Here is a 72089-nt window from a genome sequence, read left to right on the forward strand (position 1 = left end):
TACCTCAGAGAGCTCATACAGCAAGGCAACATGGGTAGAACTCAGGAATAGGAAGGGTGTAGTCACAATGTTGGGGGTTTACTATGGGCCACCTAACTGCCAGCAGGAGATGGAGGAACAAATATGTAGGCAGATTTTGGCAAGGTGTAAAAGTAACAGGGTTGTTCTGCTGGGAGATTTTAACTTCTCCTATATTGACTGGGACTCACTTAGTGCTAGGGGCATGGATGGGGCAGAGTTTGTAAGGAGCATCTAGGAAGGCTTCTTGAAACAGTAGATAGTCCAACTAGGGAAGGGGCCATACTGGACCTGGTATTGGGGAATGAGCCTGGCCAGGTGGTCGATGTTTCAGTAGGGGAGCAGTTCGGGAACAGTGACCACAATCCAGTACGCTTTAAGGTACTGATGGATAAAGAAAAGTGTAGTCCTCAAGTGAAGGTGCTAAACTGGGAGAAGGCTAATTATAACAATATTAAGCAGGAACTGAGAAATGTAGATTGGGCGCAGATGTTTGAGGGCAAATCAACATCTGGCACGTGGGAGTCTTTTAAGTCTAAGTTGATAGGAATTCAGGACCAGCACATTCCTGTAAGGGAGAAGGATAAGTATGGCAAGTTTTGGGAGCCTTGGATAACAGGAGATACTGTGAGCCTATCAGAGAAAAAGGAAGCATTTATCAAAGCTAGGAGGCTGGGAACACACAAAGCAAGTGTGGAATACAAGGAAAGTAGAAAGAAACTTAAGCAAGAAGTAAGGAGGCCTAAAAGGTGTCACAAAAAAGCATTGGCCGGCAGGATTAAGGAAAATCCCAAGGCTTTTTGTACATATGTAAAGAACAAGAGGGTAGGCAGGGAGAGGTTGGCCCACTCAAGGGCAAGGGAGGGAATCTATGCATGGAGCCAGAGGAAATGGGCGAGGTATTAAATGAATACTTTGTGTCAGTATTCACCAAAGAGAAGGACTTGGTGAGTCTGGGAAAGGATGTGTAGATAGTTTGAGTCACGTTGAGATCAAAAAAGAGGAGGTATTGGGGTTCTTGAGAAATATTAAGGTAGAGAAGTCCCCAGGGCCTGATGGGATATACCCAGAATATTGAGAGAAGAAGGGAGGAAATTGCTGGGGCCTTGAGAGAAATCTTTGTATCCTCACTGGCTACAGGGGATTGGAGAATAGCCAATGTTGTTCCTTTGTTTAAGAAGGATAGCTAAAATAATCCAGGTAATTACAGGCCAGCGATTTTTACATCAGTGGTAGGGAAATTATTGGAGAGGATTCTTCAAGACAGGATTTATTCCCACTTGGAAATAAGTGGACATATTAGTGAGAGGCAACATGGGTTTGTAAAGGGGAAGTCACGTCTCATTAACTTGATTGAGTTTTTTGAGGAAGTGACGAAGATGATTGATGAGAGTAGGGCAGTGAATGTTGTCTACATGGATTTCAATAAGGCCTTTGACAAGGTTCCTTATGGCAGACTGGTGCAGAAGGTGAAGTTGTGTGGAATCAGAGGTGAGCTGGCAAAGTGAATACAAAACTAGCTCGGTCAAAGAAGATAGAGGGTAGCAGCAGAAGGGTGTGTTTCCAAATGGAGGGCTGTGACAAGTGGCGTTCCTCAGGGATCAGTGCTGGGACCTTTGTAATATATATAAATGATTTGGAAGAAAATGTAACTGGTTTGATTAGCAACTTCACATAAAAGGTTGGTGGATTTGCAGATAGCGATGAGGACCATCAGAGGATACAGCAGGATATAGATTGGTTGGAGACTTGGGAGGAGAGATGGCAGACAAATGTGAGGTAATGCATTTTGGAAGGTCTAGTAGAGATTGGAATTATACAGTAAATGGCAGAATAGAGTATTGATAGACAAAGGGATCTGGGTGTGCAGGTACACAGGTCACTGAAAGTGGCAATGCAGGTGGGGAAGGTAGACAAGAAGGCGTACGGCATGCTTGCCTTTATTGGCCGGAGCACTGAGTTTAAAAATTGGCAAGTCACGTTGCAGCTTTATAGAACCTTAGTGAGGCTGCACTTGGAATATTGTGTTCAATTCTGGTCGCTGCAATACCAGACGGATGTGGAGGCTTTGGAGAGGGTACAGAAAAGATTTACCAGGATGTTGCCTGGTATGGAGGGCATTAGCTATGAGGAGAAACTTGGTTTGTTCTCACTGGAATGATGGAGATTGAGGGGCAACTTGATAGAAATCTACAAGATTATGAGAGGCATGGACAGAATGGATAGTCAGAAGCTTTTCCCAGGGTGAAGAGTCAATTACTCAGGGGCACAGGTTTAAGGTGTGAGGGGCAAGGTTTAACAGAGATGTATGAGGCAAGTGTTTTACACAGAGGGTGGTGGGTGCCAGGAACTCGCTGCTAGGGGAGGTAGTGGAAGCGGATACAATAGTGACTTTTAAAGGGCATCTTGACAAATATGTGAATAGGATGGGAATAGAGAGATTATGGTCCCCAGAAGGGTAGGGGGCTTTAGTTATGTTGGGCAGCATGGTCGGTGCAGGCTCAGTTCCTGTGCTGTAATGTTCTTTGTAATAGTTAGTTAAAGTTAAAAGTTAAGGAAATGAAGAAGAGTTTAAGAAGTCTGAAGTTAAAGGAACAAAAAGGAACAGCCTTTTGAGAGCAGGGGGATACTGCTGATGGGAGTTAAATCTGCAAAGAGAAGAGCTGATGAGGTTGGTTACAGGCAAGGCACATGTCCAAAGAAATCGTGATGTATGATTGGGGACTGAGTATCTGAGTTTGTTTGAAAGCTTTTAACACACAGTGAACCTGAAAGGAGAAGTGGAAAACCTGGTGTTGGATTCCTTGTTTAAAAGTGGAGTGGAGGCTTTGTTGAAAGGAGAGTTTGAATGCCTGGAGTGGGGACTTAGTGCAAACAGTGGATGGAAAGCATTGGTTGAAAGAAGATTTTAAAGCCCATCATTTTGGGAGTGGAGTTTGGGAAACCCTCATATGACAATCATCTGAGGGGACTGTGAGAAGAAATCCATGAAGGATCAGTTGGATGACATCAGCCATTTGGGGTGTTAGTTTTTGAAAACTGTATACATTTCTGAAGCTAAAACTCTAGATGTTCAATAAGTTTTTTTTCTTGTTGTTAAAACTAGTTAGCGGCCCTACGTCTCTGCCACTCCACATTTTCTGAGAATATGTTAAAATTACAATCTTTTTAGCCAATCTTTCCGTCCGATAGTAACACCAGCTGGGATGGGAACATAAGGAAGGAACTGAAACGTAGGCGGAGGCCATTTGGTCCTTCGAGCCTGCTCTCCCATTCACCACGATCATGGCCAACTCAATAGCCTAATCCTGCTTTCACCCCATAACCTTTGATTCCATTCGCCCAAGTGCTATATCCAGCCGCCTCTAGAATACATTCAATGTTTTAGCATCAACTGCTTCGTGTGGTAATGAATTCCACAGGCTCACCACTCTCTGGATGAAGAAATGTCTCCTCACCTCCATCCAAAATGGTCTACCCTGAATCCTCAGACTGTGACCCCTGGTTCTGGACTCCCCCACCGTTGGGAACATCCTCCCTACATCTACCCTGTCTAGTCCTGTTAGCATTTTATAAGTCTCTATGAGATTCCCCCCCCCCATTCATCTGAACTCCAGCAAAAATAATCCTAACCTAGTCAATCTCTTCTCATACATCAGTCCCACCATCCCCAGAGTCAGCCTGGTAAACCTTCACTACACTCCCTCGAGAGCAAGAACATGTTGGGACACTCCATCATGACGAGAATATGATGATACAAGGCCTGGAGATCTCTACCTTGTGGGAGCATCTTCACAAGCCGGACAGCAATGGTCCAGCCACCTCCTCAATGGCAGCTACGAATGGGGGATAGTTGGAGTCTGGCCCTCTCCGCATGTTGCCCAAGGTTGGGAAGGAGTTGTGTTCTCCTTCTTGGACTATGTCTTAGTAAAAAGGTTCATCCTAAAAAGCTCCATGACACGGGACTCTGTGCTCTACGGGCTGTTCCCAGCGACGCGCACTGAGCCAAACATCAGCTGTGGCTGAAGGCACCATGCTCTTTGGTCTGCCTGCAATCTGTTGATCCTCCCATGCAAGGAGTTGTCTCTGACAGAGTGTTGCAGACTGGTACATTCCAAAGCCCAGGGTTAGGTGCTGAGGCACTAAAGATCATAAGAACCAGGACCAGGAGTAGGCCATCTGGCCCCTCAAGCCTTCTCCATCATTCAATAAGATCATGGCTGATCTTTCTGTGGACTCAGCTCCACTTACCCACCTGCTCACCATAACCCTTAATTCTTTCACTCTTCAAACATCTATCTTTGCCTTAAAAACATTCGATGAGGTAGCCTCAACTGCTTCACTGGGCAGGGAGTTCCACAGATTTACAACCCTTTGGGTGAAGAAGTTCCTCCTCAACTCAGTCCTAAATCTGCATCCTGTTATTTTGAGGCTACGCCCCATAGTTCTAGTTTCACCTGTCAGTGGAAATAACTTCCCAGCTTCTATCTTATCTATTCCCTTCATAACCCTATATATTTCTCTAAGATGTACCCTTTGATCCACAATCTACAGTATCCTACTAATCCCAAGAACCTCCTAAGTTCCTTTTTAGTCCATAGTATATTTAGATCTAGGATTCCTTGTATTCTTTCTGGATCTATTCTTCTCCTTCCCTCACTGATTAGGTGTCCAAGGTATTTAACTTCCTTCTCTACGTACTGCAGCTTTTTCTTTGACACCCTGAATCCCTGTTGTCCCAGATAATTCAATAAGCTATTTGTGGCTTCTATTACCTTTTCCTTTCCTCCTCCTGTTACTAGTAGGTCATCTACATATTGTAGTAACGTGATTTCATCAGGCTTTTTAAATCTTTCTAATGAGGGGAGATCTCATTGAGACGTATAAGATGATGAATGGGATGGATAGGATAGAGGTGGAAAGACTCTTCCCACTCAAAAAAGACAGTAGGACTAGGGGGCACAGCCTCAAGATAAAGGGGGGGGCAGTTCAGAACGGAGTTGAGGAGGAACTTCTTCACTCAAAGGGTGGTGAATCTCTGGAATTCTCTGCCCGTTGAAGTGGTGGAGGCTGCCTCGCTAAATATTTTTAAGACGCGGGTTGATGGGTTTTTGATAAGAGAGGGGATTAAGGGTTATGGGGAGAGGGCGGGAATGTGGAACTGAGCCACGACAGATCAGCCATGATCTTATTGAATGGCGGGGCAGGCTCGAAGGGCCAGATGGCCTACTCCTGCTCCTATTTCTTATGTTCTTATGTTCTTACTCAGTCTCTCCTCATAAGCCAACCCTCTCAACTCTGGAATCAACCTAGTGAATCTCCTCTGCACCCCCTCCAGTGCCGGTATATCCTTTCTCAAGTAAGGAGACCAAACCTGTACACAGTACTCCAGGTGTGGCCTCACCAGGACCTTATACAGCTGCAACATAACCTCACTGTTTTTAAACTCCATCCCTCTAGCAATGAAGGACAATTTGCCTTAATTACCTGCTGTACCTGCAAACCAACCCCTCGAGATTCCTGCACAAGGACACCCAGGTCCCTCTGTGCAGCAGCATGCTGCAATTTTTTACCATTTAAATAATAGTCCATTTTGCTATTATTCCTACCAAATGAATGACCTCACTTTACCAATACGGTACTACCAGACCCGTGCCTACTCACTTAGATAATCTATATCCCTTTGCAGACTTTCAGCGTCCTCTGCACACTTTGCTCTTCCACCCACCTTAATTTCCTCTGGGTGCACCTACCCAGCACATCTTTCAGACTGTGGGAGGAAATGGAGCACCCAGACAAAACCCATGCAGATACGGGGAGAATGTGCAGTCTCCACACAGACAGTGACACAAGTCAGGAACTGAACCCAGCTCCTTGGTGCCGTGAGGCAGCAATGCTAACCACTGTGCCGCCATGCTGCCCAAGTGTAATGTGCGTCTAAATTAACATCCACTTCATTTGATGCAAGGCATTTAGTTTTTGAAAGTAAATAAACTGGGTTCATGTCACATGTTGCCCCCAATAAAGATGGCTTCCACATATGATCCAGTCACATATTGCCCCCAATAAAAAGAGTGATCATACATGTCCCCTGCTGCTCACTGACCCCAATAAAAATGGTGACCACACATGACCCCATCATACATTGCCATCTTTATTGGGGGCAACCACACACGACCCCATTACACACTGCCCTCAATAAAGATGGTGGCCACGCATGCAACTGCATATGTACAACATTGGCAGCAATCGCAGCCAAGATGTCCACTAACTTGGACTGGTTGAGCTGAATGGACTGTTAAATTTGTTCCTAATACTCTTTTCATTAATTTAAGTTATCTGGTCCTCATTGTGGTCTTCACTTATTCTGTATTTGATCATGAGAGTCTGTTTACTGTTGATGCTCACTGTGTTGGATTAGTTAAGCCTGGGGTGTTGACTCAGAGCAAAGTAAACCAAGCTGCAGAAGGAGCTGGAAGTGCGGATACAGATGTAAGCAATGGCCAAATTATTATAAAGCGTGCTAAGTACAATTCTAACACACATGGAAACATGGGACATCACCGCCAAAGACCCAAGATAAAATATACAACACCTGCTGCTCTATTGCGTTTTCCAGTACAAACATCACTGAAGTGTTACTCTACACGGTCCCCGAATTTTCTTACGATCAATCTGTAAATCAGCCAGGAATGTAAGGGGAGGGGTGGGAGGTTAACTTACATGTTTTGCCTTGAAATACTGGGCATCAAAAATGGCTTTGCTGTTTTCCCACTGCTCCTGTTTGAATGAGAATAAGGATGTTAATCTTTTCAATGCCCAAAGGGAGCCTGTGAGGAAAGGATGGAAAATCTGAATGAAAACTGATGGGGTTACAAAATCAGAAAACCAGAATGCAAACTTGAATCGTGCTGAAGAGTGATAGGTTGTCAAAATTTATCCCCTTGCACTCATCAGGACAAACACACAAGGCTGTTCCTCAGCCCTTTACTATAGTCGTTATGCACCTATGACTGTGCAGCCAAATTCCCCTCCAACTCGATTTTCAACTTTGCTGATGACACCACCGTAGTGGGTTGGATCTCAAACAATAACATGACGGTGTACAGGAATGAGATAGAGAATCTGGTGAACTGGTGCGGTGACAATAATCTCTCCCTCAACGTCAACAAAACGAAAGAGATTGTCCCCGTTGATGTAGACAGGGGCACGTTCTCCTTTATGCTTCCCGAAGTCGATGACAAAGTGAAAAAGGTCGAGAGCTTCAAGTTTTTAGGTGTTCAGATCACCAACAACCTGTCCTGGTTCCCCCCATGCCAACACTATAATTAAGAAAGCCGCCCAACACCTCTACTTTCTCAGAAGACTGAGGAAACTTGGCATGTGCGCTCTGACTCTCACCAACTTTTACAGATGCTCCATAGAGAGCATTCTCTCTGGTTGTATCACAGCTTGGTATGGCTCCTGCTCTGCCCAAGACTGCAAGGAACTACAAAAGGTCGTGAATGTAGCCCAATCCATCACTCAAACCAGTCTCCCATCCATTGACTCTGTCTACACTTCCCGCTGCCTCGGAAAAGCAGTCAGCATAATTAAGGACCCCACACACCCCGGACGTTCTCTCTTCCACCTTCTTCCATCGGGAAAAGGGTACAAAAGTCTGAGCATACGTATCAGCCAACTCAAGAACAGCTTCTTCCCTGCTGCTATCAGACTTTTGAATGGACCTACCTCGCACTAAGTTGATCTTACTCTACACTCTAGCTATGACTGTAACACTACATTCTACACTCTCTCCTTTCCTTCTCTATGAACGGTATGCTTTGTCTGTATAGCGCACAAGAAACAATACTTTTCACTGTATCCCAATACACGTGACGATAATCAAATCAAGAATGCCAAATTTCAAACAATCACAGCAATTTGTACCTCAAGAGGAAAGGGTGCTGATTGGTGGGCAAGTTGACTCTGATTGGCTAAGGTGTTGCCGTGGAGAAAGCAACAGGGGACTTTAGGTTCCCCAAGCTCCAAGATAATTCAGAAAAGGTGAACACGTTCCTTTTCTCACAGAGAGAATGGGTCCTTGTGTTTGTCACTTGTAACACGTGTAACTTAGCCACATTAGGAGTAGGTTTCTGCCGAGCTGAGATGGGCGAGTGGGGTAAAGAGGAAGGGAGCCCAGAGTCCCTTGTCCAATACAATTTCAGAGTTTATTATTTTCCCTACTGCCCTATCGAGTGCATGGTCCCAGTGATACGTGGAGAAGTGTCCTGGGTTGTGTTCACTGCCACCACACCTGCTCAGGGACACACACAGGGCACGTGCAGTTGCGGTGCCTGTATCAAACAACAGGGCTTTGAACACCTATCAATTGCTGCCTCGCCCTGACCCTTCGCTGCCCTGCTCGCCACCTCGGTCTCATCCCACTGCTCTGTCCCTCTGGTCGGCCTTCTCGCTGGCTGGCTCAGCTGAGCGAAATGGTGGATGGGACAGCAAAGCGCCCAACAGAATGGGGGTGGGGTGGAAGTGGGGGTGGGTGTGAAGTGGTGGCGAAAGAAGGAGCAAGTTGGGCACCAAGTGGTTGGCAGGAAGACTCCAACACCAACTTCCGGTTCCAGGGAAACAGGTGCACAGTGATGACATCATGACACCAACGTCCTATTCCAGGATAACTGGCACACAATGATGACATCAGCAGCACTGACAGGTGGGACTATGGAATAGGACCCCTATACCATCACTTCTTGTCTGATCCCACTTCACGGCTCCCACTCTCTAACTTTCCTTCAATTTTCCTCATTACTCAACTTGAATTCCCCAAATGGACAAATTTTCACAGGAATTCCTGTTAAAGCCTGTTTCCTGTGACTTACATTAACATCGGTGCATTGAGCCTCCAACCATACAACCCGCACTGCCAAAATGCCCCAGTACAGTTCCAGGGCCAAGGGACTTCAGTGGTGTAGACAGTTTGGGATGGTTCTCCTCAGAGTGGAGAGGGTTGCGAGGAGACTTGATACAGATCTTCAAAATCATGAGGGGTCTGGAGACAGTAGGCAGGGAGAAACTGTTCCGCTGAGCGAAAAATCGACAATCAGAGGGGCTACAGATTTAAAAATCATTGGTTAAAAAAAAGCAATGGCAACATGAGGAAAGATTATTCAAACAGTGAGTGATTAGGGTCTGGAATGTACTGTCTGAGAGTGTGGTGGAGACAGATTCACACAGCGAGTGGTTAGGATCTGGAATGCACTGTCTGAGAGTGTGGTGGAGAGGTTAACATGAGGCATTCAAAACAGAATTGGATCATTATCAAATACGCAAGAAACTGTTGGGCTCTGGGGACAGATGGAGGTGTGGGATTAGTCAAATTAGTATTACGGGGGGCTACCACAGATACAATGAGATGAATGGCCTCATCCTGTGCACTAAGTAATTTAGGTGCTGACGGTCTCACCTCTTCGGTCTGCTGCTTGTTGGCGTATTTTGTTATTGTTGCCCAGACTTGCATGAAGGTTTTCGATCCCTCCCGGAAACGCATGCAGGCCAGACACATCAGAACCACCTTCTTTGCCAGTCGCTTGAATACTGAAAGGGCCTGCCAAGAGCAGGATGGAAACTTAACAAGTCAGAACATCCACTGTGCCAGTCCCACAGCGGCAGTGCCAAACCTTTACCCTGGCTGGGCATCCCAATGGTGCAGGGCTCCATGCTCACCCACTCTAGGCTGTCCCCACACACACACACACACGCACACCATCACAAAAGAGGTGGAAAGAAATTGTATTTATATAGCGCCCTTCATCAGGACATCCAAGAATTTTCCAGCCAATTAAGTAGCTCTGACCCGCAGTCCCTGCTGTGATATTGGCATAGCGACCCCACCAAACTGTGCACAGCGAATCCCACAAGCAGCAATGAGATCAGGAGAATCTGTTCTGGGGAATGTTGAGCGAGAGACACCTCCCCCAGTCTGCACCTGACCGTGGGGCCTCATTTGAGGGCACCTCAGAGTGCGGCACTCCCTCAGCCCCGCAGTGGGAATGTCCACCAGGACTCTGTGCTCGGGTGTGTGGGGGGGGGGGGGGGTGCAGAGGGAGGGGAACGGGCAAGCGGGGTTGGGGGGGCGGTGGAAAAGCTCTGTGGGGGAGGTTAAATTTAATGCAACAGTTGGCAGTGTGCACTGTAAACTCTACCCCTTGGGGGAGGGGGGTGGTATCATCGGGACGAAGCCACGGGGGATTTGGGAAATGGGGACACCGGTTCAGAATTGAAAGCCCCGTGATCCTGTTGGGGGGAGGGAGTGGGGGAGGGGGGGTGGGGTGCAGCATGATGGGGGAGGGAGTGGGGAGGGCAGTGCTATAGAGAAAGGATGGGTGAGAGAGGGCGACAGGGAGTGTGACAGAATGGGACAGGTGTGACAGGAAGTGGATCAAGTGGACATCAGGCTGTGCTCCCTCCCCAAAAACCGATGTAAATTGTGGGAGTCTCTGCAGGGTATGGGATTGCCCCCTGCCCAGTTGTGAGACTGAGAATCTGAACAAATAGCAATTTCATTCTCAAACCTAAAGAGATCGAGGCAGGAACTCACTTTGCGCAGCTTCTGTTCTTGTTGTTGTTCAGCCTCCTGCAGAGAGGGGAATAGGGAAATAGAAACAGGCTTTAAAATAGAGGTTAGAGTCATAGAGATTAACAGCACGGAAACAGGCCCTTCGGCCCAACTTGTCCATGCCGCCCAGTTTGTACCATTAAGCTACTCCTGCATTTGGCCCATATCCCTCTACACCCATCTTACCCATCTAACCGTCTAAACACTTTTTAAAAGACAAAATTGTACCTGCCTCTACTACCTCTGGCAGCTTGTTCCAGACACTCTCCACCTTCCATGTGATAAAGATATTCAGGACTAATGCAGATGGATAGAGGGTGGAGAACTGGGTTATTCATCAGAGCTGTGTACCTGGTAGTCCACCAGATATCTTTAAACAAGCCAGTCCTAGTTTCTTTCAACACTTTGATTTGATTTATTGTCACAAGTGTTAACATACAATGAAAAGTATTGTTTCTTGCACGCTATACAAACAAAGCACATCATTCACAAAGAAGGAAAGGAGAGGGTGCAGAATGTAGTGTTACAATCGTAGCTAGGGTGTAGAAAAAGATCAACTTAGTGTGAGGCAGGTCCATTCAAAAGTCTGACAGCAGCAGGGAAGAAGCTGTTCTTGAGTCGGTTGGTATATGACCTCAGAGTTTTGTAGCTTTTTCCCCAATGGAAGAAGGTGGAAGAGAGAATGTCCGGTGTGCGTGGGGTCCTTAATTATGCTGGCTGCTTAATGAAAAATACATTAAATGTACTCTATCCCAGGCTCCAGGACAAGGTGGAGTATGTTGGATTTGAAGGCGAGAAGCCTTGACTCACTCAGGGATGGCACTTGCACAGTTTGGAAGTTTCTTCCAGAAATGTGCACATTTTGGTGTTTGTAATTGGCAATGTTACGATGCAGAGGTGAGTCCCCTTTAACTCATTTTGTAATCTGGTAACAGTGTTTGGGCAAGGTGTTAACTGTTCTACATTAATGGTTAGAAGTTCATTAACAGAAATACCCTCATTTTGAGAAAATAATTAACACAGTTTTTAACCAACCAGGAACTTTAAACAAGTAATATATCGATTAAAGGGAGGTTCAGCTGGAATGCTGTTCAAATAAATACGAGGAGCATACATTACCAAAAGTTTAAAGTTTATTTATTAGTCACAAGTAAGGCTTACATTAACACTGCAATGAAGCTACCGTGTAATTCCCCTAGTTGCCACACTCTGGTGCATGTTCAGGTCAATACATCTAACCAGCACATCTTTCAGAATGTGAGGGGAAACAGGAGCACCCAGAGGAAACCCACACAGACACAGGGAGAACGTGCAGATTCCACAAAGACAGTGACCCCAAAAAGCTTGATTAATGAATCTGCCCTGTTTTGAACCAGGGACCCGTGGTGTGTTAGGCGAACATGATAATAATACTAATTTAGTCACTCACAAATAAAAACAGGTTTTGTGGCTTTGAAAAATCTTTGGCGTTCTTTTGTCAACAATGCTGTTGGTAAACTCTTTCTGATATTCGGTACCCTTTTACTGGATAGATGGAGCATTCGCTTAAGAGATACTTTAAGCTGGCAGGGAGCTGCTCTTGTCCTCTTTATGTATTGAGAGGTGGCAGCTTTTCTGTTCCACTCTACTGAACTGAACTAAAAACTCCAGGCAGGCGGTTGAGCTCCTATTTTTATATCCCTGATGAATTTTCAATTTTCCTGCCCCAGGATTGGTCTGATGGTGTCAACATTAGCAAATTTAAATTTGATAGGGTCCTGATTGCTGAGTGTCTTCTTTAAACTAATGGGCTATCAAAATGCAAAAACTTGCGAAGCCTGTTATCAAGGCAAGCCCGATGCTTGGTCCTGGTTACAAATGTTGCAATCTGTGTACTCTGTATACCTGCATTCCAGCACTGACACAAACCAGCTTTTAAAGGGATCTCACTTCACAAACCATACTTCACAACAGCATTTTATTTCAACTCTTCATTCAGTTGATAGCTCTGATGTCACTGTCAGGGATGGACAATGTCTGAGCAAGCCTCTTGTTAGCCACATGTCGAACACTAGATAAACCTTTTAGAAGTTATTACAATTCTTAATAGTAGCACACATTCCTCAGTTTTGTGAAAAAGGTGGAAGCCAAGATTTCCTCAGAGGTATTCAGGACCAAGTCTATTGCTTTTCCTTCTATCTTTACATTACTGCATCCAACTGCATAAACGCAGTGGCAACAAGAGTAGGTTAGAGACTGGGAATCCTGTGGCGAGTAAGTCACTCCCTGACTCCCCAAAGCCTGTCCACCAACTACAAAGGCACAAGTCAGGAGTGTGCTGGAACACTCCCCACTTGCCTGGATGGGGGCAGCTCCAACAACACTCAAGAAGCTCGACACCATCCAGGACAAAGCAGCCCCATTTGGTTGGCACCCCATCCACAAACACTCACTCCCTCCTCCACCGACGCTCAGTAGCAGCCGTGTGTACCATCTACAAGATGCACTGCAGCAATTCACCAAGGCTCCTTGGGCAGCATCTTCCAAACCCACAACCTTTATCATCTAGGAGGACAAGGGCAGTAGATACATGGAAACACAAGTTCCCTCCAAGCCACTCATCATCCCAACTTGGAAATATCGGCCGTTCCTTCGCAGTCACTGGGTCAAAATCCTGGAACTCCATCCCTAACAGCACTGTGGGTGTACCTACACCTCAGGGACTGCAGCAGTTTAAGAAGGCAGCTCACCACCACCTTCAAGGGGCAATTAGGGATGGGTAATAAGTGGCCTAGCCAGTCACTCCCACACCCTATGAATGAATAGCTGTAGATATTTTTGACTGCCCATTTTGATTTGTAGATTAATTATTCATTATTGTACTCCCAATTTTTCCAATTGCAATTTATTAAACATTTCATGAATATGAAACTTATTATTTTTATGTTTATTTATTCGTGTCACAAGTAGGCTTACATTAACGCTGCAACGAGGTTACTGTGAAAATCTCCTAGTCGCCACACACTGGCGCCTGTTCAAGTACACCGAGGGAGAGTTTAGCATAGCCAATGCACCCTAACCAGCATATCATTCAGACTATGGGAAGAAACCGGAGCACCCGGAGGAAACCCACATTAGGCACGGGGAGAACACACAGACTCCACACAGTGACCCAAGCTGGGAATCGAACCCGGGTCCCTGGCGCAGTGAGGCAGCAGCGCTAACCACTGTGCCACCGTGCCGCTCATTAAGATGTAGGAGCAGAAATAGACAGTTTGGCCCATCGAGTCTGCTCTGCCGTTCAAAGAGATTATGACTGACCTACACTTGCCTGTTACAGGTTTTCAATCGGTCACCTCCCCAGTTACGATTACGGTTTAGTTTACATCCTGTGTACTTTCTCGATACCGGTTACCATCAGTGGTGATCCTGAGGAAGACGCAGAAGAAATGTTCTGACCTTAACCAGAAGTAAAGTGAAAGGGGCAACCAGGGGGGGGTAAAGTGAACACATTTGACCTGGCCCAGCGGCAATGCCAACCTAATGGCATGAAAAATGCCACCTTACCCCAAACCCAGAAGGCAAGGCCGGTGGCAGCATGGATGGTAATAAACAGAGACCATTACCAGACAAGTATCGGGATAACGGCAACATGAAGGGTATGATGGAATAGGTACCTGCTTGTTCAAATCATTCCGGGAACTGGGAAAAGGGTGCAGATGAGAGGAAGCGACTGTTTAGGAAATCAGTGATCTGGTTGTCAGCTGAAATAACAAAGAGGAAATAGAGAGGGTGAAGGCCATTCGGCCCATAGATCATGCTTCACATTCAATAAGGTCATGGTCAGTTTGTGGTCCCAACGCCACCTGTCTGCCTCCCCTCCCCCCAACATAACCTTTGACCCTCCCTGCCCCCTTGACAAATCTGTCTAACGTGGCCTCGAATGACATACAGCGCAACCCCCTTCCGACCCCCAACCGCACCCCCCCCGCCTCCTTCTCTGGAGGAGAGAATTCTGAAGACTAACCGCCCTCAGAAGAAATTTCTCCTTATCTCCGTGTTAAATGGGAGACCCTCTTATTCTGAAACTGTGCCAAAATCTACCTGCTGGGTGCAGGGGGTATAGGGGGAGGACAGGGTTTGTGGGGGGGGATGTGGGTGGAGTTAGTCTTCACCACTAGAAATTTCCCATACTTGTCAGGGGTTTCTCTCCACTGAAGGAATGGTAGTTTGCCCATCAAAAGAAAAAAAGTCACATTGAAAGGCCACAAACCAATCTATTCCTGATGAAATGGAAGCCATATTGACGTAACTCTCCAAAAAGGCACATTGGAAACATTGGCAGAGACAACAGGAATGTGGGAATAGTCTTGGATAAGTTGGAATATTTCCAAGTGATAACACAGGCGTCGTGGGCTGAATGACCTCCCTCTGTTCTGCAAAGAGTTGTGAATGTAGCCCAGTCCATCACGTAAACCAGCCTCCCATCCATTGACTCTGTCTATACTTCCCACTGCCTCGGCAAAGCAGCCAGCATAATTAAGGATCCCACGCACCCCGGACATTCTCTCTTCCACCTTCTTCCATCAGGAAAAAGAATACAGAAGTCCGAGGTCACATACCAAACGACTCAAGAACAGTTTCTTCCCTGCTGCTGTCAGACTTTTGAATGGACCTACCCTATATTAAGTGGATCTTTACACCCTAGCTATGACTGTAACACTACATTCTGCACCCTCTCCTTTTCTTCTCTATGAATGGTATGCTTTGTCTGTATAGTACGCAAGAAACAATACTTTCCACTGCATATTAATACATGTGACAATAATAAATTTAAACAAATCAAACAGACTTTGCGGGGTGGGGGCAGGGGTGGTGTGGACTCCTTTTAGAGTATTTTTTCCCCCCCCCCCACAGAGAACAACACAGCACGGAAACAGGCCCTTCAGCCCATCCAGTTCAGGCCAGCTTGCGCAACTTTGGTGGATCACAGAGGGATGGGCTCCAGCAGCAAGAATGAAGTTTGGCCATGAATGGATCTCATTCCAGCCACGTTCTATTGTTGGATTAATAACTTGCCTTTACTTCTACGACCAATTTGACCGGATGTTGGGAGTCTGCGTCTGCGCTGCTTTTCCTAGAGGATTCTGTGCTGTCTCCTGATGTGCTCATCTCCCCCACCTCTCTCTCTCTCTCTCTCTGGCTAAAACCTCCACATTGTGGCCACTCTGTCCTCCCTTTCGCTTTCCCTTCCTCACTGTGACTTTCAAAATGCTAACTGCCGTTTGGAATTGGAACAGTCGCAGGGTTCTGTCTCTCTGGCCACCCCCCTCACTGGGCCCAAAACAGCCCCTGGAGAGCCCTCTACTCAGAGAGGAGCTGCCTCCCTCGGGGAGGGGAATCCTCTCCCTATCCTCACTCTGGGATAACCCAACACTATGGGCAAATAGGCCCTGATTTTTAACTCTTTTAAACACCCGTTTCTTGATCTGTCAGTTTCACCCAAGGTGTTCCAATCATGTCAGCAAGCCTACTCCAATAAATAAAACTACACAGACAAAAACCTCAGTCAGCAATATCCAGATCATAGCGATAAATCTCACTGTGCCAGAACTACTGCCAAATCAGGCTATTTCTTTACTCATTCACGGGATGTGGGTGTCGCTAGCTGGGCTAGCTTTTATTACCCATCCCTAATTGCCCCTTGAGCAGGTGGTGGTGAGCTGTCGTCTTAAACCGCTGCAGTCCCTGAGGTGTAGGTACATCCACAGTGCTGGTAGGGAGGGAGTTCCAGGATTTTGACCCAGCGACAGTGAAGGAACAGCTGATATATTTCCAAGTCAGGGTGGTGAGTGGCTGGGAGGAGAACTTGTAGGAGGTGGTGTTCCCATTTATCTGTTATCTTTATCTTTCTAGATGATTTGATTATTTTCAAATGTATTGGGATTTAATGAGAAGTGTTGGAATTTAATGTCGGCAAGTGTGAGGTGGTCCACTTTGGTAGGAATAATGGTAGGAAGGACTATTACTTACGTGGAGGAAAACTGCAGCAGGCGACGGTGCAGAGGGACCTCGGGGTCCTTGTGCATGAGTCGCAAAAACCCAGCTTGCAGGTGCAGCATGTGGTCAGGAAGGCGAATGGGATGCTGGCCTTCATAGCGAGGGGGATTGAATATAAAAGTAGGGAGGTCTTGCTGCAGCTGTATAGGGCATTGGTGAGGCCGCAGCTGGAGTAGTGTGTGCAGTTTTGGGCGCCGCAGCTGCGCAGATATTTTAGCCTTGGAGGGAGTGCAGAGGAGGTTTACTAGGCTGATACCGGAGTTGAGGGGGTTGAGCTACGAGGAGAGGCTGAATAAACTAGGCTTGTACTCGTTAAGAGTTTAGAAGAATGAGGGGAGATCTCATTGAGACATATATGATGATGAATGGGATGGATAGGATAGAGGTGGAGAGACTCCTCCCGCTCAAAAAAGACAGTAGGACTAGAGGGCACAGCCTCAAGATAAAGGGGGGGGCGGTTTAGAACGGAGTTGAGGTGGAACTTCTTCACTCAAAGGGTGGTGAATCTCTGGAATTCTCTGCCCGTTGAAGTGGTGGAGGTTGCCTCGCTAAATATTTTTAAGACGCGGGTTGATGGGTTCTTGATAAGAGAGGGGATTAAGGGTTATGGGGAGAGGGCGGGAAAGTGGAACTGAGCCACGACAGATCAGCCATGATCTTATTGAATGGCAGGGCAGGCTCGAAGGGCTAGATGGCCTACTCCTGCTCCTATTTCTTATGTTCTTATGTTGTATCTTGTGCACGATAAAGCATACTATTCAGAGAAGGAAAGGAGGGTGTAGAACGTAGTGTTACAGTCATAGCTAGGGTGTAGAGAAAGACCAACTTAGGTCATTGTTGGGAAGGCTCAGTGGTTAGCACAGCTGCCTCACAGCGCCAGGGACCCAGTTTTGATTCCCAGCTTGGGTCATTGTGTAGAGTCTGCACATTCTCCCTGTGTCTGCATGGGTTTTCTCTGGCTGCTCTGGTTTCCTCCCACAGTTCGAAAGACGTGCTAAATTCTCCCTTTACTGACGACCATGAAGCCATTGTCGATTTTTGGAAAAACCCACCTGGTTCATTGATGTCCTTTAGGGAAGGAAATCTGCCGTCCTTACCTGGTCTGGTCTATGTGACTCCAGAGCCACAGCAATGTGGTTGACTCCCAACTGCCCTTCAAGCAGGTATAGGCTACTGACTTGAATGATCAATCATGATGGTGATGAATGGAGTAGGCTTGAAGGGCCAAACGGCCTCCCCTTATCTTCTATGTTTCTAACTAGGAATGGGCAGCGATACTCATGTTCCACAAGTGAATGAAAAACCATTAGATCATGCTAGATCAGTTGCCATCTTTAAGCCTGAGATTGATACAAAGTGTTAAGGGATAATGGGCCAAAGGCAAGTATGTGGCATGAGGCCACAGATCAGCCAGGATCTCAGTGCTGCTAGAGACTCGAGGGGCTAAATGGCTTGCCTCTGTTCCTATTACCCAGGCAAATAAAACTGAAGAGAAAACCTCAAGACCAATGAAAAAACTCAAACGTCTCTCTCAAGCCCCTGCATGGTGCAGATCACACAAACAATGTGTGAAGCCTCTACAGCTTACAGGAATATTTCTGACACCCACAAATATAGTTGCAGTCGATCTGCATTTTCCATCCATCTGTCCTCACTCCAACCATAACCTGATATTGTTTCTAATAGATAAGATCTGAGCTTATTATTCTCACTGCTGTACACATTAACTTTAAAAGGTTCTTTTGTAAACCGTACCCACAGACTGGACAGTACAAAGATTTGGGGAAAAGAAACTGCTCACCGCAACACTTGAAAACACTCTTGTACCATGGCTGCGATTCTCCCAGCTGGCCCCCTCAGGCCAGGACTCCCGCAGCTTGTCCCACGGTCGGATTCTCCAGTCCCGGGTGACGACGATGTAGCCGAGTGCTATATCCTCTGCTCTCCACTGGCACTGGTGTGAGAAAGATGGAAGAATTCTGCCCTGTATCTCAATCCAGTGAGGGAGATGGTCGATCATGTTCTCATTCAATGGTAGTGATGGAACACACTTTCACTCTGGTGCCGATATTTCCCATGAAGGCAAAAGAGACAATGGCATCGGACACACCAATATGCAAGATTCATTTCAGCGGGACTTTACTGGAACACTAGTGTTCTCATTGAACAGCCCGGGAATGTAGTCGCTGTATGCCTTTTGCCTATTCCTCAGTACGGAGGCACATTCTCAAACTCCCAGCCACAAAAACAATCTACAAGATAATTAGGAGCACGGACAGAGTGGATAGTCAGAAGCTTTTTCCCCCAGGGTGGAAGAATCAATTACTAGGGGGCACAGATTTAAGGTGCGAGGGTGGGTGCCTGGATCCTGCTGTCGAAGGAGGTAGTGGAAGCGGATACGATAGTGACTTTTAATACATGAATAGGATGGGGATACAGGGATAAGGTCCCCAGAAGGGTAGGGAGTTTTAGTTCAGACAGACAGCATGGTTGGTGCAGGCTTGGTCGGCCAAAGGGCCTGTTCCCATGCTGTAATTTTTTGTTCTTTGAGATGGGTTGAACGTGTGTGGGACAATTTCTTAACATCGCACTGCAGCGACAGCAGCCCCATCGATGCCTGTCACCCAAGTAGGAACAATATTCTCTCTGTTGCCTTGAACGATGCTTTTGTTAACCATGTCTGCAGGTCACTCCCTCCCTCCCTCAAACACAGTCATCTCCCCTCAGCATGACACAGTTTAACTCAACTTAAAAATCCCAGTGCCCATTTTTTTATTTTTGATACAGTTCAGCAGTTTAAAAAAAGATTTTCGCAGTCCCCCCCCACCCCCCACACACACACACAAACAAAGCAAAGTGACACTAATAATATTCGCTAGTCATCTCACAGAGTGCAACATGAGAGATAGAAATCAATGTGTGAATACACACCTCTTCCAAGGCACAAAACACAAACCCGTTAAAGAGAAAGGCACTAATTTGGGTCCTAATTTGCGCCCCCTTTGCCTCACAGTCGTATGGCCGTTGGAAATGCAGCATCTTCTTGTGCTCTTTGGTCTATACCTGGCCGTAAAAAAGAAGATTCCCTCAGACCCGCGATCGCTGCAGAAGCTTTAAGAGCTGGAATCGAGACACAAATGTGGCACAAGGGGCAGGAAAAAAAGGAGCAAGACACTGAATGGCACAGGTTTGGCTCTGGAATCGGACACGTGTCGTGTCAGAAACGCCCCATTAGAACGAGTCTTTTTATATACTTTGAATTAATTCTGGTTAAGGGGGAAAAAAAAAGAAATAAAGGAATGCGGAAACCTAGTCTCCAGTGGGCTGGTCCATCTCCAACAAGTGCTGGTGTCAATCTTTCCAGTGTGAATACCAGAGACTATGGGATACAGCCTTAGAAATTATTCTGCAGGCAGGATTAAACAGTAACTGGCCCAGAGAAGTTTTAAAAAAATAGTTCCCCGTCCCCCAAGGATTAAAAACGAACCGTAGCCCTGGACTGTTTGATTTCACTGTCTCTGGGGTTTGGGAGGGAGAGGTTAGTAAATACAATATACAATAATCAAAGATTGAGCTATTGGAATACAAATCATTCAGACTCCTTTGGCATTGAGCTGGGTTCCGCGTTAGTTGTTTTCGAATTTGGAGTAGGCATTTGTATCTTTGAATAGACCTGAAACAAAAGCAAAAGTTAAAGTCAGATTTCTTACTTACACCTTCCATAAAAGTCAATCAAAATCCGATTTCCCTTCTAACCAGCTTCCCGATGGGGTTTCCCATGGATTACAGCACTCGTTAGGAATGCCGATGGGATAGGCCCATTCACTCACTCAAAAGCCCAGGGGTTTATTAGCAGCTCTGTTACTCTCAAATGCCCAACTGGAGAATGAACCTCACCAAGACAGGCATTCCCCTTTTAACGGGACTAACAATCCAGCAGGTCTTTCGGCTGGCAGGCTTGGAGGCCTTAAGAGGCTTTGTTCTCTGTCCAGTTGGGCTGCAGGTTCTGTATCACCTCCTACTCCCTCAGCCACTTGAGCCTGTGTTTACATCCTTAGGTATCCAGGCTCCAGTGTGTTTCTCCAACCCACTGGGGTCCAGTTGCTAGGAGTGCAAGATATTCAAATTAACCTTGCATTCACACCATCTTACAGGATAGAAATTGGGGGTGGGGTGCGGGGAAAAACAGGCAAGAGAGGGGGAGGATCTTGGCTGATCTCATTTCGGCCTCAGCTTCATTTTCCTCCTGTTCTCCATAAGCCTTCAGCCCATTGCTAATTAAAAATCTGTCCATCTTCTCCGTAAATTTACTCAAGTCCGGCATCCACCCCACTCTGATAGTGAATTCCTCAGACTCATCACCTTTTGAGAGAAGTACTTTCTCTTTATCCCTTTATAAATTTGCTACCCCTTATCTTAGACCTGTGACCTCTTGCTGCAGAATGCCCCACAAGAGGAAGCATCCTCTCTACCCTGTCAATCCCCTTCATCATCTTGTGCACCTCAATTAGGTCACCTCTCATTATTCTAAACTCCAGGAAGTATAGGTCTAAACTGCCCCATCTCTCTTCGCATCTCTGGAATTAATCTAGTGAACCACCTCTGAACTGCCTCCAATGCCTCAAGTAAAGGGACCAAAACTGTACAGAAAACTTCAGGTGTGGTCTCACTAATGCTTTGTACAGTAGCAGCAACACTTCCCTGCTTTTATATACTCTATTTCTTTAGCAATAAATGCCAAGATTCCATTTGTTTGTGTCAAGTATCAACACTGCCAGGGGGTCAGTGGAGCCACATCACCCATCTCTGCTGTTAAGAACAGGGTTTTCCTGCTCGTCCCACTGTAACTTCCGGTGCTGCCAAAGTCAATGGGATTCTGCCACATCTAGGTCTTGCTGTTCTGGAGACAGCGAACCAACCAAATGTCTTCTGACTTTGGCGGGGGTGGAAGATCCAGCCAGTCAGAGAGGCTGGAAATCCCAGCCAAATGTCATTTTATCCAGCTAGCTTCCCCTACAGATCTCATTGAGTGACTGCAGCGAACCAAGCACAGCAATGGGCTGCTTTAATAACTTGTTGAGGGAAACAATGTGCTGCCTCACCATATTTCTTCCTGATTTCATCGTGTCTGAGCTTCATTTCGCTTTTCCTGAAAGATAAGTAGACAGGAACTTGAATCAACACCAAGTGATCAGGCCAAGAGCTCTGAACATTACAGCTTAGTAATAGCACTGACGTTACACAGCCTGAGGGGTAGGGGGAGTTTTACTGTCATAGACCTCTACAGTGCAAGAGACCTTTTGGCCCATCGATTGAGTCTGCGCTGACCAAAATCCACTCAGGCCCTACCCCCATACATTTACCCTAGCTAGTCCCCCTGACACTAAGGGGCAATTTAGCATGGCCAATCCACCTAACCTGCATGTCTTTGGAGTATGGGAGGAAACCGGAGCAGCCGGACGAAACCCATGCAGACACGGGGAGAATGTGTAAACTCCTCACAGACATGACCCAAGTTGGGAATTGAACCTGGGTCCCTGGCACTATGAGGCAACAGTGCTAACCACTGTGCCATCTCTTATTACACAGTCTGCAGAGGGCTGGTAATGTCCAAGACTAGGCTTGCCCCATCTAGCATTCCTGACTAAAGCAGTAGATTTAGCAAGCCATTCGATTTAGTAAGAGATAGATTGCACAGAGTAAGAGCTAATCCTGCTCAGAAGAGTGCCTGTAGTGCTGGCAATGAAGCCCAACTTGAAATCATTTTGCTAGCCTTTACTTTCAGCTGCTCAGAGATCAAGCCACACCCCAGGGCCCTAAGATGTCAGAGCAGAAGTAGGCCATTTGGCCCATCACGTTTGCTCCACCATTCAATGAGATCATGACTGATCTGACGTGATAATCCTCAGCACCACTGTCCTGCCTTACCCCCATACACCTCAATTCCCTTACTGATTAAAAATCTATCTCAGCCTTGAACATACTTAATGACCCGGGCTCTACAGCGCTCTGCGGTTAAGACCTCCACAGATTCATTACTCTCTAAGAGAAGAAATTCCATTTCATCTATCTGAAATGGATGACCCCCTTACTCTGAGATGATGCCCTATGGTCCCAGACTCCCCCACAAAGGGAAACAACCTCTCAGCATCCACCCTGTCAAACCCCCTGAGAATGTCATACGTCTCAATAAAGTCACCTCTCATTCTTCAAACTCCAGTGAGTACAGACCCAACCTACTCAACCTCAAGAAAATCCCTCCATACCCAGCATCAACCCAGTGAACCTTCTCTCGACTGCCTCCATCACCGGTATATCTTTCCTTAGATAAGGAGGCCAAAACTGTTCCGTATTTCAGGTGTGGTCAAACTCATGTCTTGTAACTTTTTTAGCAAGGCTTCCCCATTTTTAATTCCCTATTCCCTTTGAAATAAAGGCCAATATTCCATTTGTCTTCCCAATTACCTGTTGAACTTATTTTGAGTCAGAGGTTTACAGCATGGAAACAGCCTTTCGGCCCAACTTGTCCATGCCACCCAGCTTTTAATCACTAAGCTAGTCCCAATTGCCCAGGTATGGCCCATACCCCTCCAAAAACCCATCTTACCCACGTAACTGCCTAAATGCTTTTTAAAAGACAAAGTCGTATGCACCTCTACTACTACCTCTGGCAGCTCGTTCTAGACACTCACTGAAACAATTGTCCTTTTGGACCCTTTTGTATCTCTCCCCTCTCATCTTAAACCTATGCCCTCTAGTTTTAGACTCCCCTACCTTCGGGAAAAGATCTTGATTATCTAGCTGAACTATGCCACTCATTACTTTATAGACCTCTATAAGATCACCCCTAAGCCTCCTATGCTCCAGGGGAAAAAGTTCCAGTCTATTCAACCTCTCTTTATAACTCAATCCATCAAGTCCTGGTAGCATCCTGGTAAATCTTTTCTGCACTCTTTCTAGCTTAATAATATCCTATAATAGGGTGACCAGAACTGTACACAGTATTCCAAGCGAGGCTTACTAATGTCTTGTACAACTTCAATATCCCAACTCCTGTCCTCAATGTTCTGACCAATGAAACCAAGCATGCCAAATGCCTTCTTCATCACCCTCTCCACCTGTGACTCCACTTTCAAGGTGCTATGAACCTGTACTCTTAGGTCTCTTAGTTCGTGGTGAGGTGTTGGGGAGATTATAGAACAGAGTAGGTCCTGCCCTGCTTCAATCTACCAAAATGCATTACCTCACATTTATCTAAATTAAACTCCTTCTGCTTTTCATCAGCCCAATTGATCAAGATCCTGTTGCAATCCTAGATAACCTTCTTCACTGTCCACTGTGACACCAATCTTGCTGTCATCTGCAAACTTACTAACCATGCCCTCTATATTCGCATCCAAATCATTAACATATAATGAATAACTAACAGCGGACTCAGCACCGATCCCTGAGGCACACCGCTGGTCACAGGCCTCCAGTTTGAAAAACAACCCTCTACAACCACCCTCTGTCATCAAGCTATTTTTGTCTTCAGAACAAAGAACAACCCAGCATGGGAAACAGGCCCTTCGGCCCAACCAATTGTATCCAATTGGTTATCTCATCCTGGATCCTGTGAGATTTAACCTCATGCAACAACCTATCATGTGGTAACTTGCACGCTAGCTTTTTGTGATTTATGCATGAAGACCCCCAAATCCCTCCAAGCTGCAGCTTTCTGCAGTCTTTCTCCATTTAAATCAGCTCCTTTATTCTTCCTACCAAAGTGCATTACTTCACACTTTCCTACATTATGTTCCATCTGCCAAGTTTTTGCCCACTCACCGGTCTATATCCCTCTGTAGACTGCGTCATCCTCACCACTTGCCTTCCCACCTATTTGTGTATTACCTGCAAACTTGGCAATAGAACATTCGCTTCCCTCGACTAAGTCATTAACGTATATAGTCAATAATTATGGCCCCAGCATTTTGTGGCACAATTGTGACTTAGAGGAGGGAAGTGAGTGTACTATTGTCAAGCAGCACTCCACTAGTTACAGGCTGCCATCCTGCAAATGCCCCTCTTATCCCAACTCACTTCTATTAGTCATTAGTTAGCCAATCCTCTGTTCATACTACTTCCAACTCCATGGGCTCTTAATCTTAAGTAGCCTTTTGTGTGGTACCTTATTAAGTGTTTTTTTGGAAATCCAAGTATATTACATCCCAGTTCCCCTTTATCTATCCTGCTCGTTACCTCCTTGTGGAGGTGCCTCCTTAAAGCTGCAGAGATTGAATGGCTAGCCTGTGTAGGACACTGAGAATGAAATCCATGGGATCATCTGGATCCACAAGATTGGAAAGGTGTCCAAAAACTGTGGCAATCCAACACAAGCAATGACCGACTCATTTTCCTTTCAATGCAGTGCTTTCAAAAGGTGGCTCACCACCATCTTCTCAAGAGGCAATTAGAGATGGGCAATAAATGCTGGCCTAGCCAGCAACACCCATAATCCACTAAAGAATGAAGCAATGTTTTTTTTATTGCTTACCTTTCTTCCTGTCGCATTCTCCTCTGTTCCTTTTCTCTTTCCATTTTCTGATCTATTGCGTTGTTCCTAAACAAATCAAACATTTTAAAGAGAGACACGCCACCTTCTTGAAATTTATTACTTACCCACACCCTTTCCACTTGTTTGCTAGCAACTTATTTTTATCAGAACATAGAACATTACAGCGCAGAACAGGCCCTTCGGCCCACGATGTTGCGCCGACCAGTTAAAAAGCAATGACCCTCTAACCTAAACCAAACCCTTTCCATCCATAAACCTATCCACGGATCTCTTAAACGCCTCCAAACTAGAACCTTCTCACCTAACATTTTTTTGGTACCTTGGAGCGTGGCGCGAAATCACTTGCATTCCAACTGACAGCAATTACCAGGCACTTGCCACATAACAAGCTATACTGGACCAGGTGAAATCTCCCACCATTAGGACAGGATAGTTTGGGTCTCTGCTTCAGATAGCCTAATGATTTAATCGCTAGACTGTTAATCCAGAAACTCAACTAATGTTGTGGGCACCTGGGTTCAAATCCTGCCACTGCAGATGATGGAATTTGAATTCAGTAACAAATATCTGGAATGAACAATCTACTGATGACCATGAAACCATTGTCAGAAAAACCTATCTGGGTCACTAATATCTTTTAGGGAAGGAAATCTGTCATCCTTACCCAGTCTGGCCTACATGTGACTCCAGAGCCACAGCAATGTGGTTGACTCTCAACTGCCCTCAGGCAACTAGGGATGGGCAATAAATGCTGGCCAGCCAGTGACACCCGTGTCCCATGAATGAATAAAAAAAATTGATCAGTTGGAGCAATATGCTGGATTCAAAAATCAGCCAATAAAAGCTCCTGCAAAGTGATGCTCTCTTCAACCATGCCTGCTCTCATTTCACAGAATCCCTACAATGCAGGAGGCCATTCAGCCCATCAAGTGTGCACCTACCACAATCCCATCAGGCCCTATCCCCACAACCTCACATACTTATCCCACTAATTCCCATAACCTATACATCTTTAAGGGACAATTTAGCACGGCCAATCCACCTAACTCGCACATCTTTGGACTGTGGGGGGAAACCCACACAGACATGGGGAGAACCTGTAAACTCCATACAAAGAGTGACCCAAAACTGGAATTGAGCCTGGGTCTCTGGCGCTGTGAAGCAGCAGTGCTAACCAGTATACTGAAGTACATCAGAGCCAAATATGGTCAATGCAGATAAACTGAATTTCACTGCACTTTGTGACGGCCAGTTTGAAAGGTTTGTAATATTCTTTCAGATATTTTGTGAATAAAACTGTAAGATGTCAGGCAGCGATAATGGGAGCACTGACTATTTCACCAGCACTCTGGGTTTTGGGTCAAAGACCAAACACTTACTGCTTGTTCTTGCGACTCCTGCAGCAGCAATAGCAGCAGATGCACAGCGACAGGATGAAAATTCCCCCAACCACCGACATGGCAATGATCAAAGCCTCAAAGTTCACTGCAAAAGGGAAAAGAAAAGGGGGTTTGTTACACATTCTCTACATTTGAAATGTAAACCGTTATTCAAGCTTTACCTCACGCTCTGGAGAAAGACGGGCTGTTTGAGGAGGGCTGCAGGAAAAGCCTGGGAACCACAGGCTGATGAGCCTCACGCCTGTTGCGAGTAAATTGTTAGAAGGTATTTTAAGAGACAGAATCTACAGGCATTTAGAGATACAAGGACTGATTAGAGACAGTCAGCACGGCTTTGAGTGTGGAAAATCATGTCTCAAATTTAATTGAGTTTTTCGAAGTGGTAACCTAGAAGGTAGATGGGGAAGTGCAGCTTATGTTGTCTACATGGACTTTAGTCAGGCCTTTGACAAGGTACAGCATGGTAGGTTGTTGCATAAGTATAAATCTCACAGGATCTAGGCTGAGATATCTAATTGGATCCAAAATTGGCTTCTTGACAGAAGCCAGAGGGTTGTTGTTGAGGGCTGTTTTCCAAACTGGAGACCTGTGTCCAGCGGTGTGCCTCAGGGATCAAGGCTGGGGGTCGCTGTTATTTGTCATTTATATTAATAATTTGGATAAGAATATAGGAGGCATGGTTAGTAAGTTTGCAGATGACACCAAGATTGGTAATATAATGAACTGTGAAGAATGTTATTTAGGATTGCAATGGGATCTTGATCAATTGGGCCAGTGGGCTGACGAATGGCAGATGGAGCTTAGTTTAGATAAATGCAAGATGATGCATTTTGATAGATCAAACCAGGATAGGACTTACTCAGTTAATGGTTGGGTGTTGGGGAGAGTTACAGAACATAGAGATCTAAGGGTACAGGTTCATAGCTCCTTGAAAGTGGAGTCGCAGGTGAACAGAAGTGGTGAAAAAGGCATTTGGCATGCTTGGTTTCACCGATCAGAACACTGAATACAGGAGTTGGGACGTCTTGTTAAAGTTGTACAAGACATTGGTGTGGCCACACGTAGAGTACTGTGTACATTTCTGGTCACCCTATTTTAGGAAGGATATTATTAAACTCGAAAGAGTGCAGGAAAAAATTGCGAGGGTGCTACTGGGACTTGATGGTTTGAGTTATACGGAGAGGTTGATTAGATTGGGACGTTTTTCCTCTGGAACGTAGAGGCTTAGGGATGATCTTATAGAGGTCTATGAAAATAATGAGAGTTACAGATCAGCTAGACAGTCAATATCTTTTCCCAAAGGTAGGGGAGTCTAAAACTAGAGAGTGTAGTTTAAAGGGAGAGGGGTGAGATACAAAAAGATCCAGAGGGGCAATTTTTTCACACAGAGGGTGGGGAGTGTCTGGAACGAGCTACCAGAGGGAGTAGTTTTTTTAAAAAGCATTTAGACAGATACAGGGGTAAGATGGGTACAGTGGGATATGGGCTAAATACGGGCAATTGGGATGAGCTTAGGGGTTAAAAAAGGAGTGGAATGGACAAGATGGTCAAAGGGCCTGTTTCCATGCTGTAAACCTCTATGACTCTAAATGGAAGTAAATAGCACAGAGCCAACAGGGTCAGCTTTCCCCCTTTTATCTCAGCTAGCAGCACACAGAAAATTCACAGGCACGTTACCAACGTACGGAGAAGCACTTTTCCCCATTGGGGAGGTGGGTTGAGGGACATGGAAAATCCAAAACAGCTGTCAAGATGGCACAGCAGGGGGCATACAAAGACAGCCCTCATCAATGAAGCTCAATCTAGTGAAGAAATCAGAAAGCTTGAGCGAGTAGTTACGGGGCTCATTATAATAAAGTCCTGCTCGTTTTCCCTTATGTACGAGTATTCCAGCACTGCTTGGAACCCAGCAACATTGATGCAATCAATCCTCACCTCTCGCCCGGAGCACTGCTTTGGATAATTACATCATTAGCTCTAATCTTAACTTTCCCTGAAAACTCCCCGCAGCCAAAATTCCTTTCTACAAAAGCCAGATTCTGCCAACCTATGGACTCCAGGTGACCTCCTCTAATAGTTTGTTTCACTTCATTGGACTGATCACACACTCGCCCTGACTGACACCTCTCACCTTCTGCCACTATTTGCATTCTTCATCCCTTAATGACACCATTAACATTCCCCTTTGTCTTATGTCCAAGAATCATAGAATCCTTACAGTGCAGGAAGAGGCTATTCACCCCATTGAGTCTGCATTGACTCTCTGACAGCACATCCCACCCAGGCCCCATCTCTATCCTTGTAACCCCACCTAGTTATCCCACTAAACCCCTATACTTCCTGGGACACTGAAGGACAATTTAGCAAAGCCAATCAACATAACATGCACATCTTTGGAGTGTGGGAGGAAACCCATGCAGATACGGGAAGAACGTGCAGACTCTGTAGAGTCACCCGTGGCCAGAATTGAACCCAGGTTCCTGATGCTGTGGGGTAGCAGTGCTAACCATTGTGCCACCACCTTTATCAATATCTGCTTTGCCCCATCCTATCCCTGGTCGTCTATTTTTTCCCCAACTCCTCTCCCAACTAAACGTTTTGTACGTTTTTACCTTTCTTCAGTTCTGTAGTAGAATCACAGATCTGAAACATTAACTCTGTTTCTCGTCACAGCATTTTCTGTTTCGATTTCAGATTTCCAGCATCCACGGTATTTTTGCTTTTATCTTTATTACGGCAGTCCTCAATGTTTGTTCAAATCACCCTCCAGGTTGATGAGCTCTGGTTATAGGGAGCTCTGTTGAGTTGGGACATTCCCAAAGCATTCCAAGTATTTGTCTTTTCCCTCTCCCTTCTATTCTCCAACCAGGCTCTAAGTTAACTGTTCACAAGCTGCTTTATGCACCTCAACCAGACAAGCAGCAAACCCACTTGCATCAAAACACAAGTCCTTACTGGTATGTCTGCATATGTAGTTTTCAATGTATCAAACACATTTGTGTATATCAGGAGCTGTGAATTGGCACAGTGGTTAGCACTGCTACTTCACAATGCCAGGGAACCAGGTTCAATTCTCGGCTTGGTCAGTCTGTGTGTGGAATCTGCACATTCGCCCTGTGTCTGCTTGGGCTTCCTCCTGTTTCCTCCCGCAATCCAAAAGATGTGCTGGTTAGGGTGCATTGGCCATGCTAAATTTTCCCTCAGGGTACCCAAACAGGCGTTTGGTGACTAGGGGATTTTCAGTGACTTCACTGCAGTGTTAATCTAAGCCTTCTTGTGACAGTAATAAATAAATTTTAAAACTGAACTAATCCAAAAACTAGCAGTGCTTATTCCCAATCTGTTTGCTGAGTGAGGAACCAAGCGAAAACTGAATCTTCATGGAAGATAAAAGCTCACTGAGAAAATGGCACATTGTTTGTTGTAAGTGTGCACAGAGTCTGGTCAATATCATGCTATGTGAAGCAATCTGTGTGTTCCCACAAGTACATATCCGAAGTACAGTGTCAGCATGGGGGAGAGGAGGAGGAGGAGGAAGAAGAAGAAGAACAGCCGCCGCCGCCACCACCACCACCACCAGGACAGGTTAAGAAATCCACCAATGCCTCTACTTTCTCAGAAGACTAAGGAAATTTGGCAGGTCACCTACGACTCTCACCAACTTTTACAGATGCATCATAAAAAGCACTCTTTCTGGTTGCATCACAGCTTGGTTTGGCTCCTGCTCTGCCCAAGAATGCAAGAAACCACAAATGTGAATGTAGCCCAATCCATCATGTAAACCAGCCCCCCATCCACTGACTGATTATACTCCCGCTGCCTCAGAAAAGCAGTTTGCATAATCAAGGACCCCACTGACCCCGGGCATTCTGTCTTCCAACTTCTTCCGTCGGGAAAAAGATACAAAAAGTCTGAGATCATGTACCAACCGATTCAAGAACAACTTCTTTCCTGCTATCAGGCTTTTGAATAGACCTACCTTGCACTAAGTTGATCTTTCTCTACACCCTAGCTATGACTGTAACACTACATTCTGCACTCTCTCCTTTCCTTCTCTATGAAAGATATACTCTGTCTACATAGCGCACAAGAAGCAATACTTTTCACAATATGCTAATACGTGACAATAATAAATAAAATCAAAATCATCTAGCAATGCAGCACACCAGTTTGATGGCTAGCCTGCTTCAAGTTGACACTAATGGTTAATCAGAAATTTTAACCTGCTTTCTACATTCATTTGTATCGAGATGGACCAGTTGAGCGAGAATATTAGATTACCCTCTTGCAGAAACAGAAAGGCTTTGAACATACTTCAATCCAACACCCCCTCCTTTCCCCCTTCCCCAATCCCTGGCCTCACCATCACTGCTTAGTTTTCTATTGTGCAACTGCCTCTTTTGATGAACAAGAAAACTCTCCAGAAAATCAACCGAGTCTTCCAGCTAAATGTTTCCTTGTAAAGCCAACAGCACCTACGAACACAAAACATAGAGCAGAAGGTGGAGGAAGCTTGTGATTGACAGAATCCTCTGCACGGCACTTGAGAGGCTTTAATATTTTGTGCGAGTTGTTCTGAACAATGGGGATGTTATAGCCTGCGTTTATATTGTTAGAAGTGGCTCATAAATAAAGAACCGATAATTCTGCCTTTAGGACATGGACACTGAATTTGGTAATGTGAACTCAAAGCCAGTGCACAGATGCATTTCTTGGGGTCCAAACTAGAAAATTGCAGAGATGCCTCTGATAAGAAATTAACTTTAAAAAAGATTCTTACAAAGCCAATGCTCAGAGTGGGCCATGCAGATCCAAATCCATCTGTTTACTCCAAAAGCCAAACTGAATCGAATTCATGGTCCCCACAAGACAGACAAACAAGATCGAAGCTGACAAGAAAAGGCATTGCACCTGACCTTGGGCCTGATCTGAAGCTTGAGTCAGGGGTATAACCAGTTTGCCTGGTTTATCCATTTGTGTGCTTTGGATCAGCTTCAGTGAGTGAGGGAGACAATTTTATGATAGGTTATCTTGCTGTATCTGTCCATCAGCAACATTAGCTTCATTCCGTGAATAGTAACGCTGCAGCATTCCAAGTACCCACACCCAGCCAACCTGCTCCTGCTAGTCTCAAAGTTGTGCTATTGCACTGCACTTTACAACATTCCCACTTCACTGGACCTCTATTATTACACAGAATCAGAGGATTCCTACAGTGCAGGAGGTGGCCATTTGGACCATCAAATCTGCATCAACAACATTCCCTCAAGGCCCTATCCCCGTAACCCCACATACTTATCCTTTAGTCCCCCTGCCACTAAGGGGCAATTTATCATGGCCAATCCACCTAACCCGCCCATCTTGAGCGTGGGAGGAAACCAGGCCACCCTGGGGAACATGCAATCGCAACACAGACAGTGACCCGAGGTCCAAATTGAACCTGGGTCCCTGGCACTGAGGGGCAGCATTGCTAACCGCTGTATCACACTGCATTGCTGAGGGAGCTAAATCGGAGCACGTGGAGTAAACCCATGCAGACGCGGGGAGAACATGCAAACTCCACACAGACAGTGAGCTGAGGTCAAAATTAAGTGCTTTTATCCTGAACATTGGAGTTGGGGAGAGAGGGTGGGGAACAGAGGACCAGGGGAGAGAGAGAACAAGAATTGCAGAGGCAACGTGGTATCACATGGGCCAAGGAGACCAAGAAAAAGTTGGCGAAACCATACCACTTTTCACCTCCCACATATTTAGACTAAACATTAATTAGACAAAAGCCAGTTACATTCACTTGTGTGTACTTAACAAAAAAATCCAAAAATTTAAATGGTGATGTTTTCTTTTTGTGCTGTACACTCCCCAACTTTCCCCTTTGATTTAGCAATCTCCAATTCAAATAACCACAGCTTTTAAAAGCTGGGCTGACACCCTAGGTGCTACTGAGGGAGATGTCATCTTTTGGTTGGGACTATTAAACCAAAGCCCTGCTCAGGAAGGCACAAGAGACCTCCACCCAATATTTATCCCTCAACCAAAACCAGTGAGAAAAACAGATTACCCAGTCGATGCCTCCCTGCTACGTGTGAGAGCTTGCTGTGTGCAAACTGGCTGCCACTTTCCGTATATTATCAAAATATAGTCGCGGTAAAGTATTTCATGGTTGCAAAATGCCCAGAAACTTCAAAGTCATAAATAAATAACTCTTTCTATAATTTATATAATTTAAATTGCTATCTGTGAGCAGACAGGCTTCATTAAGATTGCAACAGCATAATTGCAATAAGCTATTATAAGCATATAGTTTATCCAATAGACTGTAACAATCCCTGTTCCCGCAATGCTGTTATCCATTAAAGTCAACATATTGACAAGGATTATAATGCTATTTACCTCACAGCAAATGCTAAAAAGGTTTAGACTGAATTCTGTACAAGTGAAGGAAAAATACTGCGGATGTTGGAATCTGAAACAAAAACAGAAAATGCTGGAAAACCTCAGCAGGTCTGACAGCGTCTGTGGGGAGAGAATAGACCCAACGTTGAGATGGACGATCCTTTTCCTGCTAGTAATGCCTACTCAATTAAGATCTAAAAATAAGTGGGATTTTCACACAATCCCTAGAATCACAGAATCCCTACAGAAGGAGACCATTCGGCTCATCAAGTCTGCACCAATCACAATCCCACCTAGGCCCTGCTCCCATAAACCCACATATTTACCCTGCTAATCCCCTGACAAGGGGGAATTTAGCGTGACCAATCAATCTAACCTGCACATCTTTGGCATGTGGGAGGAAACTGGAGCACCCACAGGAAATCCACAGACACAGGGAGAATGTGCAAGCTCCACAGACTGTGACCCAATCCAGGAATTGAACCCGATCCCTGGTGCTCAGCAGCAGCAGCAATGTTAACAGCTGTGCCAATGTGCTGCCCCTAATGCCACCATGCTTCCCATTAGTGGCCAATGAGAGCCAAGGGCAAGTTTCTGTCCCTGCTTTGTAATGTTTTGACAAGGGTGTAAAAGTTCTGAATGTAGGCAGGAGTACGAAAGTGTCGGACCCACACATTCTTACACATTTATGAAAATTCCTCTGGAAATCTGGTCTAATGCACCTTATTGAAAAAAATAGCAACAATGGCACACACTGGATACAAGGGGACTGAGACAATCAGAGCTAAGAGTGGGTTTAATACACCACAACACATCTGCTTTGAGATTCATAATAAATCCACCCTGTGCTGGTTTTCATTATTGAACACGCTTTCTGTGCACATCTGCACCAATGGGTGTTGCACTTATTGCCTCCATCTTCCTGGGATCACCTGACATTGGAGCACTGCTTCCTTCCTATCAAACTATTACTAAATGTGGGTACAATTCAGATCAATTCACCCAGGCCCTGCAGAACGCACCTCATTCCCACCGTTCATCAGTGGGACTGACCCGAGGCTGGGGTTCAACCAAATTCTTGAAATTGGAAAAATGCCAAAGTCGTTCTACACTGCAAGAAACTACAAAGAGTCGTGAACATAGCCCAGTCCAACATGCAAACCAGTCTTCCATCCACTGATTCCGTCCACATTTCTCATTGCCTTGGAAAAGCAGCAGCATAATCAAGGACCCCACGCATCCCATTCTTTCCTCCACCTTCTTCCATCAGGAAAAGATATAAAAGTCTGAGTTCACGTACCAACCGACTCAAGAATAGCTTCTTCACTGCTGCTGTCAAACTTTTAAATGGACCTAACTTGTGTTAAGTTGATCTTTCTCTTCACACCAGCTATGACGATAACACTACATTCTGCACTCTCTCCTTTCCTTCCCCCCATCTACTCTGTGGTATGCTTTGTCTGTATAGTACGCAAAAGAAGCTTTTCACTGTATCCCAATACATGTGACAATAATAAATCAAATTAAATGCATGAAGTCATCACAAATCAGTGGGGGAATTCGGTGACAGATTCTCTTGCAGAAGTTGAGGCAATCTAGGTGAATAGGGCTGTTTATAATGATAATGATGGAGAAAAGGGGCCCCCTAGAGTGACACTATTTTCCATGATAGCTCCGACATGTTAAATTCCAAACATTCAACACCCCCACTTTTCACTTCCTCAGCAAGTTAGAGTCATAGAATCTTACAGTGCAGAAGGCAGCCATTCGGCCCATTGAGTCTGCACTGACCATTATTCTACCCACGTCCCATCCCCATTACCTCATACGTTTGCCCTAGCTAGTCCTCCCGATACCAAGGGTCAATTTAGCATGGCCAATCCACCTAACTTGCACATTCTTGGAGTGTGGGAAGAAACCCAAACAGACATGGGTAGAACGTGCAAACTCCACACAGGCAGTGACCTGAGGCCGGAATTGAACCCGGGGCCCTGGCGCTGAGAGGCAGCAGCGCTAGTCAGTGTGCCGCTGTGTTGCCCAAGTGCAATTCTGCATTTCATTCATGTGATCTCGGGAGGAAAAACGCAAGCACGAAGCTAACTTCCAGATTTGCTTGAAAAACGGCAACTGCCTTTTGAAAACAAGCAACAAGTGTGCCAAATGAGTTCAGTTCCTCAAAACACAGTTACAGCTCTGTTTCACAAAAGGTCTCTGCCACACTAAGCAATTTTGCAACTCCGATAATTCAAGGGCACTGGCACCAATTCTGTTCCAACTGTGGTAATGGAACAGGCTTTATTTTGCCCTGACCGTCGCATCTATCTCCAAAGGAAACTTCTTAAATTACAGATGGAAACTCATTGTGACAAGTGGTTCAGCTGGCAGCAGCAGAACACTTTCAGGCTGCTTTTCCCCATGTAACATTGACATGAGAATGGGCAATTTTAACAGCGCTCAGTCTGGGAGAACATCATACCTGTCCTGTCCTCCTCCACCGTCCACACAGAGCGCACTTCAGAGATTAAAGTCAAGGGTAGCACCTGCACTGAAGCTACCTAATTCAGGATCAGATATAATAGGAACCTGAACCTCTTCTACCCATAACGCATAACAAATCTTGAACTGTGGAATATGCGTGTGGGGAGCTCTGCAGTTCCTGAAACAGTACCAGGGACTGGATCGGGTGACAACAATTGCTGTAGAGGTGGGGACCAAATACAATGCCTTTGATTCTTTCAATGGCAGGGGTATGTGTGTGTGTGTGCGTGCGTGAGATGATGCATGTTATGGTGCAGGGGGTGCTAAAGAGATGCCATTGGCAGAGATATTTTGGTTGCTAGCTCGGAGTAAAACCAAGTGAGGGCAGCCACACCAAATGGGAGGCGAGTCGCTGGTCAAAGATGGTGCTGGATGATGTCAAAGGCTGCAATGAGGGCGATGGGCACCACATACTTGGAGGATGGCATTTGAGACTTTGATTAGGCCAATTTCAGATGGACAGCTAACTGGAGAGATTCAGGTTGGAGCAATGGGAAAGAAGGGAACACTCTGGCTAGAAGGGGAGGTCAGAGACCACACAACAATTTAGGAGGGCGGGTTTTCGTTTTGAGGAACGGGGTGATAAGAGACAGTTTTGAAAAGAAGGGTGAGAAACAGCAGAGACAGCCAAACAAATGATCTCAATCTTTGTGAGCTAGCTTGTCACTGGCTGTTGGAAAGAGCAGGGGTTAGAAAGAGCAGAATTATGGGGAGAAGGAGAATGGGGATGAGAAAAATATCAGCCATGATTGAATGGCGGAGCAGACTTGATGGGCCAAGTGACCTAGTTCTGCTCCTACGTCTTATGATCTTAAGACTTAGCAAAATGTTTGGGAAATGAGGTAATAAGCTGGAAATTATGTTCTCTTAAAAGAACCTGGAGTAGTCGCCACTTCTGGCAGAGGAGAATGAGGCTCGATAATGTAAAGTTAGCCAGTTCATAGAATCATAGAATCCCTCGAGTGTAGGAGGCTGCCATTCGGCCCATTGAGCCTGCACTGACCACAATCCCACCCAGGCCTTATCCCTGTAACCCCATGTATTTACCCTGCTTACCCTGACACTAGCGTCAATTCAGCCTGGCCAATCAACCTAACCCACACATCTTTGGACTGTGGGAGGAAACCAGAGCATCCGGAGAAAACCCACACAGACATGGGGAGAACATTAAGATTCCACACAGTGACCCAAGGCCGGAATCAAACCCAGGACCGTGGCGCTGTGGGTCAGCTGTGCTAACTATTGTGCCACCCTAAGTTCTGGCAGCTAAACTAATTGTGTCTTCAGCATAGGAGCAGAAGTAGACCATTTAGCCCATCGAGTCTGCTTGACCATTCAATGAAATCATGGCTGATCTGATGTGATAATCCTCAACTCCAGTTTCCCACCTTATCTCCATACCTCTTGATTCCTTTACTGATTAAAAATCTGTTCATCTCAGCCTTGAACATACTTAACAACCCAGCCTCTACAGCCCTCGGAGGTAAAGAATTACACAAATTGCTTGATGTCACATTTGCAGCCTTCATGTCAAGGGTAGTCACTCTCACCTCTGGAGTTCAGCTTTTATTCATGTTTAAACCAAGGCTGTAATCAGCTTAGGAGCTGAGTGATCCTGGTGAAACCCAAACGGAGTATCAGTGAGCAGGTTATTGCGAAGCAAGTGTTGCTTGATAACACTGTTGATGACTCCTTCCATCACTTTACTGATGATCAAGTAGATCGATGAGGCAGTAATTGGCCAGATTGGGTTTTCTGATGTGACTAACCTGGGCAGTTTACCACATTGCTGGTTAGATGTCAGTGCTGTGATTATACTGGAACAGTTAGGCTAGGGGCATGGCACTTTCTGGGGCACAAGTCTTCAGTACTATTGTTGGAATATTGTCAGGTACCATTGCCTTTGCAGTAGCTAGAGTCTTAAGCTGTTTCTTAATCTCATTTGGAATGAATCAAATTGGCTGGAGGAGGCCGAGATGGATCATCCACTTGGCACTTCTGGTTGAAGATGGTTATGAATGCTTCAGCCTTACCTGTGGAGTTTGCACATTCTCCCCATATCTGCATGGGTTTGCTGCATGCTCTCGTTTCCTCCCACAGTCCAAAGATGTGTGGTTTAGGTTGGGTGGCCATGCTAAATTGACCCTAATGTCAGGAGGACTGGCAGGGTACGGGAATAGGGCCTGTGGTCAGTGCAGACTTGATGGGCCGAATGGCCTCCTCCTGCACTGTAGGGATTCTATGATCTTGTCTTTTGCACTGATGTGCAGGATGCGGAGTTGCTCAGTGCAATGATAAGGAGGGGAAGTATTTTGCACTGAGGAAGAAATATGAATGTTTATTCAAGAGAGTAAAGAAGCATTGCACAACAAATAAACAAGATAAGTACACTTTAGGCCACTTACCCCAGCAGACTCCCCATCGTGCCTTGGAGAGGGGACACACATCCTTAGGTGGCAGGATTGACCTCACTGGGTAGTCAACACATTTCTGGTCAGCATTACACCAGAGGCACTGCAATATTAAATGTAAAGTAACAGACATGCTGAATTAACAAAAATTAGTCTATGAGTTGACAGTACATGTCTTTGCACATTTCAGCAATAGATTTCAAAAGGACGGAGGTTAACTGTCAGTTGTACAGAGAACTGGTGACATCACATCTGGAGGAGCGAGTACAGTAAGGCTTTGTTATTTATGGAAAGATACAAGATGTTAGAAATAGCTCAGAGGTTCACTGGACTAGTAGCAAGAGTAGACAGGTTGGAGCATGAGGAAAGATTGGAGAGGTTAGTTTGTATACATTAAAGTTTAGAAGAGACAACTTGATTGAAACCTTTAAGTCTTGAGGGGTATTGACAGGGTGGAGAGGATATTTCGTCTTGGAGATTCTAGAACTAAGGGGTCACTTTTTAAAAATAAGGTGTCACTCATTTACAGTCAGAGGTTTACAGCATGGAAACAGGCCCTTCAGCCCAACTTGTCCATACTGCCTCTTTTTTTTTCAAATAAAGAAGCTAGTCCGAATTGCCCGTGCTTGGGCTGTATCCCTCGATAGTCATCTTACTCATATAGCTGTCTAAAAGCTTTTTAAAAGATAAAATTGTACCCGACTCTAGTAATACCTCATTCCAAACACTCACCACCCTTTGTGTGAAAAAAAAAGTCACCCCTCTGGACCCTTCTGTATCTCTTCCCTCTCACCTTAAACCTACGTCCTCTGGTTTTCGACTCCCCTTCAGACAAATGAGGAGAATTTGTCTTAAAGTTTATTCATTATTGTCTTTTGTAAGCTTACACTGCAATTAAGTTACTGTGAAAATTGCCTAGTCACCACACTCTGGCGCCTGTTTGGGTACATGGAGGGAGAATTTAGCACAGCCAATGCACCTAACCAGCGCGTCTTTTGGAATGTGTGAGGACAATCAGAGCACCTGGAGAAAACCCACACACGTATTGGGAGATAGAGCCGACTCCACACAGACAGTGATCCAAGCTGGGAATCGAACCCGGGTCCCTGGCATTATGAGGCAGTGGTGCTAACCACTGTGCCATCCCTAAAGCTCTCACTGTCAAAAGTGAGCGGAAATAGAATCTTTGAATGTTTTTAGGGCAGAGCTAAATAACAAAGGGGTGAAAGGTTATTGGGGGTAGGCGGAATTGTGAGGCTGATGTTGCAAACACATCAGACACAATCTTATTGAATGACGGAGCAGGCTTGAGGGGCCAAATGGCCTACTTCTGCTCCTAATTCTTATGGTTTCATGCAAATCCATCAAGATTTGTCAGTTCCCCGCTTCGAAACTGAAATGCTTGTTCACTGTGCAAACCAAATGCTGTGGCCTTCCCGATATTAAATTATCTCATTATGCTGTGTAATAAAAACTCTACTGCTACTTTGGAATTTCATTTTTCTTTGTTCTGGGGAGGCAGCCTAGACAATAAGTCTTTCATAAAGGCGTCTAAAAGAGAGATTGGATTTGCCTTACGCAACAGTTAAGGCGATTATTTTGCAGTGCAGGCAAACAGAAGCACCTTGGAATGTGATATAAAATGGGAGTTGATGATGTTGCACTGTGAACACTTCTGACCTCCGTGTTACAAAGGGAACATAGGAAAACTGAAGATGGTAGCGAAAATAAACATTTGAAGAGATAACCAAAACTGAGAAGTCACAACTTCAGGAAACATTTTCCCTACATCTATCCAATTGAAAGCCCCTGACAGAGGCTAGGAGCTTTAAATTGGATAGATGTAGGGAAAATGTTTCCACTTGCAGAGGAATCTGAAGCAAGAGGTCAGAAATATAAGTTAGTCACTAATAAATCCAATTAAGAAATCAGGAGAAACCTCTTCACTCAGACAGAGTCAGAGAGATGTACAACACAGAACAAAGAAAATTACAGCACAGGAACAGGCCTTTTAGCCCTCCAAGCCTGCACCGAGCATGCTGTCCAAATGAACTAAAACCCCCTACCCTTCCGGGCACCATATCCCTCTATTCCCATCCTATTCATGCATTTGTCCAAACACCCTTTAAAAGTCACTATCGTACTTGCTTCCAGTACTTCCCCGGCAACGAGTTCCAGGCACCCACCACCCTCTGTAAAAGGTGCCTCGTACATCTTCTTTAAACCCTGCCCTTCGCACCTTAAACCTATAAACAGTCCTTTCCACCCAACTCTTCCATACCGATCAGGTTTCCTAAACTGAGCTAGCCCCATTTGCCTGCTTTTGGCCCACAGCCCTCTAAATCTTTCCTACCATAGTACCTGTCTAAATGAGTGATGAGGATGTGGAACATGTTAGTAATAGAGGGAGTGGCTGAGGTGAATAGCTTACATGCCTTTAAAGGGCAGCTAAATACTAGGGAGAAAGCAATAGAAAGAAATATTGACAGGGCGAGATTGAATCAACAGAATGCAAGGAGTGGAGTATTAATACTGATATGGACTGGCTGAGCCAAGTGACTTGTTTCCACGTGATAAACTCAGTGTAACACATTCCGACTCACTCATCATCCTCATCCGCAATCCCACCTGCATTCTTGCACTCATATACAAATGAGATACATTTAGTGTGCATACATCGCTCAAAGTACCAGGTGAATACACACCAGGGTGGACTGGCCCGACTTCATAAGTGGCAAGAGATCCTCTTTTCAAAGAGAACGCTGCATTGAGGCTGATTATTTCTGCTGCGTCCAGTGTTTAAAATACTGCAGCAGAGATTAGCAAAGATACTGGTTTAAAATTACTGGGGCAATGAGGAGCTGGGAGATTCTGTGACAGATAGGGGGCTATTGGACCGTAGAAAGGTTTGCCACAGTGACTAATTCAGTCAGAGACTGAGACAGAGACTACATCGCTCCTGGGAAATTTGGATAAATATTTCAAGAATAGGAAGATACAAAATTTGGGGCTAGACAGCAGGGGCAGGGGCACACACACACAGTCTCCCTCTGTGGTGTAACGTTGGTGGATCAATGCTTATCCTGTTCATTCTGCATCCATCCAATTGCTCCAGCCTCAGTGTCCAAGTCCCACATGATCCTCCTGCCACATTATTCTGTCTCACACTGATCACATATCCTTAGCCCTGTGGTCGTATGCTTCATACCACAACCATCAGGTAAAGCGGGCTGCAGGAATGCAACAATGAATTGGGTTCCTCACCGAAACATTCTTCAGACATAGTTCACAGTTGTTGTTGCTGGAAGCACTGCAACCTGAGGGAGAGAGAGAGAGGGGGACATATTTAATCTTAGCTTTGAAAGAAGCACTTCAGCGACAAAGGATCAAGCTAATAAGACAAGTCATTCCTCCACCTCACCCCTCCCCCAACCCACTGGCATGCCTGTTCCCCTTAATCCATCTTTACATAGCACTCACTAATCACAAATGTCATACCTGCTTCCTTTCTGCAGTTTTTCTTCAGTACAATTCTGGTCACCCTGCTATAGGAAGGATGTTATTAAACTGGAAAGGGTGCAAAAAAGGATTTACAAGATTTTACCGGGACTGGAAGGTTTGAATTCTAAGGACAGGCTGGGGCTATTTTCCCTGGAGCATAGGAGGATGAGGGGGTGACCTTAGAGGTTTATACGGTCATGAGGATCATAGATAGGGCAAATAGCCACAGTCTTTTCCCCAGGGTAGGGGAGTCCGAAACTAGAGCGTCTCAGTTTAAGGTGAGGGGGAAAAAGGGGACCTGAGGGACAACTTTTTCCACACAGAGGGTGGTGCATTTATGGAATGAGCTGCCAGAAGAAGTGGTAGAGGCAGGTACAATTACAACATTTAAAAGACATTTGGACAGGTACATGGAGGAGAAAGGTTTAGAGGCGTATGGGCCAAATGCAGGCAAATGGGACTAGCTCAGTTTAGGAAATCTGGTCGGCAAGGACAAGTTGGGTCGAAGGGCATGTTTTTGTGCTTTATATATCTATGACTCTATCGCAAGATGGGTGTTGGTGACGTCTGTTGCTCATTCTGAACTGCCTTCGAAAAGACAGGAGTGAGCTGTCTTCTTGAATACACCAAGTGACTTGCTTGTCCATTTTAGAAGGTTGTTAAAAGTGAGCTGTTGTACTGCAGGTCAGCAGTCTCATATACAAGCTGGACTGGGGAAAGATGGCAAGTTTCGGTTCCCCAAGGGCAAATTACTGCAGATGCTGAAATCTGGAACAAAAACAGAAAATGCTGGAAAATCTCTGCCGGTCTGACAGCATCTGTGGAGAGGGAACAGAGGCAATGTTGAGTCTGGATGACCCTTGGAAGGGGCTTCTAGACTCACAATGTTGGCTCTATTCACTTAGAAGGGTCATCCAGACTCATTCTGTCACAGCTGTTGAGATTTTCCAGCATTTTCTGCCAATGATCCAGATTGTCAATAATATAAAAAAAAATCTGGTACAATAGTTTCATGTTCACCAGAGTAGCTTTTAATGACAGATTTATTCAATTAGTGAATTTTAATTAATTTGGAATGTCTGCTTGATAATGTAGGATGATGCATTATCAGCTGGCAACTAAAACCTGAACAGTAAGTATTTCCCACCACCCACTCTGGGATGAGAATGTTTGATGGATGCAGCCATGCATTCGCCCACATGCGTTTTATTCTGCCACAGACTATGGAAACTTGGACAAGTTTCCCTATTTAAGGAACATCAATATTAGAAATCACAGTTTCTGTTGAATTTCCTAAATCTTACAACAGTGGGGCGGAAACCGTGGGTGACTCACTGACATGTGCCTTCTGAATGGTTTAAGGTATCGAAGTAGAAAAGATGTTTTAAAAAAAAAATCAAGCAATGATTTACAAACACAGTTCAGGAACTGAGACAGATAAATACTATCGCCAAAATCTAACACTGGTGACATCGACAGTAAGCAATCCAGTTTTAACTGCGGCTTGCTACCCATGGGTTTTCCCCAGGCGCTCCGGTTTCCTCCCACGGTCCGAAAGAGGTGCTGATTAGTGTATTGGCCGTGCTAAATTCTCCCTGTGTGTGTGTGTGTCTAAACAGGCACCGAATTGTGGCAACTAGGGGATTTTCACAGTAACTTCATTGCAGTGTTAATGTAAACTGACCTATGACACTAATAAATAAATTTTAAACTTTAGGGGTTCAAGCCTCACGCTTCCCAGACTTGAACACAGAAACTAGGTTGAAGTTTAACAGTGCAGCACTGAGGGAGTGCCAGTGTACTGAGAGAGTGCTGCAGTGTCTGAAGGGCCGTTTTTCAGAGGAGGTATTAAACTGAAACCTTATCTGCCCCCTCAAGTGGCCAATCACACAGCACTATTTTGAACGAGTGTAGTGCATGTGCGTGTGTGGATTATTCCCCATGCTCTGGTCAATATTTATCCCCAATGAACATCACAGAGGAAATTAACAGTATCTAGCCATGATCACAATGCTGTTTTTTGGGAGCTAACTATGCATAAACTGGCTGCTGCCTTTCCTACATTTGTAGTGACAGTTGTAAGGAGCTTCACTGGCTCTACACTGCTTAAGGACTCAAGAAGATTTGGACAATCATTTTTAAGTTTTACCAATTCTCAGTCACTGACGGTTGATTACAGAACTACCAGGAAACTGTTATGAATGCCATCTGACCAGGAAAAAAGGAATCATTGCAATTTACATTTGGTGCCCAGTTACATCTACACATAATGAATTAGAAATTTATTAAACGTTCCACAGAGTTTGTGGGGCTCACTTCAAACCTCCGTTGTACGTACAAGCTCTCATCAACATTATTAATTGTTGTACAACTACATAACACAGTCTTGATGTTTAAATTTCTATAGACAAGTCTGATATGAGAATTTTTGGAAAAGCCAATGCAATGAGAAGAAAAAAAGTTTTGCAATGTGAACTGAGCCAAGACACAACTTTGAACTGACTCACAGTTTGCACTTAGCTTGTCAATATGAATTAGATCCAGTAAATCACGGACTGGGGAAAGGGAGGAAAACTAAAGGATGGGGCAAGCAAGTGGGAGCAAAAATGAGAACAAGTGAAAGAACAGGGAGAGGGGGACATGAGAAAAGCAGGCCAGAGGAAAGAGAAGGGGTTGGTCCCCAGGGGGTCCCTGAGGAAGACTGCAAGAGAGAAGGGGTCCCCAGGGAATGCAGGGAGTCACACACCAGAGAGAAGGGGAGGGGGAAAATATAAGAGCAAGGGCAGAGGGGACACAAGAAACAGAGATGGGGCAGAGACACTGAGATGGAGTGAGAGAGGAAATTCGATATATAAATCAGAGAGGGATGAACTTTAACTTAACTATGATGTTTTCTAATGAACACAGGGATTCAGGCCACAATGCAATGGAGAAACTCAGAATACCAAACACCTACATGCTAGGAAAATCACAGCTACAGAAGCTCAATGCAAAATATCTCAAAGGTCAATGCATTTTCGTACATTTTTCAAATCCGGACACCCCACAAAAACTTTTTCAGAAGAGACTTAAGATTCTAAGACTACTAGACAAGATGGATGCCCCGATGGTGGGGTCACAGTCTGAGGATTTGGGATGGACCATTTAGAATGGAGGTGAGGAGACATTTCTTCATCTAAAGAGTGGTGAGCCTGCGGAATTCATTACCACAGGAAGTAGTTGATGTCAAAACATTGAATATATATTCAAGAGGCAGCTAGATATAGCACTTGGTGTGAATGGGATTAAAGGTTATGGGCAGGAAACAGGATTAGGCTATTGAGTTGGATGATCAGCCATGATCGTGATGAATGACAGAGGGTCAAAGGAGCAGGAGGTGGCCATTTGGCCCTATCTTTTATGTTTCTATATTACGCCAAACACCAGATCAGTACAGTTCATACAGTTTAACAGACCAAACTGCCCACATGATCTGAAACATTCACAATGGTACTAACAGTCTCACTGTGCAGGTTCTGCCAGTGACTAACTCTGGAACTGTCAGTGACAGTGAAGGTTACCCACTGGTAAATAAGAGTGTATAGTAAGAAAGGTCACACTCAGATAAGCACACCCAAATTATATTCAGCAAACAGGCAGCATGACACAGTCAGATTTCCAAATACCAGCAACCGCCTCACAAATACTTCAATTGCACAAGTTATATTCATCCAACATGTTAACCCGTTGAGAACTAAAATTCTGTGAGAACTGTGCATACATTCGCTCTTCATTCTCGAGTTCAGTGTAGTTTACAGTATTCCATTCCTAAACTCATGCACGATATGTGATACAGTGGTTAGCACTGTTGCCTCCCGATGCCAAGGACCTGGGTTCGATTCCTGGCATGGAATCTGCACATTCTCCCTGTGTCTGCATGGGTTTCCTCCAGGTGCTCCAGTTTCCTCCCACAGTCCTAAGATGTGCAGGTTAGGTGCACTGGCCATGCTAAATTGGCCCTGAGGATCAGATGGATTAGCAGAGTAGATAAGTGGGGTTACAGGGGCTAGGGCCTGGGCGGAATTGTGGTCGGTGGGCTGAATAGCCTCCTTCTGTACTGTAGGGATTCTATGATAATACCTCAGCAGCCAAGCATACCTTACAAAAAAACATTGAGGAAAAGGCTACAGAATCCCACAACAACTGCAGATATGACACAATTCAACTGGATTCAAACAGATATCCTCTTGGAGTATGTAGCAGGAACCTGAATTAGAATGAATTAAGTCACTGGCATGGAATAACCTGGGGTTTAAAGTTTATTTATTAGTGTCAGAAGTCAGCTTACGTTAATACCTCCGCGAAGTTACTGTAAAAATCCACTGGTCGCCACACTCCAGCACCTGTTTGGGTACACTGAGGGAGAATTTAGCATGGTCAATGCACCCTAACCAGCACGTCTTTTGGATTGAGATGGAAAACCGGAGAAAATGGGGAGAATGTGCAGACGGAGTGAACTGGAAATCACTCAGATGTTGCTTAGCAAGTACGGCCAAACCTCTGGTTTAAAAATCAGGGACACAGCCTCAGAAGCAATTGTGTGTGCTGCTTCTGCCAAAGAAACTGGACCTTTTGGGAACAAAGTGAACATTTCTCACCAGAACTTGGAGCAGACGTGACCTGGCCCAAGGCTCCAAGGCTCAATCCGCAGAGAATTCCGATAATTCCTGGCAGCCAGATCCTGAGCTTCATTTTGGCCTCCAGCTGTAAATATCCAATGCTGGAACTGAAATTTCAAAAATCAGCGAGGATCACCAAGAGTTCCACACACCAAGGCACGTGATCAGAAAGCCATAACTAACCAGGTTAAACATTTACTAACTAACCTGCTTGCTCTTTGGGTACTGCACTCTCACCTCAGAATCACAAGGGTCTAGCCACACTTCCACAGGTCATTTAACCTGACATTTCAGAGCAATGTTCCCCAGAAGACACAGGAAATTGAGATCCCCAAACTCAGACCTGGCCTGTTGCGTCCCCCAGATTTCCTTTACTTCAAGGCTGGCAGCCGTGCCTTTAGTTGCCTGGGGGTTAAACTTGGGAATTCCCTCGCTAAGCCTCCTTACTTCCCTCTCCTCCTTCAGAAGCTCCTTAGAAACTAGAAGCAGGAGTGGGCCATTCAGCCCTTCGAGCCTGCTTCAACACTCATTACGATTTTGGCTGATCATTGAATTCCAAATCCTGATTTCCCCCCCCCACCCCATATCCCTTTATCCCAACAACTATATCTAATTTCTTCTTGAAATGTGGAACCAATGTTCTTGTAGCAATGAATTATAGAATCGTAGAATCCCTATTGCAAAGGAGGCCATTCGGTCTATCGAGTCTGCACCGACTATAATCCCACCCGGGCCCTATTCCCATAACCCCGCATATTTACTCTGCTAATCCCTGATACTAGAGTCAATTCAGCATGGCCAATCAACCCGACCCATACAGCTTTGGAGTGTGGGAGGAAACCAAGCACCTGGAGGAAATCCATGCAGACACGGGGAGGACGTGCAAACTCCACACAGACGATGACCCAAGCCGGGAATTGAACCCGGGTCCCTGGGGATGTGAGGCAGCAGTGCTAACCCACTGTGCCACCCAGACAGGCTTTGATCACCTGTCTTAGTATTCCCTCAAGTGTCTAACTCTGCCTCATCGCGCTCCTGTGAAATACCCAGCAACATTTTACATCAAAACGCACTGTAAATACAAATTGGGTGGCTTTACTGCATATAATGGATGCTGCGGTTACAAATGAAGAGTAGCAAGTTCTCCCTCAACCAAAGGTGTGGCCATTTTGTGTTTGTGGAAGGAAGTGTGACAATGTGTCATATTTAACCAAAAAAGTGACCACGCCTTCACAGATAATTTATTGATTCAGAAACACTTGAGAATAACAAGATGATCTGATGATGTTTTTTCACAAAATGGCTCCTGTTTAGCCTACTACAGCTTCTCCAACACTTCAATGCTTTATGCTGCATTCTAAACAGACATGGGCTGGTTGCGTATTTTTTAAAGGAACTATACTACTTGCCTGTGTTTAAAGTTACTCCACCTTACTCTAACTTTCAAGTGACTTTTAAAAGAGCGATTGGACAAATACGCGAATAGGATGGGAATAGAGGGATACAGTCCCCGGAAGGGTAGGGGGTTTTAATTCAGACATGCAGCATGGTCAGTGCACGCTTGGAGGGCCAAAGGGTCTATTTTCTGTGCTGTAATTTTCTTTGCACCAAATTAGCAGTAAATACTGACGACCTGGGTAGAAATATTGAAATGCAAGTTTGGCTTAAAAATAAGACGATCGATACTTTCAATTCAAAAGTCCCAGATTCAACAAAAAAAAATCCCCAAGCATGATAGTGAACTTGCACATCAGGAGGTCCAACTGTGTGCACAGTGAGCTGTCTCAAACCACAATGAGATAGAGCGGCACGATGGCATAGTGGATAGCATTGCTGCCTCACAGCAACAGGGCCCTGGGTTCGATCCCCAGTTTGGGTCACTGTGTAGAGTTTGCACATTCTCCTGTGTCTGCGTGGGTTTCCTCCGGGTGCTCTGGTTTCCTCTCATAGTCCAAAGATGTGCAGGTTGGATTGATTGGCCATGTTAAGTTGCCCCTTAGTGTCTCAGGATGAGTAGGATAGAGGGATTAAAAAGGTAAATATGGGATTACGGGGATAGGACCTGGGTAGGACTGATCGGTGCAGACTTGATGGGCTGAATTTCCTCCTGCACTGTGGGGATTCTATGATTCAATGAAACATAGAAACTTGAAGCAGGAAGAGACCATTTGGTCCTTTGAGCCTGTCCCACCATTCATTTTGATCATCGCTGATCATAAAATTCAATATCCTGATCCCCTCCTTCCTCTCGATCTCTTTAGCCCCAAGAGCTATATCTAATTTCTTCTTGAAATGCGTGAATTTGAGAACTTATTACAGTCAAAAGTAGGCTTACATTAACACTGCAATGAAGTTCCCTTGAAAAAAAATCACAATGTTTTGGCCTCAACTACTTTCTGTGGGAGTGAATCCCACACATTCACCACCCTTGGGTGAAGAAATTTCTCTTCACCTCAGTACTAAAACTATCCTCAAACTATAATCCCATAATTGTGGATTCCCCCAGATAGTGACCTGATGATGGGTTTTGGGCGAGTGTGCTATCCACTCAGTCACAGGATGACATATTTGGATTGACTGTTTGATTGCAACACCATGGCAGCGTCAGTATGAAGGGGAGAACTGTTCCACAATCAATCACTTTGTATTTAATCTGCAAGTGATGAGCAGAGAGGTTATTAGTCTAGGTCATTATTAAATCACTACGCTACTGTACCCAGTGAATGTTTCACATCTAGTTCCCGAATCGAAGCACACACATTGCATACAGCAGTGCCTGGATCGGTTAATTCACCATCCATCATACCAAGACTTATTTCCATTAGATTTATATCTGTGCTTACGCTTTACAAAAATCTCTTCCCACCCTTCATCATAGGCACAGACTTCTATTCCTTCCTGAAAAGGAAGTTTATTTATTAGTGTCACAAGTAGGCTTACATTAACACTGCAACGAAGTTACTATGAAAATCCCCTAGTCGCCATACTTCCGGCATCTGTTCAGATACACTGAGGAAGAATTTAGCATAGCCGATGCACCTAACCAATACATCTTTCAGGCTATGGGAGGAAACTCATGCAGGCACAGAGAGAACATGCAGACTCCGCACAGACAGTGACCCAAGTCAGGAATTGAACCCTGGTCCCGGGAGGCAGCAGTGCTAACCACTGAGCCGCCTCAACATCTGTTAAACGTCTATCTCCATATTCCATCTTCAAACAATGACCTCAGCTCCCAACATGACTCTCGTTCCCTACAGCTGTCACTATTCACTGTTGAATCAATCGCTGAAAACACTGAGTTAATAGCTACACCTTCCCTGTGCCTTCAGGCTATTACATTTTTCACCATAAAGTCAGGAAAAAAATCCACGTTGTTAACCATTTAACTTTGTGAAATGGAATCTTCAAAATAAAACCAAATCACAACAGGCTGCTCCTTTCAAATAGAATTTATACATATACATCAGATGCAAACACATAACACTCCATGTTTGCAACAGGAGGGACTATTTACTGCCTTCCAGTCCACTTTAGTCTCCCTTTGTGTCTGACCACTCAGTCTTTGTAATTTACAGCTGTTGTAGCTGAGACTGTAATTAAACTGGTTAAGAACTTTTCAAGCGCTGGCAATAAACATGAGCTGATTAATACATCAAATAATCTTCATTCGCCACACTCTGTGCCTTTAAACCCCCACCTATTTGGAATACTCCTCCTTCAAAACTACTCTAACACAGCTTACTCTCCTGTTTCACTCTTCCTTTTCCCACCAGTTACTCTCCCTTACATCCAACAACTCTGCAACTTAATCCCCCTACAATCACATCAGCTCTCACACCCACTCCCAACCACTATTCCACCTCTCGTCCAGTGCACAGGGACATTTCTTCTCTCTCACTCACTCTGGTTCAATACTCTACCCATCCCCTAAGTTTATTACACCTCCTGCTTGATTACCCAACACTCCCAAGTTTAATCAACCTTCCCCCCCAAGTTTATTAAACGTGTTCCCCAGGGGTTATGATTATTTAGTCTCTCTCTCTCTTGGGTTTATACTGATTTGACAATATTTATGCAGATTTGGATGATAGTTACATTGATTTATACAGTGTAGTGCCCTTCTGTCACTGTTTAGATTATATTTACACTGATTTGGATGATATTTATAGTGTCTCACTTATATTTACATTGATTTAGATGATATTTATATGGCACTTACCTCACTCCACTGTTTATGATATTTACCTTGATTTAGATGATATTTGTATTATATTTAATGATATCTACAATGTCTCTCTCTCCTGTCACTGGTTAGATTATATTTACACTGATTTATGTTATATTTAATGGTATTTTCTCTCTCATTTACCCCACTCTATATTTGATAGAATTTAATGCCGTTTATATGATATTTACCCTGATTTGGCTACCATAATATATTTGGCGGCGTTTATACATTGACCCTGAATTAACTGCTTTATAATTGCTCACCCTCCTCTTTCTCTGTTGAGACTGTATCTACACTCTCAGTCTTTCTTACCTCGCTCCCTCAGTCACAGTTTACACATTAACCCTGACTTAGCTGCTTTATAATTCCTCACCCTCCTTTCTCTGTGTGTTTAGACTGTATTTACCCTGATTCATATTTATTCTCTGCATATATTTGCACAAGTTTTCTCTCTGTATATATTTACAACATCTTAGCTGGTGTATTTAGCGGTATTTATTGATAATTACCCGATTCTGAGGACTTTCCAGCTCCTCACCCTTCTCTCTCTGTCGCTCCTGCAACAACAACGGAAACCGCGCACTCGCGCACGTCACCCCCGTGCTCGCCTTTACGTCATCGCGCATCGGGCGCGGTTGCGCGGGAACGCGTCCGTCATTGCGTCATCACTTCCCAACGTTACACGTTACGGGCAGGGCCGCGGGCCGGGCCCTGCGTCTTTCCATCATCACGCGCTGGGAACGTCCCTCCGGACGCGCCCTCTACGTCCTCTCCATTTAACGTGCGTCCTCACGTACGGAGCGCGTGTGTCGGAGGGCGGTGATCTCTCCGGGTTGCCAATTCTCCCGGACTGCCCGGGAGCCTCTAGCATTTTAGTGAATGTTCTTCCAGTCGTTGCACCCGGCCACTTTGAGTGAAGGAAATATTTGTTCTTCCTTCTCATTACTTTTAGCATCTTTGTCAATTCATTGTGAAAATAGTTTAGATTGGACGTGGTGGCCAAAGGCTGGAGAATAGCTCAACTACAAGAGTCTATCCTGTCAGAGTTGGCAACCGAACCCCTCGCTGATTGGGATAGTCTTCCTGTTGAATTTGGGTTATTTTGGCATTCATCTGATAAAGGAACAGCGCTCCGAAAGCTCTTTCTACCAAATAAACCTGTTAAACTTTAACCTGGTGTTGTGTGACTTCTTATTTGGGTTATTTTGACCAGGGTTGTACAGATTCCCATCCAACAATGCCGGATTTTGCTCTGAACCAAGGGAGTTCCATACACAGCTCCCTAACCCAATCCACCTTCTCCCCACAACCTCTCCAATTCCCTCCCCAGCCAATATTCATCCCTTAACTAACCTCAATAAATATCTTGTCACCATGGGCTTGCTTTTGGTGGGGGCTTGCTCCAATGACAATGACGGGCTCCTTCACATGCTCTCGAGAGGCAGATGGTGCCTCAGTTTGGCATTCTGATTGAAAAGATGGTACCTCCAACTGGGTGGCACTCCCTCAGCACCGTACCTGGGGCGTCTGCCCATATTGAGCACTCAAGATTCTGGAGTGGGACTTGAACCCACAACCCGAGAGGTGGGCAAGGCAAATATTTGCTGGAGAACTTGCTCCTTTTTCAGATGTGACTTGTGTCAGTGTATTCACCCAGTAAGAGACTAATCACGTGATGTATTGATGACTTATTCGGACGTTTGCGTGGGCAAACAGACGGTCTATCCTAACAGCCTGTAGAGTAAACACCTTTCCGATAAAGCTCTTGTAGCTTTCAATCTGCAAGCTGATCTTTTTAAAACACCACAAACGAAAATTGGTGACAAGGCGGTTGGAACCACGCTAGCAGAGTCCTGGGAGGAATAAAAATATGTGTAGAAAAATTGCTGATCCATGCAGACATCTGTGTTGCGAAATTGAGTTTGTGAAGTTGGAATTCAATGTTGGTAAAGATGTAAAGAGTGTAAAATGCAAGTAGGACATTGTGGTGTCCCTTTAAAAGCTGGTGTTTTGTTTTAGCGCTTGGAAGTTTAAAATGCAAAGTATATCCAGAGACCCAGACTGAAATATTTGTACCAAAAAGTCAAGCAGTCATCTTGACAAAACAACCTGTTTTTTTTTAAATTCAGCCCAACCAATTTAAAGCAGGCACTCAGCTACTAAGAACCTATTTGATTTGAATTTGATGGTGTTGACAACATAAAGTAAAAGCTTATTTATTAGTCACAAGTAAGGCTTACATTAACACTGCAGTGAAGTTACTGTGAAATTGCCCCAGTTGCCAGAGTCTGATGCCTGTTTGGGTCAATGCACCTAACCAGCACATCTTTCAGACTGTGGGAGGAAACACACGCAGACATGAGGAGAATGTGCAAATTTCACACAGACAGTGACCCAAGCTGGGAATCAAACCTGTGTCCCTGGCACTGTGAGGCAGCAGTGCTAACCACTGTGCCACCCTCCCAATCAGACCAATGCTATTGGAGGAAAATCAATAGGTCATCACAGGTATAAACGAGAGTGCGGGAGGGGGAACATGAGAGCAACAGAAGAACTGCCACGTCTCAAGCCTCAAAAGGGAGATAGAGCTCTCAACTCTGCCAGTTGTAGATATCCCTCAAGAGAACATACCATCTGACTGGCGCAAGATACCAAATCAGAAAGAACATACAAACAGAAATCAACAGAGGAACTCTAAAAGATCCTGAAAGCCACAAAACTGGTTGTAGTTTTTTGAGAGTGACTGAACTCCATTATTGTATTTTTTTTGGTTAATGAATGAGTGTTGTATTTACTTGAACAGCATTCCAGTACAATCTTATTTTCTTTGGTATGTTAGTTGTTTAGTTAAAGTTCCCTGTTAGTTAAATAAATAAATTGCTATTCATGTTAAAATGAGTGTGGGGCATTTCTGTTAGCTACCCACTAAACATGACCAAAGGACAGTTCATGCCTTCCCAAACACTTTCAACAGATTACGAGGCGAGGGATTCGAGATCTGGGGGATTCGACCTGGCTTCTGAAAAAGGGGTTAACCTCCACATTATAACATCTCAAAAGGATTAAGAAGATTAAAAGCTGTGCCAAGGCTGGTGAGGGAGAGGCACCAAATATTGGTAGCAGCATCTTCCAGGGACAGAGTTTCCTGCTCTGTCATCATATCCTGAGTGGAATCTACCTCCTTGGAAGAGTGTTCAAAGTGTTCACCTAATACATAAATTCCCTTTTAGGCCACTAATTGGCCGTATTCCTTTGACTAGTTATGTGTCTATAGAAGATTCTGGAATTCCCCTTTATGTTGACGGCCAATCTATTCTCATAATCTCTCTTCGCTTCTGCAGTGTATTTTCTCACTTGCCCTCTGAGGGTTTTGGGTTGGTTGGAGGGGAAGGAACGCAGTCTTGCGGAATGCAACTCCTCTGGTTAAAGTGACACGACATTGGATTGTAAATGCACAATGCTCAGAGACACTCACCCCCCCCCGCCAGGATCAACCCCAAGAGAAACGTCAGACTCTTTTCAGTTGAGGAGGCTGATGTCGAGGAACCAGTCCAGTTGGTCACACGGCATCTTGGGCTGGATCGCTCTGGGTCTGCTGAGCTGGTCATGAGGAGTCCTAACATAGCCTTTCATTGTTGGGTGACGTAACGCCCATGAGACTAAGATCGTTCACAAGCAGGGCTTGGCTATCAGCCAGCCACTGACACAGCAGCAATAGGGAACAGAAACACAGTGAGATTGTTCATTCTGCGTAATCCTGACAAGGGAATGTTGGGAAGCACTCAAAACCAAAATATTCTGAGCGACTTGTCTTAGAGGAATACTTGTCTTAGAATCTCTACAGTACAGAAGGAGGTCATTTGGTCCATTAAGCCTGAACAATCTCACCCAGGCCTATCCCCATAATTCCATGCATTTTCCCTAACTAGTCCCCCTGACATAAGAAACATAAGAAATAGGAGCAGGAGTAGGCCATCTAGCCCTTCGAGCCTGCCCCGCCATTCAATAAGATCATGGCTGATCTGAAGTGGATCAGTTCCATTTTCCTGCTTTCTCCCCATAACCCTTAATTCCCTTGTCTATCAGAAACCTATCTACCCGTGACTTAAATATATTCAGTGAGGCAGCCTCCACCACTTCAATGGGCAGAGAATTCCAGAGATTCACCACCCTTTGAGTGAAGAAGTTCCTCCTCAACTCCGTTCTAAACTGCCCCCACCCCTTATTTTGAGGCTGTGCCCTCTAGTTCTGTTTTCCTTTCTAAGCGGGAAGAATCTCTCTACCTCTACCCTATCTAGCCCCTTCATTATCTTGTAAGTATTTATAAGATCCCCCCTCTGCCTTCTAAACTCCCAGGCCCAGTCTATTTAATCTCTCCACAAGTACAGGCCCAGTCTATTTAATCTAAGGGGCGATTTACCATGGCCAATCCATCTAACCTGAATATCTTTGGACTCCAAGGGGCAATTTAGCATGGCCAATCCACCTAACCAACCATCTTTGGACTGTGGGAGGAAACCCACGCAGGGGCAGGGAGAATGTGCAGACTTCGGACGGACAGTGACCCAAGCCGGGAATCAAACCCAGGTCCCTGGTGCTGCGAGGTAGCAGTGCTAACCACTGTGCTCCCCATTGATGGAATAATTTCTCTCGGCCCATTCTAAACCAGTCTGGTTGGTCACATGGGTTTAGTCTTATCTGCACACACACACACACACACACACACACACACACACGGACATGCACTCCAAAGATGTGTGAGTTAGGTGGATTGGCCATGCTGAATTGCCCCTTAGTGTCAGCAGATTAGCAGGGTAAATATGTGGGGTTACAGGTATAGGGCCTGGATAGGATTGTGGTCGATGCAGACTCGATGGGCCAAATGGCCTCCTTCTGCACTATAGGGTTTCTCTGATACTTTCCAAACTCCACAATGAGGATTCAGGATTCAACACATTATAAAAGTGTGCATAAATACATTGCTGACACACAGTGGGCACACAAACTGTACACGTGGCCAAAAGCTGTGCTCCACGGGTTATTTCCAGATACTGAGACAAACACCAATGATGAAAGATGCTCATATGTGTTCATTGTTTTTGATTTGATTTGATTTATTACTGTCACATTTATTAACATACAGTGAAAAGTATTGTTTCTTGCACGCTGTACAGACGAAACATACCGTTCATAAAGAAGGAAAGGAGAGAGTGCAGAATATAGTCTTACAGTCATAGCTAGGGTGTAGAGAAAGATCAACTTAATGCGAGGTAGGTCCACTCAAAAGTCTGACAGCAGCAGGGAAGAAGCTGTTCTTGAGTCAATTGATATGTGATCTCAGACTTTTGTATCTTTTTCCTGACGGGAGAAGGTGGAAGAGAGAATGTCTGGGGTGTGTGGGGGTCCTTGATAATGCTGCTGCTTTGCCAAGGCAGCGGGAAGTGTAGACAGAGTCAGTGGATGGGAGGCTGGTTTGTGTGATGGATTGGGCTACATTCACGACCTTTTGTAGTTCCTTATGGTCTTGGGCAGAGCAGGAGCCATACCAAGCTGTGATACAACCAGAAAGAATGCTTTCTATGGGGCATCTATAAAAATTGGTAAGAGTCGTATCTGACATGCCAAATTTCCTTTGTCTTTCGAGTAGGTTGAGGCATTGGTCGGCTTTCTTAATTATAGTGTCAGCATGGGGAGACCAGGACAGGTTGTTGGTGATCTGGACACCTAAAAACTTGAAGCTCTCACCATTTCTATTTCATCCCCGTTGATGTAGACAGGGGCATGTTCTCCACTACGTTACGCTAACCAGTGTCTCAATGGTTCCCTCTCCAGTGACAACCAGCCATGGTGGAGGGTCAGATAGTCAGGTCGGGTGACCCCTTTGGTTGCCTGCTGCCTGAACTTGTTGATGGCGAGTTTGGCCAGGCCCAGGGGTAGGTTCAACAGGAGGTCCTCCAATTTCCCCGTTTCCCTCTGCCTGTAGATCAGGAGCATGGGACTGAAGGCAAACAAAAGTGTAACAAAAGATTTGTAAGAAACAAAAACGTATCTATATAAATGTGGTCCAGGTGGGGAGGGGGGGCAACACTTCTAAGGGGTTAAGAACTGGGCTTGAATTGGCAGCATACTCATTAGTGCTGTGCTGACTGAAGAGGCAGAATTGATATGTCAAGCAAGGGTCAAGATGCTGGAGACAACTGGTGGCAGGCGAAGTACAACTGATTTTTAAAAATTCATTCGTAGGACATGGGGCCTTGCTGGCTGTCCAGCATTTATTGCCCATCCCTAGTTGCCCGAGGACTGTTGAGAGTCAACCACATTGCTCGGGAGTTACATGTAGGCCAGGCTGGGTAAGGACGGCAGATTTCATTCCCTAAAGGACATCAGTGAACCAGATGGGTTTTTCCGACAATGGTTTTACGGTCATCAGAAGATTCTTAATTCTAGATATTTTAACAAATTGAATTCAAATTCCACCAATTACCATAGGTGGGATTTGAACCCAAAACATTAGCCGAGTTTCTGGATTAATAGTCCAGAATGATACCACTAGGCCATCGTCTCCCCCTAATTGAACATGCAGAATGCTCGTCAACTTACTTGCCATCCTTATTCCCCCATCTCAGAAGAGGTGCAGATTAAATAATCCATCCATTTGGAATTGGTTGGCGCTAATCCGGGACAAACCTCTGTGACCGACGGGCTTGAACTATCATACAGTTCACCCCCTTTTGTCCTCACGCTACTTCCTGAGTGTGGGGTTCAAATCTCACCTCAGTCATCCTCCTGCAGCAACTTTTGGAATTGGAACTGACTAGACAGGATTTCCTCCCACAACCAAAACAGGAAATGCTGAAAGATCTCACCAGATCTTCTTCTTGAACTTGCTGTGCTTCACTCTCTTGGGTCCAACCCTAAAAACAGACCTGCTGAGATTTGATCTGATTTATTATTGTCACATGTATTACTGTACAGTGAAAAGTATTGTTTCTTGCGCGCAAGACAGACAAAGCATACCGTTCATAGAGGAGGAAAAGAGAGGGTGCAGAACATAGTGTTACAGTCACAGCTAGGGTATAGAGAAAGATCAACTTAATACGAGGTAGGTCCATTCAAAAGTCTGACAGCAGCAGGGAAGAAGCTGTTCTTGAGTCGGTTGGTACGTGACCTCAGTCTTTTGTATCTTTTTCCCGACGGAAGAAGGTGGAAGAGAGAATGTCTGGGGTGCATGCGGTCCTTAATTATGCTGGTTGCTTTGCCGAGGTAATGGGAAGTGTAGACAGAGTCAATAGATAGGAGACTGGTTTGCATGATGGATTGGGCTATATTCACGACCTTTTGTACTTCCTTGTGGTCTTGGGCAGAGCAGGAGCCGTACCAAGCTGTGATACAACCAGAAAGGATGCTTTCTATGGTGCATCTGTAAAAGTTGGTGAGAGTTGTAGTGGACATGACAAATTTCCTCAGTCTTCTGAGAAAGTAGAGGCATTGGTGGGCTTTCTTAACTATAGTGTCGGCATGGGGGGATCAGGACAGGTTGTTGGTGATCTGGACACATAAAAACTTGAAGCTCTCGACCCTTTCTATTTCAACCCCAAAAAACAGAAAAACATTTTCTGGTTTTGTTTCAGATTCCATTGGGTCATTGACTATAAAAATTGGCAGGTCATGCTGTAGCTGTACAGAACCTTAGTTAGGCCTCATTTGGAATACGGTGTACAATTCCAGTCACCACACTACCAGAAGGGTTTGGATGTTTTGGAGAGGGTACAGAAGAGGTTTACCAGGATGTTGACTGGTCTGGAGAGTATTAGGTAGGAGGAGAGGTTGGAGAAACTTTGTTTGTTCTCACTGGAATGACAGAGGTTGAGGAGCGACCTGATAGAGGTTTACATGATTATGAGTGGCATGGACAGAGTGGATAGTCAGGTGCTATTTCCTAGGGTAGGAAAGTCAAGTGCTAGGAGGCATAGCTTTAAGGGGAGTGGGGAAAAGTTTGGAGATGTGCGAGGCAAGTTTTCTACACTGAGAATCATAGAATCCCTACAATGCAGAGGGAAGCCATTCGGCCCATCGAGTCTGCACCAACCACAATCCTACCCAGGCTCTATTCCCGTAACCCCACACATTTACCCTGCTAATCCCCATGACACTAGGGTCAATTTAGTATGGCCAATCCACTTAACCCTCACACCTTTGAAGTGGGGGAGGAAACCAGAGCACCCGGAGGAACCCCACACAGATACAGGGGGAATGTACACGCTCTGCACAGACAGTCACCCAAGCTGGAGAACCAAACCTCGGCGTGAGCGAGCGGGAAGGGGACAGAGAGAGAGGCAATGGCCGAGAGCAGAGAGGGGGAACAGCGAGCACCAACCGACTGAGTTTTAAAACTGCGCCACCATGGTGAATGACTGGAACGCGCCGTCCAGTGAGGTGGCGGGAGCAGGGATGATAGCAGCATTTAAGAGGCAACTAGGCGAATCCATGAATAGGATGTGAATGGAAGGATACGGACTCTGTAAGTGCTTACGGGTTTAGTTTAGGCAGGCATTATGATTGGGGCAGGCTTGGAGGGCTGAAGGACCTGTTCCTATGCTGTGCTGTTCTTTGTCACTGTCCAGCAACCGCAGTGTGTTGCCTTTAGGGTGCCAGGCAAAAGGCGGGGAATTATAGGCCGGTTAGTTTAACGTCTGTGGTAGGTAAAATGTTAGAATCCGTCATTAAGGAGGAAATTGCGAGGCATCTTGAAGGGAATTGCTTGATAGGGCGGACACAACACGGTTTCATTAAAGGGAAGTCGTGTCTGACAAATTTACTGGAGTTCTATGAGGATGTGTCTAGGGCAGTGGATAGAGGAGAGCCGGTGGATGTGGTCTTTCTGGATTTTCAGAAGGCGTTTGACAAGGTACCTCACAAGAGGTTATTGCAGAAGGTCAGGGGACATGGAGTTGGGGGTAGGGTGTTAGCGTGGATAGAGGATTGGTTGTCAAATAGGAGGCAGAGAGTGGGGGTCAATGGGTGCTATTCGGATTGGAGGTTGGTGACTAGTGGGGTGCCCCAGGGGTCGGTGCTGGGGCCTCAGCTATTTACCATTTATATAGATGATCTGGAGGAGGGAACCGAGTGCAGGGTGTCGAAATTTGCTGATGACACCAAGATTGGGGGAAAGGCAAATTGTGCGGAGGGTGTGGAGAGTCTGCAGAAGGATCTAGATAGGCTGGGCGAATGGGCCAGGAAATGGCAAATGGAATTTAATGTTGGCAAGTGTGAGGTGGTCCACTTTGGTAGGAAGAATGGTAGGAAGGACTATTACTTACGTGGCGAAAAACTGCAGCAGGCGACGGTGCAGAGGGACCTCGGGGTCCTTGTGCATGAGTCGCAAAAACCCAGCTTGCAGGTGCAGCAGGTGGTCAGGAAGGCGAATGGGATGCTGGCCTTCATAGCGAGGGGGATTGAATATAAAAGTAGGGAGGTCTTGCTGCAGCTGTATAGGGCATTGGTGAGGCCGCAGCTGGAGTACTGTGTGCAGTTTTGGGCGCCGCACCTGCGCAAGGATATTTTGGCCCTGGAGGGAGTGCAGAGGAGGTTTACTAGGCTGATACCGGAGTTGAGGGGATTGAGCTATGAGGAGAGGCTGAATAAACTAGGCTTGTACTCGTTAGAGTTTAGAAGAATGAGGGGAGATCTCATTGAGACGTATAAGATGATGAATGGGATGGATAGGATAGAGGTGGAGAGACTCTTCCCGCTCAAAAAAGACAGTAGGACTAGGGGGCACAGCCTCAAGATAAAGGGGAGGCGGTTTAGAACGGAGTTGAGGAGGAACTTCTTCACTCAAAGGGTGGTGAATCTCTGGAATTCTCTGCCCGTTGAAGTGGTGGAGGCTGCCTCGCTAAATATTTTTAAGAAGCGGGTTGATGGGTTTTTGATAAGAGAAGGGATTGAGGGTTATGGGGAGAGGGCGGGAAAGTGGAACTGAGCCACGACAGATCAGCCATGATCTTATTGAATGGCGGGGCAGGCTCGAAGGGCTAGATGGCCTACTCCTGCTCCTATTTCTTATGTTCTTATGTTCTTATGACAGACCCTAACCCCAGCGTTTATACAGTGACAGACCCTAACCCCAGTGTTTATACAGTGACAGCCCCAAAGCACAGTATTTATACAGTGACAGACCCTAACCCCAGTGTTTACACAGTGACAGACCCTAATCTCAGTGTTTACACAGTGACAGACCCTAATCTCAGTGTTTACACAGTGACAGACCCTAATCTCAGTGTTTATACAGTGACAGACCCTAATCTCAGTGTTTATACAGTGACAGACCCTAATCTCAGTGTTTATATAGTGACAGACCCTAATCCCAGTGTTTATACAGTGACAGACCCTAATCTCAGTGTTTATATAGTGACAGACCCTAATCTCAGTGTTTATACAGTGACAGACCCTAACCCCAGCGTTTATACAGTGACAGACCCTAACCCCAGTGTTTATACAGTGACAGCCCCAAAGCCCAGTATTTATACAGTGACAGACCCTAACCCCAGTGTTTACACAGTGACAGACCCTAATCTCAGTGTTTACACAGTGACAGACCCTAATCTCAGTGTTTACACAGTGACAGACCCTAATCTCAGTGTTTATACAGTGACAGACCCTAATCTCAGTGTTTATATAGTGACAGACCCTAATCCCAGTGTTTATACAGTGACAGACCCTAATCTCAGTGTCTATGCAGTGACAGACCCTAATCTCAGTGTTTATACAGTGACAGACCCTAACCCCAGTGTTTACACAGTGACAGACCCTAATCTCAGTGTTTATACAGTGACAGACCCTAATCTCAGTGTTTATACAGTGACAGACCCTAATCTCAGTGTTTATACAGTGACAGACCCTAACCCCAGTGTTTACACAGTGACAGACCCTAATCTCAGTGTTTATACAGTGACAGACCCTAATCTCAGTGTTTATACAGTGACAGACCCTAATCCCAGTGTTTACACAGTGACAGACCCTAATCTCAGTGTTTCACTGTATAAACACTGGGGTTAGGGTCTGTTACTGTATACAGCCCCAAAGCCCAGTGTTTATACAGCGACAGAACCTAACTGCAGTGTTTATACAGTGAGAGCCCCAACCCCAGTGTTTATACAGTGACAGACCCTAACTGCAGTGTTTATACAGTGAGAGCCCCTAACCCCAGTGTTTATACAGTGACAGACCCTTACCCCAGTGTTTATACAGTGACAGACCCTAACCCCAGCATTTGTACAGTGAGAGCTCCTAACCCCAGTGTTTATACAGTGACAGACCCTAATCCCAGTGTTTATACAGTGAGAGCCCCTAAACCCAGTGTTTATACAGTGACAGACCCTAACCCCAGTGTTTATACAGTGAGAGCCCCTAACCCCAGTGTTTATACAGTGACAGACCCTAACACCAGTGTTTACACAGTGACAGACCCTAATCCCAGTGTTTACACAGTGACAGACCCTAATCCCAGTGTTTACACAGTGACAGACCCTAACCCCAGTGTTTATACAGTGACAGACCCTAATCCCAGTGTTTATACAGTGACTGACCCTAACCCCAGTGTTTACACAGTGACAGACCCTAATCCCAGTGTTTACACAGTGACAGACCCTAACCCCAGTGTTTATATAGTGAGAACCCCTACCCTAGTGTTTATACAGTGACAGACCCTAACCCCAGTGTTTATACAGTGAGAGCCCCTAACCCCAGTGTTTATACAGTGACAGACCCTAACCCCAGTGTTTATACAGTGACAGACCCTAACCCCAGTGTTTATACAGTGACAGACCCTAATCCCAGTGTTTATAGTGACAGACCCTAATCCCAGTGTTTATACAGTGACAGACCATAACCCTAGTATTTATACAGTGACAGACCCTAATCCCAGTGTTTATACAGTGACAGACCCTAATCCCAGTGTTTACACAGTGACAGACCCTAGCGCCAGTGTTTATATAGTGAGAGCCCCTACCCTAGTGTTTATACAGTGAGAGCCCCTAACCCCAGTGTTTATACAGTGAGAGCCCCTAACCCCAGTGTTTATACAGTGACAGACCCTAACCCCAGTGTTTATACAGTGATAGACGCTAACCCCAGTGTTTATACAGTGACAGACCCTAATCCCAGTGTTTATAGTGACAGACCCTAATCCCAGTGTTTATACAGTGACAGACCATAACCCTAGTATTTATACAGTGACAGCCCCAAAGCCCAGTGTTTATACAGTGACAGACCCTAACCCCAGTGTCTATTCAGTGAAAGACCCTTACCCCAGTGTTTATACAGTGACAGACCCTAATCCCAGTGTTTATACAGTGACAGACCCTAATCCCAGTGTTTATACAGAGACCCTAATCCCAGTGTTTATACAGTGACAGACCCTAACCCCAGCATTTATATACTGACAGACCCTTACCCCAGTGTTTATACAGTGACAGACCCTAATCCCAGTGTTTATACAGTGACAGACCCTAATCCCAGTGTTTATACAGTGACAGACCCTAATCCCAGTGTTTATACAGTGACAGACTGTAACCCTAGTATTTACACAGTGACAGCCCCTTACCCCAGTGTTTATACAGTGACAGACCCTCACCCCAGCATTTATATACTGACAGACCCTTACCCCAGTGTTTATACAGTGACAGACCCTAATCCCAGTGTTTATACAGTGACAGACCCTAATCCCAGTGTTTATACAGTGACAGACCGTAACCCTAGTATTTACACAGTGACAGCCCCTTACCCCAGTATTTATACAGTGACAGACCCTCACCCCAGCATTTATATACTGACAGACCCTTACCCCAGTGTTTATACACTGACAGACCCTCAGCCTAGTGTCTGCACAGATTAATCTAGATTACATTGAGTTTGGATACGATTGATCTAGATTCGATTTCCCTGCCTTCTGTACAAGGCAGCCCTGGAACTGGTCAGGTTGGAGATTGTCTTGTCAATGCGTGGGGTGTTGGATCTGTTCCCCCTCCCTCCCCCCCCCCCCCCCCCCCCAAACTGGGGGCATCATTGTCCTCTTAGCTTTCTCCATGAAGTAGTCTTGTACGTTCCGCCAACCTCTCCAGCCTAACATTTCCAGGGTGGGGCCAGGTCATTTTGCCTCTGGTGGGTTTCAGGCTCCAGCGATGACCCACTGAGGCTGCTCTCCCCTCCCGCAGCGTCACAATGGGGACAATCATTCATTGCTCAGCGAGCCCTGTCCCCACCCCGAGCGAACTCCAAACCCACCCCCTCCCCAACACTCACTTCAACCCTCCTCCACCCTCCCCAACGACAGCAGCGGGGTGGCCGCTCGGCCCTTCCCCGCCCTCCTCGCCGGGCTCCCCAACGTGAAATGCAGCCGCTGCCGCCCCTGGGGCCGGGGCACCATCCCCACAACATCATCATCGTCAATCCCAACGGGTTGCCCCAGGGGCAGGCGAGCCAGGCGCCAGGTAGAGGCACCTCTCACCAGCAACAACTACCACCACCACCCCCAGCGACAGGGGTGAGCCGCCTGCACCCGCACCCAGAGGCAGGATTGAGAAGCAACCTTCTCCAGCAAGATGCCAGCCAGCCAGCCAGGAGGTCCACCACCCAGCAACAGCAGCCTGGTCGCTCAATGGTCACCTCCATTCTGCAGCAACGCCCTCTCCCCCACAGCATCCAAGGTTAGATCTCCCATTCTTACCCCTAGCTCTCCTCCATCCCCCTCCCACCTTTCCATAGGATCCCAACAATGCAGAAGGAGGCCTTTCAGCCCACTCAGTCTGCGCTGACAGCAATCCCGCCAGATCCTATCCCTGTAACCCCATGCATTTATCCTGCTAATCCCCCTGGCACCAAGGGACAATTTAGCATGGCCAATTCACCCAACCTGCACATCTCTGGACACTAAGGGGCAATTTAGAATGGCCAATCCACCCAACCTACACATCTCTGGACACCAAGGGGCAATTTAGCATGGCCAATCCACCCAACCTGCACATCTCTGGACACTAAGGGGCAGTTTAGCATGGCCAATCCACCTAACCTGCACATCTCTGGACACTAAGGGGAAATTTAGCACAGCCAATCCACCTAACCTGTACATCTTTGGACACCTAAAAAAAATCTAGCATGGTCAATCCACATAACCTGCATATCTTTGGACAATTAGGGACAATTTAGCATGGTCGATCCACCTAACCTACATATCTTTGACCACTAAGGGACAGTTTAGCATGGCCAATCCCCCTAACCTACATATCTTTGGACACCTAAAAACAATTTTAGTATGGTCGATCCACCTAACTTGCACATCTTTGAACATTAAGGGGCAACTTTGAATGGCCAATCCACCCAACCTGCACATCTTTGGACACTAAGGGGCAATTTAGCATGGTCAATCCACCTAACCGGCGCGTCTTTGGAAACTAAGGAGCAATTTAGTATGGCCAATCCCCCTAACCTACACATCTTTGGAGTGTTATACTTTGTTGAAATTAAGAAAATAATTAGACGAATCAATGAATAATAGTATATTGTTAAAATTAATTCAGTAATTAGAGGTATTAATATATAATGAATATGTTGTTGAAATTAATTAGATACATTAATGCATATGCAGCACAGTGGCACAATAGTTAGCATTGCTGCCTCATGGCGCCAGAGACCCGGGTTTGATTCCCAGCTTGGGTCACTGTCTGTGAGGAGGTTGGACATTCTCCCCGTGTCCGTGTGGGTTTCTCCAGGTGCTCTGGTTTCCTCCCACAGTTCGAAAGATGTGCTGATAGGTGGATTGGCTGTGCTAAATTCTCCCTCAGTGTGCCCGAACAGGTGCCGGAGTGTGGCAACAAGGGGATTTTCACTGTAACTTCACTGCAGTGTTAGTGTAAGCCTACTTGTCACACTAATGAATAAATAACACATTGCTGAGATTAATTCAATAATTTGATGCATTAATGCGTAATATATTGTTAAAATTAATGAAATAATGAGTAGTCATACATAATATATTAAATAATGTGATGTATTATAGCATTACATTTTGTTGACATTAATTGATAATTAAATGTACAGATGCAGAATGTACTGAAGTTAGTTAAGTAATTAGATGTTTTAATGCATAATGCATTGTTGAAGTTAATTAAATAATTAGATTTCCCAAGTGGAAGATTTGGGCTGACGGATCTTGTTGCTTAGAGGTAGGGTTTAGCACACTTTGCCTTCATCAGTCAAAGCATTGAGTACAAGAGTTGGGATGTTATGTTACAACTGTACAAGATGTTGGACATTTGGAGTGCTGTGTCCAATTCTGGTCGCCCTGCTATTGGAAGGATGTTATTAAACTGGAAAGGGTGCAAAAAAAGTTTTACAAGGATGTTACTGGGACTGGAAGATTTGAAGTATAAGGAGAGGCTGGGTAGGCTGGGACTTTTTTCCCTGGTGCGTAGGAGGATGTGGGTGACCTTATAGAGGTTTATCAAGTCATGAGGGGTATAGATAACCTGAACAGCCAAGGTCTTTTCCCCAGGGTAGGGGAGTCCTAAACTTGAGGGTGTAGGTTTAAGGTTAGAGGGGAAAGGGGACCTGAGGGGCGATTTTTCACACAGAGGGTGGTGCGTGCATGGAATGAGCTGCCAGAGGAGGTGGTAGAGGCGGGTACAATTACACCATTTAAAAGACATTTGGCTAGGTACATGGATGGGAAAGGTTTAGAGGGATATGGGCCAAACACAGGCAAATAGGACCAGTTCAGTGTAGGAAATCTGGTTAGCATGGACAAGCTGGGCCAAAGGGCCTGTTTCCATGCTGTATATCTCTATGATTCTACGAACAAACAACAAAGAACAGTACAGCACAGGAACAGGCCCTTTGACCCACCAAGTCTGCACCAGTCACATTGTCCTATCTAGACCAACTGCCCGTATCTCTCTATACCCGCCTGTCCATATGCCTATCCAGATACGTCTTAAATGTGGCTAATGTATCTGCCTCAACCATTTCACTTGGCAGTGCATTCAGGCCCCACTACCCTCTGTGTAAAAAACTTCCCCCGCACATCTCCACTGAACCCTTCCCCCCTTTACCTTGAACTCGTCCCCCCTTCTAATTGTCATTTCTGCCCTGGGAAAAAGATTCCAACTGTTCACCCTATCTGTACCCCTCATCATTTTATAAACTTCTATCAGTTCGCCCCTCAGCCTCCGATTTTCCAGGGAGAACAATCCCAGTTTATTCAATCTCTCCTCATAGCTAATACTCTCCACAGCAGGCAACATCCTGGTAAACCTTTTCTGCACTCTGTCTAAAGCCTCCTTCGAATAGTGTGCTGACCAGAATTGGACACAGTATTCCAAAAGTGGCCTAACCAAGGCTTTATGCTTCCATGCTTCAGAATATGTTAGAGAGGAGGGTGGGGGTGTGGGAGGAACACGGGGTACCCCTACGGTGCTGCTTTCATTCCTTTTAAACCAGAGGTTGGTAGCTGTTAAGAATTATACCATGTCACGTTTAATTATTTCCAATTTGGTTTGGAGTATTGATTTGATTTATTATTGTCATATGTATCGGGATACAATGAAAATAATTGTTTCTAGCGCACTATACAGACAAAACATACCATTCACTTTTAAGTTTAAGGTTTGTTTTACTAGTGTCACAAGTGGGCTTACATTAACACTGCAATGAAGTTACTGTGAAAATCCACTAATTGCCACACTCCGGCACCTGTTCAGGCACACTGAAGGAGAATTTAGCACGGCCAATGCACCCTAACCAGTGCGTCTTTCGGACTGTGGGAGGAAACCGGAGCATCTGGAGGAAACCCACACAGACACGGGGAGAATGTGCAAACCCCACACAGACAGTGACCAAGGATGGAATTGAACCTGGGTCCCTGGCACTATGAGGCAACAGTGCTAACCACTGTGCCACCATGCTGCTCATGTACATGTGAGTACATAGGAGAGAAGGAAAGGAAAGGGTGCAGAATGTAGTGTTACAGTCATAGCTAGGATATAAAGAAAGATCAACTTAGTATAAGGTAAGTTCATTCAAAAGTAGGTTGGCAGCAGGAAAGAAGGTGGTCTTGAGTCAGTTAGTAAAAATTAGTAAAAGTTATGCTAATTTTTTCTGTTATATTTCACCTGTGTTGTTAAAAATAAAGCTTGTTTTGATAAAAGCTCCCTAGTGGGTTATTTGGATCATACCCAGAGTGAAACATCTAATGCTCACCCTAATGTCAAAAGCATGAATAGTGAGGGTATAGGCTAACTATATAATACACTGCAGCATTTCTTATGTTGAAAAGTTGGGTAGCATAATTGTAGGTTGAGAGATAGGAAGTTAAGATTTGGTGCTTGGAAGAATGGTAAAATGCTCGGGGGGGATGTGTAGGGGAAGCATTGCATGGTCCCTTCAAAAGGTAGTACTTTTTCTGTGCTCAGAGATTTAAAATGCAAGTATACAGAAATCCCACACTGAAACATTAGTATCAAAAGACCAAGCAGCAGGGTTACCACGACAACAGGCTTCTGAATTTAGCCAATCAATTTGAATCAGGCACTTAGACACCAATAACCTATTAAATTTAAATCCGATGGTCGTGACAACCTACAAATAATGCTATTGTGGGAGATATTGATATGTCATCACAGGTATAGGAGAAGGGGGCAGTAGGTCAAAGAGGAAAAGCAATTGCCACCTGCCAGAGCTAACAGCTCTCAGCTCTCTCTTTCTCCAGAGAGAGAGAGAATCCGAGCTCTCATAGCTTCACTTATGTCTTAGAGAGAGCATCATCTAGATAGCAGAGATACCAAAGAAGAAAGAAGTTCCAGACAGAAGAATCAACAGAGAAGATCCTGAATATTCCAGAAGGCACAAAACCTGGTTGTAATTTAGAGAGTGACTAAATTCTATTTTGTTAATGAGTGGGAATTGTATTTATTGGAACAGCGTACCATTAGAATCTTGTTTTATTTGGGCATAGTTAATAGTTAGAAGAGGTTTATTCAGTTTGTTCATAGTTAACTTGTTCATTAATAGTTAGATAAATAAATTGGTAGATGTTGATTTTAGAATGTCAGGGATTTATTTTGTATTTAACCACCAGAAGGCGCTGAAGAGAAGGTCACACCACTTCACACAGACTTTTTACAGATTATAGGGCCAGGCTGTTTGGCTCTTTGACTGTTTCGGGAGTCATTCTTGTTGGGGGGAGATCCACCTCTGCCCTCTGCTAGGGCAGCACGGTGGCACAGTGGTAGCACTGCTGCCTCACAGTGCCAGCGACCCGGGTTCAATTCCCGGCTCGGGTCACTGTCTGTGCGGAGTCTGTACATCCTCACCGTGCCCGCGTGGGTTTCCTCCCACCGTCCAAAGATGTGCTGGTTAGGTGGATGCTAAATTGCCCCTTAGTGTCAGAGGGATTAGCAGGGTACATGGTTATGGGGATAGGGCCTGGGTGGGATTGTGGTGGGTGCAGACTCGATGGGCTGAATGGCCTCCTTCTGCACTGTAGGGATTCTATGATTTATAACAGTTATCTAGTCCCTAACAATACACACACACGGCAATAACAGTCAGATTCTTATTTCTGAACCTTTTGCAGGCCCGCTTGTGTCCCCAGTTGATTATTTCTACGACTTAGGACAAATGAGCAGCTTGGAGCAGCCAAGTGTCCGGATGGATTTACCCCGATATTCGAACCCGGTGCCCTTCACCCTCCAGAACCTGACGTCGCCGCTCCCCCAAGCTTCCGATTTCCACTTCGCCCTCTACGTCCTGCTGCCGCCCCCCGAGCACGGCATCCGCTTCCAGCAGCCGCCGGTCACCATCTACGAGGGAAGCCAGACCTTCTACACCACGCTGCCCATCCAGGTGCGCAACGCGGCCTACGCCCCCAGGACCACCTCTGGCAGCCAGCCCTTGCCCTCCCCGGGCAGCGCCAGCCCTCACTGCCTGCCCCTCCAGCCCTTCCAGCAGCCGGACTGGAAGCAGAGGCCGCCCGGCCCGCCTCAGGAGGTGCAGCTCCTTCAGAGCTTCCAGGCTGAGGTCACCCGCTCCCTCAGCAGGCGGTGCCCGGCTCCCACACCCTACGACCCTGACGTCGCCCCTGAACCGAAGGCCCCGGACTCCGAACCCGCCTCGGGCTCCACTCTCACGACCTACGACGCTAACCCGCCATCGCACAAGAAGCAACGCCCCCAGAGCCAGAACGCCAGCCGAGAGGCGGAGACCAGCTGCGGGAAGGGCGATGGGGTCAGCCCGGCGGACCAGAACGAGGAGTGCGAGAAGAGGCTGAGGATGTTGACCTTCGAAGACGCGGTGATGATGTTTGACTTCGAGCTCTTTGACCTGCCGAAGCTGAACGGGCTTCTCCCCCAACAGGAGCAGGCCCCGGGCCTTCAGGCGCCAAGCAAGAGGAGGATGAGGGAGAGGCAGAGGAGTGTGGGCGGGGAAGGCGAGGAAGAGGCCTTTGCGAAGGACGGCAACCCCGGCTTCCCTGAGGGGGAGGCCGCGGAGGAACCCCGCCCCAGTGTTAACCTGGCCAAGGAGCCTCTCCCCTCCCTCCATGCTGAGGCCCCCGGCCTCCCGAGGCAGTCCGCCAGCAATCACTCGTTCTACAACCTGAAGCCCGAGCAGGTGGACCTGCAGGTGCTGTTGGACCTTGAGGACATCTCAGATGACGAGTGCTGCTGGGAGTCACTGAGCCCCAAGAGTAGGAAGCACGGCTCCCTGGGCACAGAAAGCCTGCCGAAGGCCGAGAATCTAACCGACAGGAAAAGAAAACGGCACTGTCTAGATCTGGAGTGATTGAGACTGAGACAACTCCCCCCCCTCCTCCCTCATCCCCTAGAGCCACAACCCCTTTGAACTTTCAGGACCTGAATTTTAGAACCTGTATATTATTGGCTGCTGAATTAGTACAATATGTTCTAAACATCTCTCTGGTTTAATTCTGTTTTCATTCCCCGCCAGGTTGTTAAGTTGGCAGCAACCACAGTGGGCTGAGGATCTCTGTACTCCGTACCCTTTCTAGGGAACACCCATGGCTTGACTACTTGCCAACTCTTAGTATCATCACCCGATCTCCCATCCGTATCGCTCGCACCAGCACCCCCTTCGGAGTAGCCTTTCCTTCCCATCTCCCGCCTTCAGCTACTTAACAAATGGCTGTGGCAGCAAGACGTTTAGGAATGATGGTTTTAGGACCTTTTGCCTGGGCTGTTTTGTGGCAGTTGTCTGGAAGTGTCCAGGACAATCCTTACGTGTTGGCAACCAAATTTGCATGAACCATGCAGAATAGCACACAGGGGCAGCTATACCAACAAACTAGTGAATTCCGTAGGGGGAAGTTGCATTGGCTCAACTGTGACAGAAGGAAGCTGTAAGGACCAAAAAAGGTCATCTCATAGAACAGCTGAAAGAGGCCATTTGGCCCATCGTGTCTGCACTGACACTCTGAAAAAGCATCTCACCCAGGCCCACCGTCCCGCCCTATCCCCATAACCCCACACATTTTACCATGGCTAATCCACCTAACCTGCATGACTTTGGACACTAAGGGGCAATTTAGCATGGACAAACCATCCAATCTACACATCTTTGGACACTAAGAGGCAATTTGGCATGGCCAATCCACCTAACCTGCGCATCTTTGGATACTAAGGGACAATTTATCATGGCCAATCCACCTAATTTACACATCATTGGACACTAAGGGGCAATTTAGCATGGCCAATCCACCTAACCTGTGCATCTTTGGACACTAAGGGACAATTTAGCATGGCCAATCCTCCTAACTTGCACATCTTAGGGCACTAAAGGGCAATTTAGCATATCCAATCCACCTAATTTACACATCATTGGACACTAAGGGGCAATTTAGCATGGCCAATCCACTTAACTTGCACACCTTTGGAGTGTAGGAGGAAACCAGAGCACCCGGAGGAAACGCATGCAGACACGAGGGAGAACGTGCAAACTCCACGAAGACAGTGACCCAAGGCTGGAATCAAACCGGGTCCTTGGTGCTGTGAGGCGACAGTGCTAACCACTGTGCAACCATGTCGATTAGACAGGAGAACCGCATAAACCGTTAAGGACATTGGTCAAAAGAACATTTCATAGGGTGAGCTGTGTGTCGCACACGGCCAACTCTGTAGTCCTTACTTTATCTCTGGAACACATGGCCTTTTTGTCCTGTGGTATTCAGCTCCTGTTGTTCCCGTTGTATAACACAGGATGAAGAAGCACTTAATATAATTCCATCTCTAAGAGTTCTCTCAATGTTTCACACGAGGTATTTTTTTGAAGAATGCGTTGTAGGCTAATTGAGCTGTCAACACAAGTGGATTTCCCAAAGCGGAGATAGGTGATAGAACATAGAACATAGAACACTACAGCACAAACAGGCCCTTCGGCCCACGAGTTGTGCCGATCACATCAACACCTACCAACCTACAGACCTATCTATAACCCTCAATCTCATTAAACCCCATATACTCATCCAGAAGTCTTTTAAAAGACCCCAGCGAGTTCGCCTCCACCACCACTGACGGCAGCCGATTCCATTCACTCACCACCCTCTGAGTGAAAAACTTACCCCTAACATCACTTCTGAACTTCCCTCCCCGCACCTTAAATCTGTGTCCTCTCGGAGCAACCATTTCAACCCAGGGAAATAGCCTCTGAGAATCCACCCTATCTATTCCTCT

The 72089-nt window shown here is 45.7% G+C and overlaps 2 protein-coding genes across 2 annotated transcripts in view; both read right to left on the reverse strand.

Moving 5' to 3' along the window:
* Window positions 1-10634, reverse strand: part of LOC145349799 (cyclic nucleotide-binding domain-containing protein 2-like) — a 32311-nt gene extending 21677 nt beyond the window's left edge. Inside the window, exons 1-3 of the mRNA XM_080198345.1 lie at window positions 10610-10634; window positions 9476-9616; window positions 6742-6798 (exon numbers count right to left, since the gene is read on the reverse strand). Of these exons, the coding sequence (XP_080054471.1) occupies window positions 6742-6798; window positions 9476-9574 (156 nt within the window). The 5' untranslated portion in view covers window positions 9575-9616; window positions 10610-10634. The remainder of the gene's footprint in view (window positions 1-6741; window positions 6799-9475; window positions 9617-10609) is intronic.
* Window positions 10635-19483: 8849 nt separating this feature from the next.
* Window positions 19484-50936, reverse strand: LOC145349946 (pituitary tumor-transforming gene 1 protein-interacting protein-like). The gene is made up of 8 exons (XM_080198650.1): window positions 50862-50936; window positions 46101-46228; window positions 41227-41279; window positions 37957-38065; window positions 26600-26705; window positions 25200-25265; window positions 21769-21815; window positions 19484-20339 (listed from the first exon to the last, which is right to left on the reverse strand). Exons 2-8 carry the CDS (start codon window positions 46192-46194, stop codon window positions 20293-20295), a joined length of 522 nt encoding a protein of 173 aa, XP_080054776.1. The 5' UTR covers window positions 46195-46228; window positions 50862-50936; the 3' UTR covers window positions 19484-20292.
* Window positions 50937-72089: the final 21153 nt, after the last annotated feature.

The sequence above is a fragment of the Carcharhinus amblyrhynchos genome, chromosome 11 (assembly GCF_965287045.1).
Source record: "Carcharhinus amblyrhynchos chromosome 11, sCarAmb.v2.hapA, whole genome shotgun sequence".
NCBI lineage: Eukaryota > Metazoa > Chordata > Chondrichthyes > Carcharhiniformes > Carcharhinidae > Carcharhinus > Carcharhinus amblyrhynchos.

What these genes read in the sequence shown, in the direction of transcription:
- LOC145349946 (XM_080198650.1), bottom strand. Translation starts at nt 46,194, where the DNA reads ATGAAGCTCAGGATCTGGCTGCCAGGAATTATCGGAATTCTCTGCGGA. An exon ending in TATGTCTGAAGAATGTTTCG is followed by an intron (nt 38,066 to 41,226) that starts GTGAGGAACCCA and finishes TTAATATTGCAG; the next exon opens with TGCCTCTGGTGTAATGCTGA. An exon ending in AGAATGCGACAGGAAGAAAG is followed by an intron (nt 21,816 to 25,199) that starts GTAAGCAATAAA and finishes CTTATCTTTCAG; the next exon opens with GAAAAGCGAAATGAAGCTCA.